The 62952-nt window shown below is 44.1% G+C and overlaps 4 protein-coding genes, 1 long non-coding RNA gene and 2 other non-coding genes across 12 annotated transcripts; 4 read left to right on the top strand and 3 right to left on the bottom strand.

The window, feature by feature from the left end:
• Positions 1-6024: 6024 nt before the first annotated feature.
• LOC125712593 (arachidonate 5-lipoxygenase-activating protein) lies at positions 6025-20157 on the bottom strand. Of its 3 annotated transcripts, none has more exons than XM_048982815.1 (5): positions 15958-16377; positions 15351-15432; positions 14361-14431; positions 13001-13082; positions 6025-6278 (listed from the first exon to the last, which is right to left on the bottom strand). In XM_048982815.1, exons 1-5 carry the CDS (start codon positions 16157-16159, stop codon positions 6116-6118), a joined length of 600 nt encoding a protein of 199 aa, XP_048838772.1. In that variant the 5' UTR covers positions 16160-16377; the 3' UTR covers positions 6025-6115. The 3 variants fall into 3 exon arrangements, with proteins under 3 accessions (XP_048838772.1, XP_048838771.1, XP_048838770.1); XM_048982814.1 differs by lacking the exon at positions 6025-6278 and adding an exon at positions 19885-20157 and having other exon boundaries at positions 10637-13082; positions 15958-16147; XM_048982813.1 differs by lacking the exon at positions 6025-6278 and adding an exon at positions 19885-20157 and having other exon boundaries at positions 10637-13082; positions 15958-16144.
• On the top strand, positions 16800-16871 carry trnae-uuc (transfer RNA glutamic acid (anticodon UUC)). The gene has a single exon. It is a non-coding gene; the product is annotated as a tRNA-Glu (tRNA).
• trnav-aac (transfer RNA valine (anticodon AAC)) lies at positions 17181-17253 on the top strand. Its single transcript has one exon. It is a non-coding gene; the product is annotated as a tRNA-Val (tRNA).
• A 551-nt stretch (positions 20158-20708) lies between the features above and the next one.
• uspl1 (ubiquitin specific peptidase like 1) lies at positions 20709-29149 on the bottom strand. 2 transcript variants are annotated; one of them, XM_048982780.1, is made up of 9 exons: positions 28954-29149; positions 28321-28481; positions 27761-27865; positions 26542-27442; positions 26335-26439; positions 23979-24108; positions 23384-23509; positions 22929-23089; positions 20709-22804 (listed from the first exon to the last, which is right to left on the bottom strand). In XM_048982780.1, exons 2-9 carry the CDS (start codon positions 28444-28446, stop codon positions 21468-21470), a joined length of 2991 nt encoding a protein of 996 aa, XP_048838737.1. In that variant the 5' UTR covers positions 28447-28481; positions 28954-29149; the 3' UTR covers positions 20709-21467. The 2 variants fall into 2 exon arrangements, with proteins under 2 accessions (XP_048838737.1, XP_048838738.1); XM_048982781.1 differs by lacking the exon at positions 28954-29149 and having other exon boundaries at positions 28377-28481.
• A 7371-nt stretch (positions 29150-36520) lies between these two features.
• hmgb1a (high mobility group box 1a) lies at positions 36521-40453 on the top strand. Its single transcript, XM_048982812.1, has 5 exons — positions 36521-36679; positions 38825-38985; positions 39138-39283; positions 39378-39552; positions 39754-40453. The coding sequence occupies exons 2-5, from the start codon at positions 38839-38841 to the stop codon at positions 39922-39924; spliced, it is 639 nt and encodes a 212-aa protein (XP_048838769.1). The 5' UTR covers positions 36521-36679; positions 38825-38838; the 3' UTR covers positions 39925-40453.
• A 9353-nt stretch (positions 40454-49806) lies between these two features.
• Positions 49807-60382, top strand: katnal1 (katanin p60 subunit A-like 1). Of its 3 annotated transcripts, none has more exons than XR_007383344.1 (11): positions 49808-50042; positions 50534-50723; positions 50968-51128; positions 52142-52298; positions 52548-52675; positions 53464-53569; positions 55168-55326; positions 56385-56511; positions 57159-57293; positions 57652-57876; positions 59683-59819. XR_007383344.1 is itself a non-coding variant. In XM_048982789.1 (11 exons), the coding sequence occupies exons 2-11, from the start codon at positions 50562-50564 to the stop codon at positions 59879-59881; spliced, it is 1461 nt and encodes a 486-aa protein (XP_048838746.1). In that variant the 5' UTR covers positions 49852-50042; positions 50534-50561; the 3' UTR covers positions 59882-60382. The 3 variants fall into 3 exon arrangements, 2 of the variants coding, with proteins under 2 accessions (XP_048838747.1, XP_048838746.1); XM_048982789.1 differs by having other exon boundaries at positions 49852-50042; positions 57750-57876; positions 59683-60382; XM_048982790.1 differs by lacking the exon at positions 59683-59819 and having other exon boundaries at positions 49807-50042; positions 57652-57920.
• Positions 54269-56444, bottom strand: LOC125712603 (uncharacterized). Its single transcript, XR_007383353.1, has 2 exons — positions 56333-56444; positions 54269-55426 (listed from the first exon to the last, which is right to left on the bottom strand). It is a non-coding gene; the product is annotated as an uncharacterized LOC125712603 (long non-coding RNA).
• Positions 60383-62952: the final 2570 nt, after the last annotated feature.

The raw sequence follows: 62952 nt of genomic DNA, 5'->3' as shown, positions 1-62952 counted from the left end.
GCAGACTCGTGGCATTCTTCCAACCAGCTTCCAGATGTAGCCACCTGGAACGCTTCTCCACCAGTCCTGGAGGAGATTCCACAAGGTCTGGTCACCCATTGGCTACCAATCTCTTACTCTTTGATTCAACTCATCCCAAACCCAATCTAGAGGGTATAGGGTTTAGAAAAAACAAATGATTGTCAGTAGGTGTCTCAAGACTTTTGACCGATACTGTATGTTTATTCATATTTATACAATTTAAGTTCCTCTTGCAGTCCAAGAAACATATGTTTATCGGGAATTGGTGTTTTGAATTGCCCAGTGTGGGTGTATGTGTGCTCTCCGAGGGACTGGTATTCCTTCCAGGGCATCCCTGCCTTCTGCCATGTGCATCTAGGGTCAGACTGCACACCTACCACAACCATGCACTGTAAACTCGATTATGAAAGATTATGAAAGTGTAGCGCTACGGTAAACACCTGAAGCCAAATTAAAGAACTAGACAACATCAGTAAAATGATGCTTTTAATGTATATTATGAAAACAATCAAAATAAGGTGAGCATAATTATTTTTATCGAAACACAAAAAAATGAAACCGAACAGAGACAAAACTGAAAGTAAGCTGAGACGATCACAAATCAAACTCCTCAAACAAACAGCAACACTCAGGGCCCCCTGATGCTAAACAAGAACTTAAAGGATGAGCAAAGTCAAATGGCACTGGCTGGCTCCACGAGGAACAGGCAATTTCCTGGATTCAGCCCTCCATGGTCAGAACACAATGACGTCACTTCCTAGGAATTCCCCAGGACCATCAGCTTATATTCACATTTTATATATTTACCAGATGCTTTTGTCCAAAACAACATACAAGTAAAGCAAATGGCACTTTGTAAGGATACATGCTGTCAGTTGGAGTCAACTAGGTATCTAAGTGAATCTAGGCTGAGCTTCCGATGAATGTCCAGGTACAAGTGTAAGAATTACTGGAGTAGGGGCTACATAACAATTTCTGACAAAGCGAGATCTAATAGGACTATTTAAAGACTAAAAGTGCAACATAAGAACATTCAGTGAGTGTAAATAGGTATCAGGCTAGGAGAGAAAGAGATGGGTTTAGAAGGTGGAGCGGGAGTAGTGAAGTAACAAGGGCCTGAACTAGAAGCTGAGCCTCAAAGTAAAAGAGAAAAGGCTCGATCTTCCTGATGTTATACAGGGTAAACATGCAGGATCGAGAGACTGCTGTTATGCGCTCAACAAAGGACAGCTGGTCATGTGTCATTACCCCTAGGTTCTTGGCAGACCTTGATGGAGAGAGCGTGGATGATCCAAGCTGAACTGTGATGTCATGTTGGAAGGTACGGCTGACAGGGAAGACAAGGAGGTCAGTCTTGGAGAGGTTAAGCTGGAGGTGATGGTCCAAGCAGAGACTGTGGTGTCCCTGGGAGAGAAGCTCAAGTAGATCGGGATGTCATTTGCGTAGTAGCAGTCGGATAAGCCATGCAACTGGCTGGTCTGACCTAGAGAGGTAATGCAAAGAGAGAAGAGGAGAGGGCCACGGACAGAGCCGGGGGGAACATTGGTTGTTAGCTGATGTGATTCAGACACCTCTGCACCCCAAGCCACTTGGAACCCGACAGGTATGCTTCAATCCAGCACAGAGCAGTCGCTGTCATGCCAAGTTGAGAAGCGCTGACCAGGAGGATTTGGTGGTTAACTGTGTTGAAGATGGCAGAGAGATCTAGCACTATCAGTATGACTATCAACAGATCTTTTAACTGTCTATTTTTGCTGAGAAACACCGCATGCTTGAGAAATTGGTGCCACTTCTCTCTCTGGACGAAGCACTGCTGCTGTGAGGCGTGTGTCTCATCTGAGATACGCCTGAGATACGCCTGAGATAGGCCTGAGATACGCCTCAGATACGCCTGAGATAGGCCTGAGATAGACCTGAGATACGCCTCAGATATGCCTCAGATAGGCCTGAGATATGCCTGAGATACGCCTGAGATAGGCCTGAGATACGCCTGAGATACGCCTGAGATAGACCTGAGATACGCCTCAGATACGCCTGAGATACGCCTCAGATACGCCTGAGATAGGCCTGAGATACGCCTCAGATACGCCTGAGATAGACCTGAGATACGCCTGAGATAGGCCTCAGATACGCCTGAGATACTCCTCAGATACGCCTCAGATACGCCTGAGATACGCCTGAGATAGGCCTCAGATATGCCTCAGATAGGCAGTGTGGCTGCTCTAATCTGTTAATATACCGAAAATTAAAATCAATACTTTCCGCACCCATGATGCCATTCATCTTGTGTGTCCCGGGCCTTATGCATACAGCCTGCCATTTTTGCGGATATCCTCCGCTTCCTTATTAACCATACCTGCAGAACTGTTGAAGTCTGAATGTGAATGTCCATTGAGCTTGAAAGTGGGCTGGCATACGTTAAGTTTGGGGGCGTGGTTAAGACTGTTAAGTAACAGTCTAGGAATTTCGAAACTGCCTGTTTCATTTCCTTCTTCTACATATTAAGGAATTATATTTTATATTTTAAATGTACCGAATTCAATTTTTTCAGCTATGCTGATGAAAAGTCAGGTTTTCATTCTACGGCATCATTAAATGTGCCAGTTGTAAGGGAGAGTTAATCAGGTGGGTAAATGTGGGGATTCCTGTAAGAGGGGAGAAGGTCCAGGGGGAAAATCAGCAGTCAGGTAGGTGGACGGAGGGAGAGACATCTCTAGAAGCTTCTCGCGTGTGGTTTCCTGATGAATTAGCAAACCACATCCAGTCATTAGATTCTCTCCACCTTCAAGAAAGACCTCAAGACCCATCTCTTCCAGGAATGCCTCTACTAATCTATACCACTCAATGTTCCCTGAATGCACTTCGTATTGCACTTTGTCTGCTAAATTTATGAAATGTTAATATAAGCAGGAGCTCCTGGGGAATCCTTCCAGAAACCCTAGGAAGTGACATCATTGCATTCTGACCATGGAGAGCTGGATTGAGGAACTGCCTGTTTGTCATGGAGGTGGCTGCTTCTTAGGTGTCTTACTTCGTTGGAAAGATATTGTGTAGTTCTTGCTCCTACACTGAATACACCGATTACACTGGGAATTAACCGGAAGCTTGGTCTAGCTGCATTTATGCCTAATTGACTCCTTGACAGCTGTATGTTTGTAATGTGCCATTTGCTTGCTTTGAACAAAAGCTTCTGTTAAGTAAAATGAATGCAACTAAATAGGCAATTCTGTTAAATGCAAAAATGAATGAGTGAATGAACGATCAAATGAATACGCTTTTGAATGATCGACATGTGAAACTACTGGAATCAAGTAAAGCCATTAAGAGCTGTCTCAACAAGCATCCTATGAAAGCCCATGTGTGAGGTCACATGACCACAACCTCTCTCTGTCCCAAAGTGAAGGCAAGGAAATCATCTTGTGTCCAGTAGAAAAGGAGCCCCAAATATACCTCCAGTGCCTCTTCCTGGTCATGTGGTTTTGGCCCGAGGTCAAGCCAGCTGAAGAAAGCCAAGGTCAAAGTGGGACACAGCTTGTGATTCAGCAACAAAATGTAGCCGCCTGTTTTTTCACAGTTGCACTTGGAGCAGTCTGAGTTGTCATTTTGTTATTATGATTAGTTGTAGTAGTCGTATTCTACAGTGACACTTGTTTCCCATTTCAGTGATTGCGTAAACACATCACTTGACTGCTTGCCCAGTACTGGCGTCCCCAGCCTCATAGCCTCCTGCTTACTGGGACTCCATGGATGGTGGCCTGGTGGTGCAGTGTGATAAGGAAAAAGTGTGATGTGTACATTTGGGTAGCCATACCTGTGGGAATGTGACAAAACAGACAAAACTGAGGAAAATATTTGATGAAGGTATATAACCTTAAATTCAAGCTGGGATTTTTGACAACAAATTTTGACAAATATATGGCACTGTGCAAAAGTCTTAGGTAGTCAAAGAAAATGTTTAAGGTTAATTATCTGGGAAGTAAGTGTATACTTTCTACAGAATAAAACAAAAATGAAAGAAAAGCAATTTAACATTATAACATACAGAACTTAACAGCAACACAATAAAAAAACATTTTTTTCTGTTCTCCAGATATGTCACTGATATGTAAATGGTAGCTAGATGATTAATTGTTTAAATAATTCAAGGAGGGTCTTGATTAGCTGCACAAGGTGAGGTGGTGGTCAGACCAGACACTGGGGTGTTGGACCGTTGCTGAAAATACCGCGGTGATTTCAGGTGCGGTTCTGAAATGTGGACGCTGACACACCGATATATCGTAGTTTCACACCAACATGAAGGTTGTCAGGCTCAGTAGCGGTGTGTGAGACCGCAGGGGAAGGAGGGGTAGGTCTCGGGAATATGGGATTTAATGGAAAACGGGAGTAGAGCCATGAAACAGGCAAAGCGCAGCAACACTGTACAGTGACAGACCTGGGGAAACAGACTTGAACATGGACTAAACACAGGACATGACAATCGTACAGCAGGACTGGACACGCAGGTCATGACAAAGGTCATTCAAACGTAATTTTCTTTGACTGCCTAAGACTTTTGCACAGTGCTGTACATTTTATCTGCACTCTTCCAACAATCTCTTTAAACTTTTTAATAAGTTGTAAAATGCACATGAAATACTACTAGATTCTTTGGATTTTGGCCCAAGCTCCACTGGCTTCCTGCCACTGAAAACAATTTTCTTAAAATGCATGTGAGCAATTTAATTCACCATTTGTGCAAAACCACGAGAGACGTACAGTACAATTACTGATTCCAAAACTGGTGCATCACTACCTGACCGTGCTTGCCAGTCATGCGTGGGAACACAAAAGACCCATCTCTTGTCATTGAGACACAAAACCTTACTAATGAGTAATTTTATACGGTATCGCCACTTGCCACGAGGAAAGACTGGTAACGAGAACCTGTCCGATGAAAGTTACATGTTGAATGAAAGTTACATGAGCTCCTGATGAGACTTCCAGCTGGTTGAGAGGTGGAGATCCGTGGGATGTGTCACAAACTCGTTAGATCCGACGCAGGAGAAAACTCCAAATTCACTGATTAGTGCCAAAGGAACGGGAATGATCCATATCAAAAAAGATGGGTGTCAACTTTTATTTACTTTGTCTTTCGTGCTCAGTGTAAATGTTTGGTTAATGTTAAATGAAAATGGTCAATTAAAGATCAATGCAATGACTTATAGTCTATGCATGGTTTATAGGCAAGCAAACTGTTGTCATTTCAGTCTCAGGTGAGCATTAGTTCCACACACAAACTGACGGCAGGGTCACCTCGTCAGGACTCTTAAGGGGGTCTTCTGCCATCCATCTTCCTGTCTCAGCAACCCTGAAAAATGATTTTCTATATTTCTTCAGATTTAACATGGTTACTGGAGCTGAGCCACCAGACCTGTGGTCATATTCTAAAAATACGAAAACAGGAGGTAAGACAGCTGGCATAAGGCCTTTAAGTCATTTCCAGCCATGACTCTGAAACCCAGGCACTCTATAGCTGTCGACATTTTCAGGACGTTTCCTGTGTTAGCTAACGTGCAAAAGCAGGTTTATGACAATTAAAATGCCGATTCCATGGTAACTAGCTAGTTTCCTTGGTATTTGCACCTACTTTCTCCCTATAAATCTTCTTCTGTGTTTTTTTACATTATATAACCAATCAATACCGAACACACCTTGTGAGAGCTTTGAAGTTTATCTTTATCATTTTCAGTTTTTGTATTTGTACCAATTCAATGTGACAAGACCTGTACAAATATTGTTAGAAAATGATGTGGAGTCAGATTAAACGATATGATGAGTACAGACTTTCTACAGCATAGTAGAGTTAAAGTTAATATGCACCTATATGTTATGGGTAAATCACTAACTTTGTATGCCCACCCCATACAATCCGCAAATATACGACCCCTACCACCCCTCCTTGAAAAATAATTTAAAAAAAACATTGATGATGATTATTTAGTTAAATGCACATTTTAAAAACCATTTCAATGATTTTTTTTCTTTATTTCAAATAAAAAGATCCATTTTGGAACAAGCAAAGTCTTGCTGTGCTATTCTGAGCAGGCTGGACTTCTCAGGGAATCAGGAGCAGAGCAGAGGCTGCATTAGTCAGGGTGCGGATGTACTCCTTGTAGTCGACAGCAAAGTACTCTGCAAGCAGAAAGCTGATGATGCCCACCACGGACATGGCGAAGAGGAATGCGATGATGCGCTTGCCGAAGAGGTACCCAGGGGTGCTGTGGGGGGGGAGGGGGGGGGTAGCAGAAGCTGGTGTCACTGTCAGTGTCAAAGCATCACACATTATAACATGACTGACTGCTTGGCAACGTCGTGAGAGCAGCTGGGATGGAACAAACCTTATGCTCACAATCTTTGTAGTGATTTATCAAACATGAGATTAGACAGGACACATTACCTCACAATCGCTAATGGATTAAAGGGGTCTTCGGAAAACATCTTTACTATTAACTGAGAGTCAGAGGCGTGACGTAACGAGAATTACTGAAAAATCAGAGGTGTAACATTACTTTAATTGAGCAGTTTTTTTTCCAGAATTGTACTTCACTTGAGTGTTTTAAGTTGTTGCAACTTTTACTATCACTTTACATTTCTGAGTCAACTAATTACTTTTTACTCCAATACATTCTGCATGAGACCATTATTACTCACAAAATTAAAAAGCAAAATAAAATATGCAAAAATAAATAAGTCATAAAAAGCTATACAGTAACTGCAACTCGCTCTTTAAACACTTTCTCCTGTTTTCTTATAACATCTTTTATATACTTTTAATATATTTCTACATTTTTAGGACTCATTTTGTTACCTTATGTCATTTCATTTTGTTACCTTATGTCATTTCATTTTGTTACCTTATATCATTTCATTTTGTTATCCTTCAGCCTTATTGGTTGTACCATCTAGAGCCGCGGCCATTTCATTTCACTGCTGGTGCACCACTACACTCATGCCTGGGACAAATAAAAATCTTGAATTTTGAAGAACTTTTCGCTAAAAGTATGCAGTACATTTGAGGGTAGGGCTGAATTATCCCGAGTAAAATATGAAGCATGATTTTTTTTCACTCAGAATTTCACTAGGTCTACTGCCCTGTCATGTGGCCATCGCTTCTGGGACAGGCAACAGACAACTGTGACTGCACAGGACAAGTGAGTATAGAAAATGCATGGATGGAGGGATTCTTGAGCAATATATTTCTCTCTTTTTATTATTATTATTATTATTATTATTACTATTATTGTCCAATCATTATCATCATCGTTATATATTGTCTTTATGAATACAGAATAAAATACTAATATTCCTGGCTGACTGTCAGGCCCCGATCGTGCCGATCCTCGTGTGCCACGCCCCCTCATCGACCTCGCGTGGAATCCCTGTGTTACCAGCTGTTTCTAGTCGTGTTAATCATTGTTACGTATATAAGTGAGTTTCTGTGAATGATTCCCCAGTCCGGTCATTGACGTCAGTTAGTTATCCATGCCTGTTGTTCCATGTTCCCAAGTGTGTTTCCCCTAAATAAACCCTACGTTACCCCGACTCCCTGGACCTCGGGTCCTGTGTTTCCCCTACATAAACCCTACGTTACCCCGACTCCCTGGACCTCGGGTCCTGTGTTTCCCCTAAATAAACCCTACGTTACCCCGACTCCCTGGACCTCGGGTCCTGTGTTTCCCCTAAATAAACCCTACGTTACCCCGACTCCCTGGACCTCGGGTCCTGTGTTTCCCCTAAATAAACCCTACGTTACCCCGACTCCCTGGACCTCGGGTCCTGTGTTTCCCCTAAATAAACCCTACGTTACCCCGACTCCCTGGACCTCGGGTCCTGCGTTTCCCCTAAATAAACCCTACGTTACCCCGACTCCCTGGACCTCGGGTCCTGCGTTTCCCCTAAATAAACCCTACGTTACCCCGACTCCCTGGACCTCGGGTCCTGCGTTTCCCCTAAATAAACCCTACGTTACCCCGACTCCCTGGACCTCGGGTCCTGTGTTTCCCCTACATAAACCCTACGTTACCCCGACTCCCTGGACCTCGGGTCCTGTGTTTCCCCTACATAAACCCTACGTTACCCCGACTCCCTGGACCTCGGGTCCTGTGTTTCCCCTAAATAAACCCTACGTTACCCCGACTCCCTGGACCTCGGGTCCTGTGTTTCCCCTAAATAAACCCTACGTTACCCCGACTCCCTGGACCTCGGGTCCTGTGTTTCCCCTAAATAAACCCTACGTTACCCCGACTCCCTGGACCTCGGGTCCTGTGTTTCCCCTAAATAAACCCTACGTTACCCCGACTCCCTGGACCTCGGGTCCTGTGTTTCCCCTAAATAAACCCTACGTTACCCCGACTCCCTGGACCTCGGGTCCTGTGTTTCCCCTAAATAAACCCTACGTTACCCCGACTCCCTGGACCTCGGGTCCTGTGTTTCCCCTACATAAACCCTACGTTACCCCGACTCCCTGGACCTCGGGTCCTGTGTTTCCCCTACATAAACCCTACTTTACCCCGACTCCCTGGACCTCGGGTCCTGTGTTTCCCCTAAATAAACCCTACGTTACCCCGACTCCCTGGACCTCGGGTCCTGTGTTTCCCCTAAATAAACCCTACGTTACCCCGACTCCCTGGACCTCGGGTCCTGTGTTTCCCCTAAATAAACCCTACGTTACCCCGACTCCCTGGACCTCGGGTCCTGTGTTTCCCCTAAATAAACCCTACGTTACCCCGACTCCCTGGACCTCGGGTCCTGTGTTTCCCCTAAATAAACCCTACGTTACCCCGACTCCCTGGACCTCGGGTCCTGTGTTTCCCCTAAATAAACCCTACGTTACCCCGACTCCCTGGACCTCGGGTCCTGTGTTTCCCCTAAATAAACCCTACGTTACCCCGACTCCCTGGACCTCGGGTCCTGCGTTTCCCCTAAATAAACCCTACGTTACCCCGACTCCCTGGACCTCGGGTCCTGCGTTTCCCCTAAATAAACCCTACGTTACCCCGACTCCCTGGACCTCGGGTCCTGCGTTTCCCCTAAATAAACCCTACGTTACCCCGACTCCCTGGACCTCGGGTCCTGCGTTTCCCCTAAATAAACCCTACGTTACCCCGACTCCCTGGACCTCGGGTCCTGTGTTTCCCCTACATAAACCCTACGTTACCCCGACTCCCTGGACCTCGGGTCCTGTGTTTCCCCTAAATAAACCCTACGTTACCCCGACTCCCTGGACCTCGGGTCCTGTGTTTCCCCTAAATAAACCCTACGTTACCCCGACTCCCTGGACCTCGGGTCCTGTGTTTCCCCTACATAAACCCTACGTTACCCCGACTCCCTGGACCTCGGGTCCTGTGTTTCCCCTACATAAACCCTACGTTACCCCGACTCCCTGGACCTCGGGTCCTGTGTTTCCCCTAAATAAACCCTACGTTACCCCGACTCCCTGGACCTCGGGTCCTGTGTTTCCCCTAAATAAACCCTACGTTACCCCGACTCCCTGGACCTCGGGTCCTGTGTTTCCCCTAAATAAACCCTACGTTACCCCGACTCCCTGGACCTCGGGTCCTGTGTTTCCCCTAAATAAACCCTACGTTACCCCGACTCCCTGGACCTCGGGTCCTGTGTTTCCCCTAAATAAACCCTACGTTACCCCGACTCCCTGGACCTCGGGTCCTGCGTTTCCCCTAAATAAACCCTACGTTACCCCGACTCCCTGGACCTCGGGTCCTGCGTTTCCCCTAAATAAACCCTACGTTACCCCGACTCCCTGGACCTCGGGTCCTGCGTTTCCCCTAAATAAACCCTACGTTACCCCGACTCCCTGGACCTCGGGTCCTGTGTTTCCCCTACATAAACCCTACGTTACCCCGACTCCCTGGACCTCGGGTCCTGTGTTTCCCCTAAATAAACCCTACGTTACCCCGACTCCCTGGACCTCGGGTCCTGTGTTTCCCCTAAATAAACCCTACGTTACCCCGACTCCCTGGACCTCGGGTCCTGTGTTTCCCCTACATAAACCCTACATTACCCCGACTCCCTGGACCTCGGGTCCTGTGTTTCCCCTACATAAACCCTACGTTACCCCGACTCCCTGGACCTCGGGTCCTGTGTTTCCCCTAAATAAACCCTACGTTACCCCGACTCCCTGGACCTCGGGTCCTGTGTTTCCCCTAAATAAACCCTACGTTACCCCGACTCCCTGGACCTCGGGTCCTGTGTTTCCCCTAAATAAACCCTACGTTACCCCGACTCCCTGGACCTCGGGTCCTGTGTTTCCCCTAAATAAACCCTACGTTACCCCGACTCCCTGGACCTCGGGTCCTGTGTTTCCCCTAAATAAACCCTACGTTACCCCGACTCCCTGGACCTCGGGTCCTGTGTTTCCCCTAAATAAACCCTACGTTACCCCGACTCCCTGGACCTCGGGTCCTGTGTTTCCCCTACATAAACCCTACGTTACCCCGACTCCCTGGACCTCGGGTCCTGTGTTTCCCCTAAATAAACCCTACGTTACCCCGACTCCCTGGACCTCGGGTCCTGTGTTTCCCCTACATAAACCCTACGTTACCCCGACTCCCTGGACCTCGGGTCCTGTGTTTCCCCTAAATACATGCATGCCGTGACACTGATAGTTATACTTTCTGTTCTCAATGTTCAAAGTTTACTGGCACCAGAGCTAAATACATCCATCCATTTTCTGCACCGCTTGTCCTGTTCAGGGTGTCAGAGGTCCAGAGCCTGTGGGCGCAGAGCAGTGAACAGCCCAGGATGTGCTGCCAACCCACTGCGGGGCTCACAGTCACACCTACTGACATGTCCCTAACTCCAGTTCACCTGAACACATTTTTGGTTTGTGGGTGGAAGTGGAAGACCCCGGGGAACAAAGCCTGCAAACTGCATGCACATGGAGTCAGGGCAGAGACTCAGACCCTGGGCCCAGAAGTGTGAGGCAACAGCGGTGTGAAGCAACAGCAGTTTGTTTCACCATGCTGCAAACCAGTGACATTACTAAAATAAAGAAGAGTATTGCTTTGGACGATAAGCCGTTTTCCGCAGTGAAGGATGGGGGATTTCGCCAGCTCACTCACCACATTCACCACCAGGTCTCAAAGCATCGACTGCCAGCATATTTATAACTTACTATTACATCTGGCCCGCAGATCAGTCTTTCATTTTTCACAGAGTAAAAAACAGGGTAGCATTATTCCGCTAAACTGCATAGGGGAGCTCTGCAAATTTCACCCCCGGCAACTGCAGTGGCCTCCAACTGTTACCAAGTTTCCTACAAATGGAATAATATCTGAATAAAAAAAAATTCACTTATCCTCCTGCGACTCAGTTTCCTTACTGAGATCCCTGTAACTTACAGTGATATATTCAAACCCGTCTTTAGTGAGTTTAGGGTAGGTTGCTCTTTATAAGATAAATAGATATGAATGAGCAGTACTTTTTACTTTTCATACTTAAGCACTTTTAAGGTATTTCTTGCTTTTACTAGAGTAGTACTTCACTGGATGACTCTCACTTTTACTTGAGTACCACTTTTATGTGAAATCTGAACTTTTACTTTAAAAAAATTGCGTACTTTTCCCAGCCCTGCAGAGTATCTATGGCAATAAGAGGAAACTTTGGTAACATTAAAAAAATTATGATGATGCAGGAATAATTACCATTTGCTTCACTCTCCAAACTCATTTGCAACCCAGGCCTTGCGTTTCAAAATTAAAAAGATAACGGCGCAACAAAAGACAGGTGCTACAACTGCATGCCAGGCACGTTTGCATGCGCCTCCTGCATTTGCATACATGCGTGCAAATTTGCCTGTGTGTCTAGGCACGTCAGCAGCTTTGTTTGCATCTCTACATTCAGGTCTGCCACTGCAGAGGTGCATGAAGACAGGATCTAGCTGAGGGAATCCCCCTATTGTATACTTATGCAAAATTTCCTCATGTATAAATGAGGAGAAAAAATTAAGGGTTATGAGCACCCAAAATGAATCACAGAAGGGGGGCTGCAATGCGGCTCAAATGAATCTCGTGGCAGCCAGAAAACACCATAATCCCAAAGCAGAAGAACAAATTATTCTCTAACAAAGGGAAACTACAATGATGCTTTTTATTAACTCGAATGAGACTTTTGAAATTTGCTTCTCTTAGAACAAATACTATTTTGCAACCTTTAAAAGCTTCTGTGTCAATGGTGAATTAGGAGACCTTTCTTACAATATTTCAAATTTGAATTTGAACAAGAGCAGAGGATCAAGACATAGTAATGATAGAATTATGACTCGGCCTAGACTGGCCGTCTGGCTTAGACGGTATTTCCCTGTGGGACAATGGCCCCGCCCTGTTCATTTGCATACCGTCTGCAAGACATGAGTCTCACTGATGCTAAAGATATTAATACTAATACTAAGATACTAAATCTCAATCACATTTGAATTAAGTCTGAAAACAGCACAGAATTATATAAACAAAGCGTAACGTTTTACATTAACTGCACCTTCATAATGCTTTTATATCGCATTTATAAAACGTTCAGTACACCTTCATAATGTATTTATTAAGCATTCAGTAATCATTCATAAACATCATGCATGTATACCTTTACATCCTAACATCCCTTAATAACTGTAATATACATTAATAACAAACATTATATGATTATACAATTGTTCAGTCAAAGAATGTAGGCTATTGCGGTCCGATGAGTGTGATATCACCCGTGACGTCATGACCATGTTTGTTATCATTATAGAATGTTTATTATTAATGTATATTACAGCTGATAAGGGATGTTAGGATGTTAAGGTGCACTTGCATGCTGCTTATGAATGTTCTATGAATGCATTATGAAGGTGCACATAGTGTGAAGCGTTACCAAACAAAGTTTTCTTGCTAATTTGACCTCCCAAGATAAACCAAGCCCAATGGAGAGTGAAAGATACCTTTGTGGTGTTTGGCCCATATATCCTACAAAGTACTTCTGTCTAACAAACAGGTACATAATTCCTGCAAAGGCAGCTGGTGCTGGAGTGAAGAAAAGAGAAAAATGAGTAAACTCACACACGCAGTCATACACACTCACATACTTCAGTTTCATACATGTGTAACATTTACAGTATTGCATATTCCCACATTTGAAATGATTTTGTTAATGTTTGAGGACAGTGTAACAGACAAAGGTACAATTGGGACAGGATGATACTGCAACAAAAAATTAAAACACAAACACATAACAAGAATGAATATATCAGAATTTATATATTTAGTGTTGTTCCATGTGCCTTTGGCTTAATGTAGCCCTGGATAAGTAGCCCTGTAGCCATGTGTATATTTAACTTTGCCTGTGGTTTTCAAATTACCCTCTGCATGCTTGAATATCTCTCTATTTCCTGTTTCGCAACCACATCACCAATTGTTATTGCTGGTGAAGAAAGTTAACATAAAGTTTGTTTAGATGGTCTTACAAAACACTTTTGACCATTTAGATCTTCCTCTTGGCATTTTTTGTGGGCCCTGCTGCAGTTCCAGCAAGGCAGAGTAGCTACAGAATTCAGCATCGTCGTTTGAGTCGGATGAGCTGGAGGAGTTTTGGTGCCTAAATATCTGGATTGGTGGAAAGAAAGGGAACTAGAAGCTGCTGCCAACTGAAGGATTTCCTCACTCGTGCTCAAATGGAACCAACACCCCTAAACCAAGGTGATATGAGAGCTACAGCGTACATAATGTGAGCTTTTATACGCTAGTGGCCAAAATTGTGGAAACACGTAGCATTTTTGGCATTGCACTTTAAAATCTACTACAGAAATATTGACGGCAATGTCTAGAAGAAATGTTACAAATATGAAGAATGTTACAAAGAATGTTACAAATATGAAGATGTTACAAAGAATGTTACAAATATCATACATTGGATGATTAAATAAGTAAGTGGAGCAACATTTGTATATAGTTCTGCAATCTCTAAAAACTGCAAGTGTTTCCACAATTCTGGCCAATGGTATTTTAGTAATGGGGTCAAAAGGTCACCAGGCATACACTTTTCCAGTAGCCGGGTATAATCTCAAGACCAAGATGACCCCAGTCTGCAATGAACCCTGTTGGTTAATTCCTGGGGCTTGAATGGCCATAGTGTTGTGGTAGAGAATACATATCATGTAAAAATCGATATATTTATAATATACGTCATGCTCATGCTGTACGTCTGACTCACGGAGCGAAGCAACAGCTCTGTGTCGACTGAGGGCTTGAATTCTTTCCGCCCTTAATAGCTGAATAAATCATTGCAATCATTAGCTGCCTTACCTTGGCTCAGACATATGCCGGCACACCACATGACAGCGATAAAGGTGGGATATGTGTCCATGCAGTTCCGACTGTAAAGGAACAGAAAAGACAATGAGAAATGAAGGGATGTCTGGCAACTCCTCTGCTGAGTTTGTGTTCTGAAGGGGGGAAGAGTCATCTTTTCTGTTAAAACAGATCTGTCAGGCAGCTCTATGGACTATATACCAGCAACATCTCTGTACGCACCACGTGCAGAAATGCAGTTGCAGGCAGCAGTGTCTTACACTGAGGTGTGAACTTAGCAGTTAAGTAAGGAGTTGCTTTGTTATAACAAATTAAAACATGATCTGAAAAAGGAGGTAAGCCAGGTTAAGAAATTTAAAACGCTTAAATTAAAATTTCAAATATGTTGTAAACGGCATTTCTGATGCTCTTCTAAGTTCTTAAATAACTTCCTTTTGGTGGTCACCAAAATAGACTGTATCAGTCCGAGAGAGAAGGATCATTATGAGTCTTTCCGGAATGGGTGCTCCTTTGGCAGAACACCCTATTTTTGTACACATTACGACACCGTATTTTTTAAATAATAGTTTCCATTTTTTGGGCGAAAACATCTAGTGAATGATCTAAATTCAAACAAAAGCATGACTTATAGGCTATCAGGCTACTACTTGCAACTTAATGCAAATCTGAAGGTATTTAAATATCCATTTGAAGCTAGTAGGAAATTCTGCTGGGATGTTACTGTAATTTCCAGGAGGATTTCCTGTACTTTTTTCTTTTAAACAAATTATCTTTGCAGGGTTAGTCAAAACATGAAATTCGACTGTTGTAAAATTTAGCCCAACATGCAAAAACAAATTAGGCAAATAAGGTATAGCCCAAGGTAAATGTAATTTTTGACTTTGTAACAAAATAATTCTCCACCCAAGGGATCATAAAGTCCGTCTAGGAGTGTATTTCTTTGCTCGGATCCGTACGTGGATCTGGGTCGCCCGGGGAACTTACTTCGCGCAGTAAACTCGTTCGTAAGCCGCCGTTTTGGCATTGGCCGTCTTGCATTCTTTTTCAACCTTATTTGCAAAGGAGGCTGAAAAAAAGTAGCGAAACTACTGTTAGGACACCGGACGTTTGTGTATAGCATCCACTCACACTATCATCACATTAAGCTTACCTCATATGCACCTCTGCGCCGCTGTCGCGTAAACTCTCAGCAGGGATGCCAACTCTCACGCATCTGGCGTGACAGTCTTACGCAAGAAATCTTACGGTAAATCTGTATTATTCCATTATATTAATTACATCAAAAGCGTTTGGGGGTAGTTTGCAAACCCTATAGACTATTTACAAGGTAATAAAAGTATTACATACATGTAAATACGTGTGCATGTGTGTGCAGACTCGAACTGAAAATCTCACTCCAGCCAGCTGATCAAAGTTGGCAACTTTGATACAGTACCCAAGATGTTTTACTCACGGCCTATTCTACATATTTTCACTCATAAAACAGTCTGGTAATATCTGTCTCCACAGAAGAAACTGTATGGCTCAGGTCTATTTGCATGGAGAGAGAAAGGCCTGTTTTTCATATTTGACGGAGTGTAATTCCTCGTACCGTTTTGCAGGACGCTCAGCAGGGTGACGATGACCAGCATGAAGACGTCCTCCATCACCTCCATTATGGTGCACTGAGCAATCGCAGCTCTGCAAGCCGAGCAACGGACTGCTGGTCTCCGCCGTGCCCCGTCGCATTCATTGCATGAGGAAATGATTTTATCTTTCAACATGCACTGATGCGCTTCCTGCTGAAAAAACATTTACATTGAGCCTTATAATCACCGCTTTTAACCTGTAGTATAAACCATTTTGGACAGGGGCGTAGGAACCAAGGGAACCTAATATTTAATATTGCTTCATTCCTCCACTCCAAATAATAAACGTTTACATTTAAATGATTAACTTCAGAAGTTTTGCTCCCCGCACAACATCAAACTCTCTCCTACGCCATTGACTGAATGAGTTACATTAGCGCACCCTACTGACTCGCTGTTAAATTACAGAGACACTGTTAGAATTTATGTTTCGCGACAATACGCCGCAGCTCTTTGGTAAGCAGTAACATGAAATGTTCATACCAGAGACAAACCAAGCCAATAAAGCTGGTTATAATTCTGAATAAAATAAAATAAAATAAGTAAAAATAGGCACCAAGAACTTTTATGTAAATAGAGTATCCCACGGATCACTATGGTCTCTACTTTTCGTTGACAATCCTTTTAATAACATGTTTTCTATTGTTTGTCGTACTGTTTTTTCCTGTCATTTTGCACTCTTAAACAATGCAGTTTTCTATGTCTAACGCTACTCTAACAACACATACATACATTCAATACACATAATACATTCTAATAAGCAATACTTTTAATAAGCAAGGAAGCAAAAGCTTAGCACGAGTTGTCCCATATGGTCTAGCGGTTAGGATTCCTGGTTTTCACCCAGGCGGCCCGGGTTCGACTCCCGGTATGGGAAACTTACATTTTCTTGTTTTTTTTTCTTTCTTTTTTTATATGAACAAAAACTGAACAACCATCCAGAAATTACGACTTGTAATAGCGTGACTTTTACTGTAATAATAATTTCATAAATCATGCGCCCAACGATTTACTTCATCATTCATGAACCACGCAAATTCCACATAATGCCATTGTGTGTTAGCTCATAACTTAAATACACCGTAAACAAAAACATATAAAAATAAATTCAAAGCTGAACCAGCGTCATTCAGTGTATGTAACCTACTTGTAGTGTAACAAAACAACAGAACATTACCACGTCGGCGTTTCCGTAGTGTAGTGGTTATCACGTTCGCCTAACACGCGAAAGGTCCCCGGTTCGAAACCGGGCGGAAACAAATTTTAAATCATTTAAATCATCTTTTGCCAAAGTAATCTTTCATTTGAAAAAAGAAAAATAAAAATAAAAAAACTGGAAGTACTTATATCGGGTGCCATTACGATTTAATAAAAACAGAAAAGATCGTAGCAACTTCCTTCCTCCTGCTGATGGCGTGTATGACAGCATACTGCATGAGATGAACTATGATGTCTGTTGTTTTCAACTGTTGTCACCTATTCAATCTGTCATACGTGCACACAATGAAATTCTTTTGTTTGCTCCTGATGCCATAAAAAATTTAAGGCAAAAATAAAAACAGTAGCACAGTACATAGCATAGAAACTACAGAAATACAAAAATAGATACCAATGTAGAATATATGTAAATATATAAATTTATAATAAATGTGGTATACAATGGAATGTGCAGCTTTTCAAATGCCAGTCCAATTTTTGCAAAATCATCAGACAAAACCTCATACCTACATTGTCCAAGACTTCTACAGGGTTAGATAATCAATACAGTGACAATGGCCATGCACTTTCAAACTGTAGCAAAGAATGCAATGGTAAACCATACCTGTACCTTGCTGTGAAAACTACATAAAAGCTAATGAATTATGCTGGAAGACAGCCTCTGGGGTTAGAAGGCACTTAGTACTCTACTGAGGAAAAGCTAAGGGTGCCTTGGAGTTTGCTGGTGTCCATAATGTGGTTATCCTTTTAGAAATCCTTTTAGATGATCCATTGACGATATTTCAATGCCCGAAAGGAAAATCTGAAGCTGCAAACAAAGGATCACTAATGGAACACGAGCCAAGTGGTAAAAATTGAAATTACATACAGCGTAGCCTCTTAGGCGTGAGTAAAAAAAAAAAATAGACTGAACTATAAGAGTTTCGGATAAATGAAATTATAATGCTCCATTTGCATGAGAACAGGTACAGCAGGATGCTTCTTTTCGCAATTTCTTTTTTTGCTTTTCGCCCTCCTATGAGACACACAATCACATGTACAGGGTAGCTTGCTGTCCGAGTTTAGTGTTTGTCTGGGGTAATGGATGACTCACCAATTACTGGGTAACAAGAAATAAAGGGTTTGGCTTTTTTAATCTGGAAGGAAGGACACGGGAAAGACTGTGATAGCACACGATACTGCTAATGATCAAATTACGATATTTCAATTACAGTATGGCAGAGATTCCGACCCCAACAAAAGATGAAAAAGAAAAGTTTCATGGCCAGGCCGAAGGCACAACAGACAGCACATACAAATAAAATACATTTCAGGGGCCTGCATCACCTTACTGAAGGTCTAACTTAGCAGGGTAATTTATTAGATGTAAGATAGATGAGTATGAATGTAAGCAATGTGTTGAAAACAACACTGAAGTCCATTTAAACTGGGGTACTTTAAATCCAGCAAGTTACCTAACTAAACAAAAGATAAGGCCCTTGGAGACTGGAATTCCAAAGTCAGTAATAAAATGGCAGGTGATACAGGTAGCTAGTATGGAAACATGAACCTATAGTTGGAGACTGAACCTAATGCTGGAGACTGACTTGTCAGCTTCTGTTAATCTATCGAGCGTTGCCAATATATTCTTCAAGTGACCAAAAAAAAACACACTGCCGGACATCAGGTGACGTCCTAGAAATGACCTAGACAATGTACCACATTGTCTTCAAGGACAGCACCAGAAAGAAGAGGTACACGATATATTGGTTAACAACTTATAAATAATTCTGAATAAAAGTGAAACCGAATTCGGACGTCAGTCTTTCCAGGACGCCGGTGCTGTACAGAGACAGACAGACACCGTCCACTAGATGGCAGGCGGATGACGCGCGCTGCTCCGCCGAAGTAGTACGACACTGTGATTTGGGGACGTTCGTCATTATTTTCACATTTTATTCACATCATTAACACATGAGGAGAAAACAATAATCATAGAACAATACGAACACTTCCCGCTAGCTTTTAACATAATGACTTTTTATGTCGAAGTTTAAATATGATAATCATTAACATGGTGGTCAAAGACGTACTTAAATACCGGAATAATTATTTTAAGACGTTCAACTTTTTAAATTTATCTACAAAGCCGTATCCACGATAATAACTTACACAGTCGATGTGTTCAATTTGTTTCAAAACACGAAGAGGCAAAAATAGGGTTGTTAGAGTACTCCAAGCGTTTTTTTGCAATATCCTGAAATCTACGATTTTCTGTATGAAGCTGACACGTACACATTCGTTAGGGGGCTACAAATAGCATTTCTTACGTGCCACGTTATATTGCCTGTTAATGTGTCTCAGCTATGTTCGGTAGCCTATTGACTGTTTATTTGTTTTTCCTCGATATTGTACAGTTAAAATAAATATAAGAGCTCTTGGAAGTTATTAAAGTAGACTGTTCGTGCCTCTAAGTATCTGCAAGAAAGGCAAAGTAATTCGCATTATGTTTTCCGCATGGTAAGATATTTTTTATAGTCGCTATTATATTGCACCTTTGTTAACTGAAAGCAGGATACATCTGTTGTTGGGAAAAAAACTTGAGGATTTCACAGAGAATCAGAAAAGAGTCATTGATATGCGCAAGTGCAACCATAAGGCATAAGAAAAGGTTTAAGTTAAAATCAACCTACCGTTTTAAGCTCAAAGAAGCGGGAATCGTTGCTGTCTTTTCCACATCTGCAGTCTGGCAGTCACATATCCAAAGCTGCGTTTTTGAGATCCCTACAGCAGCCTGGTGTCGTCCGGCAGATTCACTAACAAGGTGCTCAAGGCAGAGCTGTAAGCATGTAGCCCGGAGGCGGCGGCAACACGAGCGAGGCTTGCGGCTGAAAATTGCGGGTCTGCTCACCAGCGCTATGTCTGATGTGGGTAAAAAAGGAGGCGCAACCAGAGTCTCACGCATACTGTAACATCAGGAGACGGCTCTCTGATCATGAGTTTAATTATCCTCAGGCTTCACGAAAACGACATTTGCAAATGAACTCTTTCCAACTTCTTGAAAATGTCTACTTATGTTTGTAGTTTTCTCACTAAGAACAACCTCGTCGAGCATCTTCAGTCTTGGTTTGAGACCTGGACACTCAACTTTGACTGCCCTCCTCGCTGCTGTGGACACTGAGAGCCACAAGAACTGCATCCCAGCCATCTGCCCTGATCCCTCTAGACCCCTCTGTAGCTTTTGTGCAGTTAATCATGGAATCCTGGCCACGCCCTCGACTTGGCATGGCAGGGACTGCCCTGCTGGTTTGACGCATACCTGTCAGTCAGATCGTTCCAAGTGGCTTGGGGTGCAGGGGTGTCCGAATCACATCAGATAATAACTGGTTAGAGAGTAATGCATTGTAACAGCATTATGAAGGGACACTGTATGTTCTATGAATGCATCATAAAGGCATATGAAGGTGTAAAGCATTACTGAATATAGATAGCAACCTAGCAAAGACCAGACAAACGATTCTCTAAGAACTCAAAAGTTTTATTAAACTGCACAACCAATATTATGAATCAACTGCTTTTGCAACAAGAGTTGTCACACAGGAACTAAGTGGTGCTGACTATAAGGAAACGGAACCGAACGTAGGACTACTTATAGACAGATCTAACAGCGCTTCATGGCACAGACGCACAAAAGCTTTTGACCCAGATTATAGAGAGGATCACATACTCCAGGTTCAAGCCACCACCAGATTCCAGGGACCAGCTCTGAGACCCAGATCCCTTTTCCAGAAACCGCATGACCTCCACAATCGCAAAGCACAGCACAAGTGTTGGAACCCCTGCATCTATTAACATCAAAATCCAGCTTTAATAATCTTTATAAATGACAGGTGGTCAATTTTACTATAGAAAACAGACGAATCACCCAATTTAGGTTGAGGTTACAAAGCTACAGGAAAAATAAATTAAAAAATTTACATGGGGGGGGGGGGGGGTTTGCGGGGGGTCAATTACCAGTGGATTTCTTTCAGAACCTTCCACACAGCAAGATTTATCGTGACCATTCGTGACATTGGATATATAACTATACAAATAGTTACATTCAGTATTAACACATAGCATTACAAATGGACATAACAGTTTAAATGCTAATCAATAAACTCTAAAAAAAAAAAAAAAAAGTCTGTTGTATGTCAACTTTCAAGTAGTGAAACGACAGTCTACGCAAAGCCTTTCTGAAAAGGGGAAAACACCTCACAGCGTTATGCATAAACAATTAAAAAAACAAGTCGAATGCATTCAAGTCCGGACTTTCAGTCACACATGCACCAGACATAAATTCTTCTAGAAAATCATCCCCCGAAGGAGGGATGTCACTTCCTATAGCTTCAGGTCCAACGATCAGGGTCTTGGGGGTCAGGCCTTGCCCATTTTGGCCACCCACATCCTGGCCGGTCGTCAGCATCTCCAGCAGGCCCGTGCTGTCGGGCGATAGGCTGCTCGCGGTCGTCGCTGGCGACAGGAGGTCCGCCAGGAACTCGTCGTAGGCGGGGCTGTGGGCCGCGGTGCTGGAGCTGACCGTGGAGGGGGAGCTGAAGCCCGTGCTGTCGGGCGTGGGGACGGGCGACTCCATCCTCGTCTTCAGCAGATGATTGAGGGCTGCCAGCTTCTTCTTCTTCGCTTTGAGTTTCTTTAGGAGTTTGTGGCGAAGAGCGTCTGTGCCTTCATCCAGCTTGGGGGGTGCTTTGGGAAGCACTGTGGCCCCCACCACACCCCCAGATTTCTGCGGAGGGATAGTGGAAGGCGGAGGTCCTGGCAGCTTGAAAACATTGTTCTGCTTCTGCGGCTCGGCGCTGAGGCAAGGTGGGCTCCCACCTAAGGTCTCCTTGTTAAGCTTAAAGCCCACAAACATGTCTGCCGCCTTCACCGGAAAGCTGTCTGTGACCTTCTGTGGAGCTTTCGGCGGTGACGAGGCCGTGATCTGCCTCTGGGGCAGAGGAGTGGACTGGAGAAATGGATGCTTGCTCAGGAGCGTGGACCAGCGAGCGTTGGGGGCTGAGGAAAGGACTGCGGGAGCCCCTGGGGGAGGAGAGCCGATGACTGGGGGTGCCGTCCCCGAGGCTTGTGACAGCTCCTTCTGCTTTCTTTTTGGTACCCTCTTCCGCGGTGAGTCCGACACCCGGGGGCACAAAACAGCAGCTGCAGGACTGTACGCTGAGGGAGAATCCAGCTCAGCACTGGGGGCGCTAAGGGCCTCCTGTCCTGGGTGATCTTCCAGGGGCCTCCCCAGGGCGTCCACTTTCACCTCTACCAGGGTTAGGGTGACAATGTCATTGTGTGACAGGCCCTGGAAGGCATCCTGCAAGGTTCCTTCTCCAACGGAGATGTCTGGAAGTGTGGTGCCCACATTCGTGTCATCTAATGTGAGGGCACTGACGATATCGTCATCGTTATGCAAGGCAGGAAAGGCCAGGCTGCGCCGCGGACTCTGAAGGACATCGGCCCGCCCCTGCAACTCCCAGAACACCACGTGGATCTGATTGGCGAGGACCGGTAGCTCCGCGTGTGCAGTGCACTGTGGGTGCTTCAGATCGTCGAACTCAAGCCACACACCTGGAGATTGAGGGAACACGATCGGGAATATTGAGCGCTTGAGGAAGAACACAGTTAACAGAAAAGTCGGCTTTCCTGAGCGTAAAAACGGGGAGATATTTCAAAACGAACACAGAAAACTAACCGCTTGAGGTCCGAAGCCAGGTGACGAAGTGTTTCATGTGCTCAGAGTACTGGATGATGACGGTGACGCTGTAATGCATTCCTTGGAAGTCAAATGCATATTTGGAGATGTCATTCTGAGGTAGACCTTCAACGAAGTGCAGGACAAATAGAGGACCCAACCTAATGAATGGAGAGGGGGGGGTCGTCATAAACATCACAACGTAGGCAGCTAGTTTTAGAACAGAGAAAACAAGGCACAGCAACATCACCTCCGAATATTTCTGTAATAGATTATTGTCACTATCTTATCTATCTTATAACGAGAACACAAATGAGGAAAAGGTCTCGACTCCGCAGCCTCGAGAAGCATATAAGGCTGACTTCAGACTAGCAGCACATCAGAGTTACCCCAGAACGCTTCTGAGGCCAAACATTCAGCTGCTAAAATCTGACATCTGGAGCAGAACCTCTTACCGCTCCAGAACCATTTTCCTCCGCTGCTGCTTGTGGTGGCAGCGGCTGCAGGGGGCCCGGTGGAGGGCACCAAGCGGGTGCCAGTCGGGCAGGACCTGCGTGAACGTGGTGATGGTCTTCTCGCACCTGAAACGGCATTCCTGGTTAGCGAACGTCGCGGACTTTGGGAGAGGCTGGAAAATCAGATGTCGCTTATTGGTCTGAGAATCGTGAGGGAAACAGGAGGGGGTAAAAACAAAAACAAATCGAGCAAAATGGCAGGCGATTTTAATGCCATTCCTCCGATTCAGCTTTGTGTTCAAATACACGTTTACGCAAAAGGGCCGAAAGGAATGAGAAGCAAGCTCATCCTGTACACAAATCCTGCTCTTAGGCACAATAGCCCATTAAAATCAGCAAATGATGCTTCATGAACCACTTGCTGTATTTTCTGACTCCACTAGATGGTGCTGTCTGTTCAAATAAGGGCTCGAAGAACGCCTAAAAGCAATCCAAGAGCACCATTGAGTGGGGTCAAAAAATACTGCAAATGTTTCGCGAGGCTTCATTTGGCAATCTCCAGCCCACAGCCAATCAGCAAAGCCACCACACCCACCTGCTGCTGAAGGTGTGGCCACAGGCAGCGCACTCGAAGACCCACTCAAAGGCGTGCTGGAAGAGGTCCCCGGCCCCCGCGTCCAGCTTCAGGAGGAGGGGCAGGGCAAACACTGGGGTCTCCCACTCACCTGTGCAGGAGCGGGAAAGTCAATGCAACATCAGCACAGAATTATCATCTAATATCATGCTAGGCAGAGAAGTCTAATAAAATACAATAAATATTAATATACATATATAAATAATAAAATATTCTTTACCGTCGAAGGGATCACAAAGTATTGACATGACAGTAGCTGCTCAGCCCGTAATAAAAACGTATGTTTAAGTCCTGTATGACCTATGCAACATCTGTTTGTCTCTCCTTTTGAAGGCACACCTGTCTGGGTTGATTTCATGAAGCTCATTATTTCTTCATCCGTCCCACATTTTTGGGGGGGGATTGGCAATGCATGCAGTAAATATTCCAAAATATGTATATCCACAAGTGAAAATTCTAAAATCCATCATCCAACTGCTTATGCAGTATAAGATCACAGGGAAGAGTCACCTGTTACAGCAATTACAGATTTATGACAATAATTAAATACAACCACAATAAGCACGATAAAAACAGACCGATGTGAAACAGCGCCGTCCGCCTGCGCGGCGTCTCATCGCTGTCTGCCTGTCACTTCTTTGTCGATTGTCTGTCTCGATGGATCCTAACTCGGTGACTAGATCTTGAACTAAAAGTTAAACCGATGTTTTCTAACTGGTTTGCAAACTTGACAAACAAACAAATCGAGCTCTGTTACGCGAGTATTAAATAGCATCGATTAAAAATGTCCCCCTTCATTACTCCGCGATATGGGGGGGCAGCGGGTGAGGGTCCAAACCAAGAATGAAAGCCTCAGTCGTGTGGAAGCACAAACTGCAGCCGTTAGTTTTGCAAAGCAGAACTTAAATATCACCACAGCATGACTGCAATGAAAATACATATTAAAAGATTATCAGGTTTGATGGACTCACTCAATGCTAAGTTAACTACTGATATGCACCATTTAACCTCTCAGAGTCAGAGACTGTCTCTGTAATCCCTTTAACATAAATTACTTTGCTTTTATTTTCCATGATTCCTGTATGTAAAAATAATTGCTCATAAAAAGCTAAAGGTTCGCCCCATCACTCAGCTGCATTACCTTACATAATAACCAGATAATACTTATTTTTTGTGAAAATTGTTTGGGCTGAACAACACTGGGGGAAAAAATTCACACAATCTGAAGTTTTAGAAGTATAAAATGCAGCCAAATAGAATTTATTATCTACCAGAGTCATTCAAATAAGTAACTTGTGCTGCGAGTTGTGCCAGTGGTTTGAACCCAGCAGATTATCACGGTCCTTGTGAAATGACAATTTCATGCACATAAAACACCACATCAACATTAACATCATATCGTGCAAGACTAGTACAGAATGGCACAGTGGGTAGTACTGTCACTGCACACTGCCACTTTGTGTGTATGCAGTTTGCACGATCAACCTGTGCGTGCATCACTTTGTGGCAGAACCTCCGTTTTCCTTCCACTGTCCAAAAACATGCAGCTTAAGTGAACTGGACTGACTGCGAGTGTCTTTGCAGCCGGCTGGTTCCTGCCTCACGCCAGTTGCAACATACACAATATATATACTTCATGAATCGTCAGATTAAAATTGGTAAATTACTCGGTTACTAATATAATTAACAGTGACAGTCCTACAAACAAATTTTATATACCGCTGGACTGCTAAAAATATTGCGCTCGTATCTTGTGGTAAACACAGGGTCCATAGACACGGTGGCTACGCTGTTAAATAAACAGTGTGTGCGGCATGCCTAGTGAGAAAGAGCTGCTTACAAAAAAAAGTTCTACTTTGATTATGTACCAATGTTTGGGATTTGCAAAATACGACAAGGGCCACAATCGACAATTTGCAAAAATGCAGAGACACGACGACTTCTACGCGTTCCGAATCAACTAAAGAGAAGAGAACATTTCTACCGCATGTGAGAGACGTACGCCTATGATCGCTCAAGCAAAGACTGGAAAGAGCTGACTGATGCAGTCACTTTTTACATAACCGTATACGTACAGTATTTAATATACGTTAATACAGCATATTATTATAGCGCTAAAATCAGTGTTTCTTGCAAAAGAACTGCTGGTTAAGTGGTTAAATGATTAATTAACATTACTACATACATTCCAATTTGGGTGGTTTGTAAACAAATTTAAAAAATCTTGGATATTGATTCTAACCAAATATATTGTGGTATGATATTCTGGCCCTAGAGTCTGTCCCTAACTGGAGGAAGGGATACATCGCCGTCTCACCTAGTTTGCACTGCAGCTTCGGTTGCAGGAGTTTAAAAATGGACATGCGGAGGTCGTCAAGGTTTGCTTGTGCTTCCTGAAGGACTGCAGCAGGCACTCTGACAACTTCACAGAAATAGAGAAAAGCTTGCAGTCAGATTCAGAATAAATGGACTACAGATTTTTCTATTGGCTAATACTGGAAGAATGGCGAGTTTCGCAACGAACCCTGTTGGTGCGTCTCTTCTCTGGCCTTCACCAGCAAGCCGGCTTGGTCGTAGCTGGCCAGAAGGCGGCCGACAACAGATGTGCCATCCACGAGGCTCGCTCTGTGCTCCCTCAGGGCCTGACAGTGGACGAGGGCCACCAGGAGACAGTCAAGCCAGCACAGGTTCTGCTCATTCTTCCAGAAGAGGTGGGGTGGGGCAACTGTAAGCTCCTCCCCCAAACATGCTCCAGGGTTCGACTCGTCCTCCCGAGCTGGCCCAGAGTCCTCCGCAAGTCTAACTCCTAATTCAGTATCCTGTGAAAGCCCTGATTTCTGCTCAACATCATTCATCAATTCTGCTCCTGGCTCCGCCTTACATTCATCCAACAGCCCCACATCTGGTTCTGATCGGTCCACCATCTCTGCTGCTGACTCCACCCCAGTCTCCTCCCACACCCCAGCTTCTGGTTCTGATGCGTCAACCATTACTACAGGCGTCTCTACCTGTGCCTTTGGCTCCTCCCTCGGCTCCATCTCCCACTCTGGTTCACCCTCTATCTGTGCTGCTGACTCAGAGCCGGCCTCAGTGGCTCTCCTTAGTCCCTGATGTGGTTTTGGTTCGCCCACAAGCTTATCTGCTGGCTCCGCCTCTGACTCCTCCCACAGCCCTAGATTTGGTTTGTCTACCAGCTCTGCCTCATACTCCTCTTCCAGTCTCACGTCAGGTTCCAGTTCACCTACCACCCCAGCTCCCATTTCTAACACCCCCCCATCCGGGCCAATGGTACATGATGGTCTTGGGTGCTTTGGAGGAGATGTGAAGTGCCCTCCTATGGGACTGGCTGGCATCTTCCTCTTCTGCCCTGTAGTACAACTAACCAGAACATCTTCCAGGGGTTTGCTTACCAGGGGAAAAAGGCACTGCAGGAAGGAGACAAAAATCATTTTCATAAATGCTAAGGAATATGGAAGAATAAGCAGAGAATAAATCTGTCCAGGAAATGCACCCAATGGAAGAGTGATGCAACGATTACAAATACCCATTCCCAAAAACTTATGAAGGTTTCCCTCAAACCTCCTATGACCTACTACACTGATTTGGTATTTAAAAATCATAACACTGTTAAAGTATAGGTACAGAGAGGTATAGAGGGCATATCGTGGTGGCAATAAATGAAACAATAAAGGTCAATTAATTATTTTTTCTCATATACTTCTGAGGAAAGTCCTGCAACTGACCTGTGGGTTGGGGCAGAGCGTGACTGAGTCCTGGAGGCTGGTGCGGTAAGTGCGGAGCGTGTGGATTAGTCCTCTGGCAGCACACCAGGGGCAGGTATCTGGGAGCTGGGGGAGCAGGCGGCAAAAAAGCCTCATGTCATGTGACAGCAGAGAAGCAGCTGGGAAAAGGCAGCACTGCTGCAGCCCACCCATGTTTACACTTTGTATGAGCATCACTTGTATGTTATAAAAACAACAAAATAAATATAACGAAAGTACATAATAAAACAGTGTTGAGAGAAGCAACTGAACATACGACACATTTCTTTATGTTTACATTACAAGACATTGCAAAATGGGGCTGGTCTTAAGATGCTAATGTTTTGAAAATGAGCACACATAATAGATCTTTCGCCTTTTAAAAACCATAGATTTCCGTTTTCAATTCAAGCTTGACGTTTTCCATTTTAAAGCAATCCAGGTCCAATTAAAATGTATATAGGCATAATAATCTGTATTTTTAGTGTTTCCAAAACAGCTTTGCACAAGTGACAGGTGGAGAGAACTTGAGTTCAACTGACTTTTCCCAAATACCCCGCCAGTGCTGGGGCAGGTACCCCTAAACCAGTGCCTTCACCACTCATTGGGAAATCACTGCCGATCTTCGGGTCTGACGCTGTCCTCGGCCACATGCTAAACATTACCATTTCACCGGAGTACTGCGGGGGACCAGGCAAACGTGCTGCAAGATAAAACACACAATTCAGCTTTAAATCACGCGCGTTAATCACACCCACTAGGACAATGCTGTACTGCTTTACTACACATCCAGAAATATCATCGAAACAAGGCAACACACGAGACCAAACCCTGGATTCATTCGTAAAATCAGACATAGAGCAGTCGGGTCTTTAAAAAGGCCCTCACTTGTATAACATACACACCCCTTAGGATTCCCTAAACCGGTCTTTTACGACGGATTACGGCCGCGTTGGGAACAGCTGGATCGCCACACAGATAAAAACGTACAAATGCTAAATAAGTAGCGAACAGACGGATTTTACTTAAGACCATAACAACTTAACTCGACATATATAGTTGTCAAAGCCAACGGCTGTCTCGCTAGGAAAAGTTTTATAATCTTCAGTGCTTATCCGCGAAGCAGTTTGCGGACTCGCCTGGATTATTACCATTTTCAAGACTAATTTACTTACCTCCCTCTAGAATTTTTATCAGTTACCAAGTACCAGGACATTTAATGACAAATCCTTCGCCAATTCAGTTCGAAACAAACCGCCCGGCTTCCATGTGCCGCCTATCGTGCACCGAACGTTGGACTTCCGGCTGTGTTACAACAATTATCCTCCCCCTACAAAATCCACTGCACAAGAAAAGGGTCCGTGGCGTTTCCGTCCGAATTGAAACAATGCCGCATTTCCCGAATTTAACAGTAAGATACACAGTAAGAAAAGGAAAATAAAGGACGCGAAATTTCCGAAGAGTACATATTTCACTGGTCCGTCCCATTATTAGCTAGAGCGGTTTGGTCATTGAAAACAGAATTATATGATTTCTTTGTTTTGCCCAACATATAGTATATGAAACTGTTTTGTAATTACTATATAATATACCGTACATTAAAACTATAGTAAGGATCTGTGTATTTTAGGTTTTGCTGTAATTATGTATAATTTCAAATATTCATTACGACTCATGGATTTTAAGGATGGTGCAAATATCCGTTGCTACATTAGTTTTTGCTTAATATGTTATGCCATTTAAGTTAACACATTGCTCTACTTGTTCGCTGTTCATCACAAGCCGTAGGCAGAATGCAGAAGTGTACGCGCTCTTCGCCGAGGCGTTCCTGTACCGTGCCGCCGTAGAAGACAATAAGGACACCATCCACACACAGCCCCCCCCCCCACTCCTCCCCCTCCTCTGGCCCCTGCTGTATCTGCTGTTGTCCATTTTCTTGCAGAAATATATTAGCATAATTTTCCCAGGGACCTGCTGCTTCTCATTAATAGTCTCTCATTTGCCGAGTCCTCTCACTTGCAAACACAGACACACACACCTACACAGACATAATGAGCCAGACACAGTCCGGTGTTAGTCGCCCATTTACCATCCATTTTCAGTTTATTGTTGTTAGTAGGACTAAACCATTTATGGTGGCATGCGTGCTTGTATTATTAATGAATTTAAGGTGCTCTTGTGGCTAGGCTCTGTCAATCAAGGAAACAAATTACTGTGCATAGGTTAGCATAACGCAGGATCCCGATGCAGAGATGAAAGTGTGTCACAGACTAGACAACATGCAATCCCCTCTATGCCTTATGTGTGGCTATAGCTTTGTGCTCAGACCTCTTCGTTTCCACACTTAAATGAACTGTTTGGGTTCGCACAACTGCTCTTTTGTTCCTGCTGTTGTAATAATACAGTCTCTCTCTCTCTCTCTCTCTCTCTCATTTCTTATGGTCTATATTCTAACCACCAGGACTGACCGAAATTTTACCAGGATAAAGCTTCTTCATGTTGCTTTTAGACAGATCCTACACCTTGATTGCTCCCTGCAGAGGAAGCAATGAACCTTCCAGATTCAGAGAACATGGCCATCAGCCAGAACGACCAGCTTCTCTTAACCATACAGATCCAACGATTTATTCTTATAGACGATTCCTCCCCACAGCCCCTTCTAGTCCAGCCTCCTCACTAGACCCTAATCATCACTCTGCATAGAATTTGTAAACCCTTGGCGCTCCTGCTTGTGCTACAGCACTACTCCAAATAATCTAGAATGGTTCCTTTCCTCCTGTCAGCCATAGTTTGGATCAGTTTATTGTGGCCTACTATAGAGTAACGGGTTCCAAGTTGTAGGCCCTCCAGAGGGTAATCAGCCTCTCCTCTTTGGTTAGTTCACATTACTTAGCATCCTTGGAGTTTTTCAGAGATAACACATCCTTGTTACCTACAAATTCAAATTTTATGTATGAGTTTATATATTCAAGGGCCTGTGTGAAGTGCTGGGCCCCCTGAATCTGCCAGGGTATCCACGCCCCTACTGTGGCCCCTGTGAAGTGCTGGGCCCCCTGAATCTGCCAGGGTATCCACGCCCCTACTGTGGCCCCTGTGAAGTGCTGGGCCCCCTGAATCTGCCAGGGTATCCACGCCCCTACTGTGGCCCCTGTGAAGTGCTGGGCCCCCTGAATCTGCCAGGGTATCCACGCCCCTACTGTGGCCCCTGTGAAGTGCTGGGCCCCCTGAATCTGCCAGGGTATCCACACCCCTACTGTGGCCCCTGTGAAGTGCTGGGCCCCCTGAATCTGCCAGGGTATCCACGCCCCTACTGTGGCCCCTGTGCAGTGCTGGGCCCCCTGAATCTGCCAGGGTATCCACGCCCCTACTGTGGCCCCTGTGCAGTGCTGGGCCCCCTGAATCTGCCAGGGTATCCATGCTCCTCAGCACCCTTGGGTCTAGCCGATTTTTTTATTTAGAGGTGTACAGGCAAGATCTATTAAATAAGATCTACATTAACCATGAATTCTGTATAAAGCACAAGAACAACATTTCACCATGAAGAATTTTTGCAGTAATATCATTTTCTGAAGGTCATAATTTAGCACAACTGTGCTGTTAAATCTTTTAAAAATTACATTTCTTGAATTTAATGTTATGCCATACATATTCTATAAATAAATTATGCTGACAGCATTTGCCATAACTGTAATATTATACATGGTGTTAAATCTTAGGTTTTTTTAAGCTTTTTTTTTTTTTTTTAAGAAAAACTGGAAATGAACGTATAGGAAAAACCTTGTTTGAGGGAACAAAGGAAGTGATTTTACCATATTTCACAAACACATATGTCTGGAGCCAGAAGACAAAGATGTATGTTTTATCTGTATGGTTTGTTGCTCTTGTTGTGCTTCTATACTTATCTCTAATTCACCTTATTTCTCATAGTGAAGGTCATGGTGGTAGCATGCAGAGCAGGTCAGACCTGATTTCAGTTTCCATGGCAAAAGATCAGGGGCGTAGGAACCTTAGGGTACATGAACCCCCACCAGCCCCCCAATTTTTAATTTGGACTCATTCACCTCCATCCCCCCAATAAATTGACCATTAAATTTGAATTATGTTGTGTCCCCTCCAATAACAAGCGCACTCCTACGCTGCTGAGTCAGAGATCCTAGCTCATTTTGGGTGATTGGTAGATGTTACCAAGCCACCTGGAAGGTCTAATACCTGCTGGGAAGATTAATTTCCAGTACAACCCTGTTCTATTGGTCTTTACCCACAGCTTGTGACCATAGGTGAGGAAAGGGATGCAGTTTGACCAGTAAACTCCCAGCCTTGTCTTATAGGACTTAACTCTTGCTTCCTCACCACATACCTCCTCGGTATCAGCAAAACCATCATCACCAAACCAATCTGCCTGTCACCCTCACATTCCTCTTTACTGTCAATCGTGAAGAAGATACCAAGGCACTATAACTCTTTAAATTAGGGGCAGACTCTCCCTACATGCCTAAATTAAGCAATCCACTCTTTTCAAAGTGAGTACTATGGCCTCGGATTTGGTGATGCTGACTCTCATCCAGTGCTGGTTGAAGATCCTAGGAAAGCTTCACAGCTTGGCACCCAATACACACAGAAACACACCTGGCGAACTTCACTGCCGAATTCCACTTTGTCTTGGATGCATGCATGTAGCTTCAGAGGCAGAGAATGAGGGGAAAAAAAGCCTGTCCTGGGTTGGGGGGAGGGGTGGCGGCAGTAAAATTTGTCACCCGGCGGTCAGTGCCCCCTCAGAAGATGCCATCCTGGACGACTGCCCATCTTGCCCTTCACAGGATCCAGCCCTGCTCTCATCCCTGCCATTTCACATGGCATCAAAATGCATACAAAGTCCTGGTCGGAAGAGGCCGAAAGCACATCATATTCAAACGGCAGGGATTTTACTGCTATCCCCCACACTGAACGCCCTTGCAGCAACAGCTGTGCCTTGATATCCTGTCCATAACAGCAAATAGGACTGGAAACAAGATCCACCCTTGTTGGAGGCCAACATTCACTCTAAACAGATTCGATTTTATGTGTAGGACGAGGACATAACTTACTACATTCATGCATTCTGATCAAATTGTTGTTTCCAACACTGCCTCCTGGTGAGAGGATATATCTTTCTCAATGTGTTCTATCCACAGAGTTGCTCAGCACTTCTCCACTCTGGCTGAACACAGCCTAAGCAGGGTCCAGCTTCTCCATTGGGGACACCATAAGCTTTTGCTGACTGCCTTCACTGAGGCTTTTCCAGCCAGTTGGTACATTTCAGCTGTCTCAGGAGGCCCCCATGAAAGCAATGCCCCAAGGCCTTTCTTCAGATTGAGCCCTGGGGCACCAACTGCCTTTCAGTCACACCGCTTAACAGCTGCTGTAAAGACTGACGCCTTGAACATGGTCCATTTAGAGCTAATACGTTCGACCTTACTTGACAAGCAGGAGAAGTTTTCCTCTAGGTGAGTTGAATTCATCTTACACAGAAGCTCTAGCTTGACAATCCCAGCAAACTCTAACTGCTTGCCTGGGTAAACACGGTAAGACTTATGTCCACGTTTGAGATACTCCTCTCTGTGCACCGAATCCATCTCATGGCTATATGATGACTGGTTGATAGCTCTGCCCCTCTCTTCACCCAAGTGTCCAAAACACACAACCTCAAGTCGAATGATCCAACAATCACTGTCCTTTGGCCTAAGATGCTCTGGTACCATGCATATTTATGAAAATCCTTTTGTTGAAACAATTGCCTGCACAGAATAAGCACTGAAGCCTTCCGGCAGGAGTACGGAGTCCTTAAGGGGTACTTTTCCCATTTTCTCTAAGAAGGCTGGGTACACAACAGCTGTGCAGTGCAAAAATGCAAACAACAATCAGTTTTCATCTCTGCACCTTGCAGTGATATAGAGGCAACCCTCTTGTCTGCCAGGAAAATGTCCAAATGCTAGAACCAATTGGTATCCCCACATCGACTTGAAATCTTTCACCATCGGGATCTCCAGGGTAGGACACTCCATCAATAATCAAGAGGTCTGGTTCCAGACCCCACAATTGTGCATTATGCAAGACCTACTATGTCTAGCCCATACCTTCCTACACTATTTCAGTCTCCTTCCAGATAACGTTCTATGGTCCCAAAGCCAGTGTCTAACGGCAGGGTATAATCGGTCTGGGTCCTTCCCACTCATACCAAAATGGCACTGCGACCTGACCCCCACCTTTCATCTAGCAGGTGATGAGCCAACAAGATGGCTACATGTAGCCTTTTCTGGGTGAGCCTGGATGGGTTAAGCAGGTGGACCGGCCACCATGCGTTCACTGCTAAACACAACCTCCTGGTCTGGCCTCCCCCATGTACCTGCTTGCCAAGGGAGGCCTGCCCAGCAGCACAAGCTTGAGTGGACATAACTCTGTGGACCGTTACAGCATACAAAAGCCTCCCCCAAGCTCAAGTCCAGGTCCGCAGAGAAGGTCCCTTCATACCGAGATCCAAAGTCAGTAACACAAAATGCCAGTTGAGGAAATAAACTTTATTACAGCAGTCTCTACAAAAGAATATATTTTTTGAAATGCATTTTTTAAACTATACAAATTGTTGTTGATGTTTCATTCATTTTACAAAGAATTTATGAGTCAAAATTTTCCCTTGACACCTTTTATTATTTTCCTAGATCATGATAAATTCAGCATGTTCATCCACTTCAACTGGAAGGGGGGATATTTGGTCCCCACAATGTACCATATACATGACCATACACTGCAGGTGGAATATCCAAGATCCACATCCCTCCCACAATAGTAATCTGGCCTATATGCTTTTATTAAGCCTATACGATTTGTTCTTAGAATATCCAAACATTTTCTCAGATACAGTGTCTATAATTACACTGAAATATCCAAAAGAATGTTTTCTATAGTTATTTCTGCTTTATATAGGCCTAAGCCATAATTTAGTGACGTGGATCTTGATAAGATATATAATTATAAAGCCTCATCATGAATGCTTATAAAGGAGTAATATTTTTCATTTACTCTACGTAACGATTTCTATCATAATTATTTTAACAGAATTACACTTAATTATACATCAAATATAGTAAATAGTTATTCCTTTTTATGACATGCAGATCTCTTTCTTATAAGGTAATAGTTTTCATGTTATGATAATATAAAAGTGTAAAAATAAGCCTTTGTTAGCACCGACGCTTTGAACTAATTTTGGTGGTCTCAAAATTATAAATTGTCAACAGCTTTTTTATCTACTACCATTCAGAGTGATCATTTAGGCCACCCACTAAGATTAAGATAGCTCGGTCAGCATTTATGAGAAACTTCTTAAAACTACCTGAATTAGTCCCTCATTGTGCATAGGTTTCTTGGCTTGAATACACCACTTGCATTACCGATATTTTGCAGAGGCAGGCGGCTGCTTTCTATGCAGTGTTTCGTACGCAAAAAAGAGCGGAGCGCGCGCAGTGCGTCTGCCAGCCTCCTTCAGTAAAACCCGCGCCGATTTCCCGGGAAAACCTGCCCTCCTCGTGAGCCGGCGCGCGTTGGGCAAGATAGCGGTTCTTAAAGCCGCTGTATCCACTTCACACACGCAAACTTTTTTGTTCTACGTCCTCGAAGATTAAAAACAAAAGATATGCCGCTTGCCGGCTTAAATCGAAGAGGGTACTTTCATTACTGTCCGTAGCGCGCTTATCATCGCGCTTTTAAACACAGCTCATCTCAGAAGTCAATACCATTTTCAGGATGCTGTGGCGATTGTGAGTTAATCATTGTTTTTGGGCCCAGAGGGACTTCGGACAACATCGATTTCTTAACATGATTTTGCGACATTAATTACGGTCGGTTGGGTGGCAATAGGCATAGCATAATATGGATAAACGATTGATAAATGGAAATAGGAGTACACTAATTAAAAAATAAACATATAGTCATTTTAATTCTCTCAAAAACACGAGATCATCATTGGTAGTAGTGATGGTCTGAATTACCAGGTAATCAATTGTCGTAGTGCATTATCAAAATCAGGCAAAGTCAGATGCTTATTACATATACAAATATTTCTACGTGATGTCTAGTGAACTGTATATTTCTGCCCGTTAGCTTAACCGGTACGGCGCAGAGAATGTCAATAGTTCAGTGCCACCGAAAGCGAGCTTACACTTACCCACCTGCCAGACAAGCAGCCCCTGCAACTTTGATAAGCAAGTCATTCAGAAATAACCAAAAGTGTGGGTGACTTGCTTTGATCTACATTCAACGTTTTCATCGTCCCAGTTCTTCTTCGGAACGTGGGATAACCAACGGACAAGCACGCGCACAAATGTCGATCAAAGAATCGAACGCGACATATTAATTTTCACTGAAACGAAAATGCAATTATTTGCAAATAAATATAACACTGACCATGGAGAATATGCCACTGAGCAGTTTGAGGGTGTAAGCTATCCCACACGGCTGCGGAAAGAGCATCCACATACTATTTCCCTGTGCTCTATAGCGCTCCATACAATCTCATTCATTCAATACCCTACGTGGAAGACACAGAACTTAGTACTATAGCAAATACAGTACAGTATCTAGCAGCAGCCTGCCTGAAGCTCAAGTCTGGAACATTATTTGTATAAACGCGCCATTTAAAACTTTGCTGACGTTTATTCTGGGAGAGCCAATCACGTCATAGCCCTGATTAGGACAATGGAAAGCCAGGGACGAATCAGCTGAGGCGGTGAGTTGGCGGTAGCCAATGGTAGTCGAGCCCCTGCGAGAGTAATGTTACAGAGCTGAGGACTGAGTGAGGAGGCTGCGTATCGCTATCGCTGCCACATACAGCCATTGCAGTACATTGAGATACAGCGACAGCCTTCGGTAAGTATCATGCACAGACATTTGAAAGTGTAGGTAAGTAAAATCAAAAAGGCGAATGCTTTTCTTTAGAAAAGGGATATAGAAAACGCGTTTCTGTTGTCGTATTTTTGGGAGTTATATTTTTTCGTTTATTTCGAAACGTCAGAAATAGGCAATAGTATTTAATCGCTACCGAGCATTAGCCACTCATTGTCAAAATATAAAAAAGAAAAATTCCGCTATTACATTTTACACGGCGACCGATGTTTTTCCATAATGCAAATAATTTGTTTAATTGTTAGTTGGCATTCAAAATGACTTCCTGAAAAACACACGTCCAGTTATGCGATTTAAAAATCCAAACGTTAAGCGGACACCTGAATTGCGTACAAACAAGGTCCGTGGCATAACATAGCCATTGCAGTGCATTGCTAGACCGACAAGCCTGTCATGTGAAAGACTTGGGACCTCCAGAAATGTCTATCTAAAAAAATAAATGAAGGGAAAAAAATATGATCAGAGCCGATCTGCAAAAAAATGATTTGCCTGTATAATTATTTTAATCGGGGGGAAAATAGATCGCGGTTAAAAAATTAGCAAAGGATCCTATGCTTTACTGTAATGGCTGACTGTACTCGCATAGGAAACAAGGCTGAGCCAGTCAGGCTGCCTGCTACGCGAGCGCAGTTAGGTGCAACTTTTTAAAACCGCGTTTTCTCCTAAAATCGACTTAAGAGTGTAATATTCGGCGCTGGAAAATAGTAGTTCCATCTTTCCTCTTTCAAATGCTGCGTTTTCGGTATTTTTCCGACGGCGTTTAAGGCTCCAAATCCCAGTCGAAAGAGAGGTGGGGGTCCCCGGTCGGTCTGCCCTCTATTGCACGTAGTGAAATGGCTGTGCGTTGCTGACACAAAGAGAAGGAGCCATATTCTCCGTGTTAGTAGATGAAGACAAGCGGCCATTCCGAGCTCATAGGCAACTAACTCAATGCAACCCTCACATAGACATAGTACAGACCCAGTGTATTGCTATACACCGGGGCGAGTGCATAGGAATCACCGAAGGGAAAAATCAGCCAGGAAGACGGACCGCACAAACATATTTGTCGAGTTAAAAAATCGAACAGGAAGGCGGGTGGAGACATTTGAAGGGGACTTTCTTTCATGAAGAAGGCTTTCTCACAAAATGGAAGAAGAAATATTGCCGTCGTTGTTGACCTCCTTTTCCTCAACAAGAGTCTATGCGCCATTGCTAGTTCTGAATATACGGCGAAAGACCTGGTATTTAGTGGGGAATACGTTGGAAATGGAAAAATTAACCTTATGACATACGTGTTTTCAGGAATGCCCGTATTATCAATAGAATTACATTTTGCGTGTTTTTTAGCCTTTTTCTCGCTTTTAAATTTTATTATAATTTTAAATGTTTTTCGCCGCATTATTTTAAAAGCAATTATTTAAATAAAGTTGACCGATTACACAATTTATAATATTAAAGACATTTTAATTTTTTTTTTTTTACGTTTTTCCAGTTTTTCATTTCTAGGTTAAAATAAAGTCGACGATGATACTAAAAGATATGAACTTGACTAACTTTGAACAAGAGCGAAGTACTTTCAGATTTTAAGTGTTGTGATTTTTCGTAGGATTTTCGCAAGTATTAAGAGCGTCGCTTTATAAGCAACATCTTGTAACATATAACACTAAAACTGGATGTTGGTGTTATCATTTTGGTGTCAAAAATTAACATTAAAGGAGTCAAAACGTTATATTTATTTTTTGCGTTAAATATTGTCGGACTTGTCCTCCATGACGGACCAGTTTCGGACAACACCCCCCGCCCCACATGAAGACGGGGACATTTACTCATTGTTTACCAGCAACTTAAGAACCGGACATGTTTAGTCAGGGAGCTGCGCTTTAAAGCGGTTTTTTTCCCGTCCTGTCCCGGAGGCAGGAGGGCTACAAGGAAGCGGGCGCGATAAAGGCTGGGCTGCAGCGGAGCCTTTATTTCATTGCACTCCCTGGTGACTCGGGCGCCCGCGTGGTGCTGCTGTCCTGGCTCGTGCGCTCGCGGGGTCGCGCGCTCCTGGATGCGCCCTGCAGGAAATGCGAGTTTTTTTCCGCCCAGAGTAATCTTGTTATATTTTCCGCCTTCGCTTTGTAGTTACTCCGAGCAAGATGGGTAAAGATCCAACGAAGCCAAGAGGCAAGATGTCCTCTTATGCCTACTTTGTGCAAACTTGCCGGGAGGAACATAAGAAGAAGCACCCTGAAGCTTCTGTCAACTTTTCTGAGTTCTCCAAGAAGTGTTCTGAGAGGTGGAAGGTAGGGGAATCAAACTATTATCTAAATTAGTTTTACAGGTGTTCTTCAGTAAAGAATATTAATAAGGGAATACTTGACATAAGGTCATAACAACAAGTTAGAGCTATACTATAGCCATTGCAATTCGCTTCATTTAACCTGTTATTCTCCAGACCATGTCTGCCAAAGAAAAGGGCAAGTTTGAAGACCTGGCCAAACTTGATAAGGCACGTTATGAGAGGGAGATGAAGAACTATATTCCACCCAAGGGTGAGAAGAAGAAGAGGTTTAAGGACCCCAACGCCCCAAAACGACCCCCGTAAGCACTTGTTTGGCTCCTTTTGGCTAAACTTCCATACGTTTTAGAGTTTGTTGTTTGAGTTGATTGACTGAGTTTTATCAATGTTTTCCAGGTCCGCTTTCTTCATTTTCTGCTCCGAATTCCGCCCAAAAGTGAAAGCAGAGGCCCCTGGCATGTCCATTGGTGATGTGGCCAAGAAGCTGGGAGAGATGTGGAACAGCACCTCTGCAGAGGACAAGCAGCCATATGAGAAGAAGGCTGCCAAGCTGAAGGAGAAATATGAGAAAGTGAGTTTATGCCGGGAGTGTAAGACTTCTTGATTGGTTTAAATGCAACCCTTTGAAACTTATCTTAAAGAACAAGCTGTTCTATATGAAACCAGATTTTATTAATGTGGTTGTACCTTCCTGGGTGGTGCCATCTCTTGTGGGGCATTAACTGGTGACCGTCAGAAGTTCTATGTGTGCTCTTCCCTTTTCCCCCCAAAGGACATCGCGGCTTACCGTGCCAAGGGAAAACCCGACAGCGGACCCAAGAAGGCCCCTGCCAAACTGGAGAAGGCCAAGAAGAAGAAGGACGATGACGATGATGACGACGACGATGATGACGACGACGAAGAGGAGGAAGAGGACGATGATGAGGACGACGATGACGAATAAATTTGTTACGTCCGGAGCTTAGATTTCCTGTTTATAAAGCATTTAACCCCCTGTACACACTTCACTTTAAAAACAAAAATGGAAAAAATAAGGCTGTGTATATGATGTTTTTAAGCTGTACAGTTGGTTTTTTTCCCTCTTTCTCTCTACTCTTCTTTTGTATAGTTAACACTACAAAGTGTCATCCATCCTTTTCCTTCCCTTTTTTATTTTCCAGTGGTAGTTGAGCCCCAATCCCTGCTGAGTACAGCTTAAGGGCCTGTAGAATGGTGTGGAGACAGTGGGCTGTCATAGTGGTGCCCAGCACATTTTTTCCTTCCCCGTGAGGTAGTCATTCTTTTTCCTGATGTATTTGTGTGTTTTATTTTTTTATGTATTATCTTAAAATTTGCCGTATCATAAGGTTCTTTTACTGTACTTTGAATACCACTCTGTAATTGCAAGAATAATTAAAAAAAAAAAAAATGCGGCTGTTTTTGTTGACATTCTGAAATGCTTCTGAAGTAAATAAACCCTTTTTATATAAAAAGGTTTTTGTTCTGGCCTCCAGTTCCATATACTGAACATCGTAAACCAGCCATATGTGGCTACATCTGGTATTTTTATTATGCTCTATATGACTAGTCGTACATTTAATACAATATTGCTGGGGTGATGCAATGCAAAGTGACTGCTGTCATGTGACCAGATGCACTGTCAGTCTGCACTGCTCCTGGGTGGTTTGCATGGCCTGTGAACTGCAGATGCTGTAATTCAGATCACGCTAAGCTGTCAGTGATGGCTGCACAGGGCTGGCATTTAGTGTTGGCCTGCAAATGAATAGGGACATGCAGATACACGGCAGTGTGAGCACACCCCACCCCCCCCCCCCCCTTTCTCTCTTCCACTGTAGCCAGGCCTTTCAGTCTGCTGGACAAGCAGCACTCTGTAAGAGAGGGTTGTGAGTCACGGGCACATTTGTTACCTTATTAGTTGGCTTTTTCTCTGCCAGTGCAGAAGTGTAAACCCTAACCCATTTGCGTCTCGGGCACACCCAAGGCCAGCTTGGTCTTTTCTGGCTGCTCATGTTGTCTGCCAAGTTGGGGTCAATCGGCGGCTCCTCTGTCATTGCCAGTTTCCACATCAAAAATGATGACCCATGTCTGTAATTTAAGTGGTATTGTGTTCTAGAAGAAAACAGTGGTGTGAAATACCCCCTCCCCCCAAATTACACATGCTATTGTAATTTACTTATACTTATGTCATGAATGTAATTTTGCAAACATCCAACTGACTGGAAGTCAAACACCCCACAGTTACTTGGGAGAAAATAGCAACTTTCCTAACGGGTCCGGGAAGAGGCACTGGGGGTAGCCCTCCTGCTTCATCCTCCTAGGGTTGTGGGGTTTAGTCCTAATTCAATTCTCTGTGTGTGTGTGTGTGTGTGTGTGTAGTTTGCATATCCTCCCTGTATTGTGTGGGTTTTACCTGAAGTCCAAATACATGTAGTTAAGCTAATTGGTATCTCTTAAAGTCATATTGTGTGTGTGCGTGTGTGTGGGACTCTGTCGAAGCAGTACCAATGCTTTTTGCCCTACACTGCCTGGCATGGACTGCAGACCCCCGTACAATGCAGTCCAGAATAAGCAGTTAGAAGATGGATGGATAACTGGTCCACCGATGAGCCTTCACAGCACCGCATGTGCCACAGGAGCTGGGAAATCATGTTTAGTTTTATATACATATATATATATATATATATATTGCTGGTGAATTACAAGCGTCTGAACTGTCAGAGTGGTTTTGCTTTGTGCCTGTATTGAACACGTGCATCGTGTCAGTGGTATATTAAAACGCACATTGTGCTGGGTTTAAATACAGTTACAACGCCACATTGAGCTGCAATAACACAGTATCTAGCATAATTATATATAACAGCATAATTCGTTTTTTGTTCTGCAATTATAAAAAGTTAAAAGTCAGCTGAGGTGCGCTGAATGTATGAGTTACTGACTAAGAGTAACAGAAATGGCAAATATACGCACGAGAATTGTTTACATTTCCAGAACGTAAGCGATGGTACAGTACACATGCGTAAGCTTACTAATTAATGACCAAGTGAGAAACAATATCATTTTCAAATTGAAACGCGGTGTATTAAGACAACATGGAAACCAACACGTGGCGGTCCGGGTCCATGACTTTCCCCTGTCAGTTCTTGTTCACGCAGGCTGCAAGAGCATTAAGAAATTCGTAGAAAAAAGGCCCCGAACCACCAACCCCCCGAGTCCTTACATACCTTCGAATCGTTCCTAATCGGAGCCACCTGCTGTTCATTTTCACAAATTACACAATAATCGGCACACAAAACGCCACCCAGTGGTCATTCCTCCCACATTTGTTGGCGTGAAACTGCATATCTCCGATTAAATTGAAGGGGAAAAAAATAAACAGTGTACGCTATTCCCCACGAACTTTTTTGTATTATAACTATAAATGTACAAATAAAAACAGAATGTATTGCTTTTACCATGACGTCTAATGTTGCTCATATAAAGCTTCACAATATTTTGGTACATTAGTGGTACCCGATGCAACATTGTGCAGCTCTATTCAGTTTAACATATATCTATTTTAACAAAGTGTAGGCTAAGACCCTTTGCTGTTCCTAATTTCCCAAAATGAGTTTTTCATCCAAAAGATATTTTTAGTGTATGTACTATGCACGACGCTTGCTGCAAAGTGAAAATAGTTTTTTGTGTGTGTTTCCGTGTTAAAAGGCACGCGCTATAAAGTCAGCGCTACGAATAAAGTGTGAAGGTACCACACGTCCGAAGCAAAGCGAAGCGCCACGATCCTCCACTTGCCGTCTTCGGGCTGCTGTATCGGTCCTCATGAAAACCACGTCTATTTGCAATGTTATACAGACATTGTTACTAGGACTTTGATAACGTGTGATTTTAAAAGCCATTTAAAAGTTATATTGCTGTCTCTTTATGAAAGTGAAAGTGACAGATTTCAGTGCAGTCGGAGCTGTAGACTGGACCGTGGGAGACGGGGCTGCGTAGATCACGTTTGAGGAGCGGAGATCCAGATGGTGCGCAGCAGCTGCGAGATAAACGGGGCTGGACGGCTGGTGCCCCCACCCCCGCGACATGGGGCTAAACAGCCGGTAGGGGACCCTGCACGCCGCATTCAGAAGGAGGAGCTGGCGGCTTGTGGTCAAGCATTAAATGGTTCAGGAAGGGACACAGACGGGCAGATTTTCGCCGCAGCAGATACATTAACTACTACACATAACGGTGAGGTGAAACAAATGTTGTCTCAAGGTCATACATTTACAAAATATAATCGCAAAACATCATTTCATGTTAATTTGATGTTTTTGTCTGATTGGCGGCTTGTTAAAGTTAGGCAATCGACAGTAATACACTTGTGAATAAATGTGGGACATTGTTAATCATCGTCTTTTGATCTGTGGATTTTTAATCCAATATTCGGTGGTGATTTAAACCTTCGACAGGACATTATGTCTGTGGTAAATGGTGAGACTTGTATGCATCTGCTTAGTATCCGCTAAAATGCTAAGTTCTGTTTCTGCTGACTTATACTTTTTAAACTGAGAGATTTCAGGATTAGTATGCAGGGTCAGGGCTGCTGTGAAAGATGTTGGACCCCATGACAGCATATTATATTGGGCCCCCAGCGCAGATCATTCAAATTATGTTCCAGATTTTTTCGGGCTGCAGTCTCTCGGGGCCCCATGGAATCGTCCTAACAACCCCCACTTTACGGTGTCCCCACGCAGAGTGACTCATTCCATGGGCGTCGTTAGGGCTGGTCACTCGGGACTATAGCCCTGAGTATTTTAAGCCTTGCCCCAAGTATTTTACCACGATGCTCAAAGAAAAGTCAAGCCCCCGGTAAACCTGACTTAGCCCATGATTTTTGTAAATAGCTAGAAACGCCCCTGACTCATTCTGTTAGTTTGCTAACTTATTTATTCATTTTGCCAGTAGCTCAGTCGATAGAACTTTCGCCCAACATTTCTCAGACAGCTTCATCTCTTTTTGTGGAGTTGTAATGCCCAGATACATGAGTCTGCACAGTGACTCTAGGATGAAGGCTCTGTGGTACCACAGACTGGTTTGGCTTTCTCTTCATTAAGTCCTGTGGTATTAAAATACATAAAATCTATTATATGCACCAGCATTTTGTATAATTTGCTCATAATCACGGAAATCTCACACAAAAAAAAATCTTACAGCAAATATATATTATTCCATTGTAAACCTACAGACTTGTATTAACATGCAGACTATTTACAAGGTAACGAAACTGTTACATGCATGTAAATGCGTGTGCATGCGTGTGCGGACTCAAACTGAAAATCTCACTCCAGCCAGCTGACCAAACTTGGCAGACCTGCTATAATAAAGATCGCATCTGTAATTCATTTGGGTCTAATTAAATTGAATGTGAAATTTCCCAGTTAAAGGTGTCACTGAACATTTGAAAATATGTTTAGATGCCAATTTAGATCCAAATTTCTCTCAGTAGACAAGTTTTCAGGTCCCCAGAGTCAATCGTTGCCTCTTCCTAAACTCAACTAACCAGTTCAGTACACTTAGTTATTATTTACCACACAGAAATATTAAGCTGGATTTTGTATCAAGTGGAACACTGAGTATATTAGTCATTACTGAATGTATTAATACACGTTTTCCCTCCTCACTATAAAAAGATCATTAACAATAGATGACACTGGCAAGAATTCCTGTGCTAATGAAAAGAGGTTCTTAAGTCGTCTGCATTAAAATACTTTGAGAGATAATGTTTCAGTGCGCCTGCAATAATCAAATTTAACGTTTTCTTTTACAAATAGAGTGTCCCTCTCCTGTTTGCCTGACGTGACATGAGAGTAGAATGTTTGGTCTTTGCCAAGAGCATATAGTAGCATCCAGTGAATTAATGAGAAAAAAAAGATAAACCATGAAACACACATATAAGCTGCTATGAAAAGAATTTCTAAATGTAGCTGTTGACAAAAATATTATATATTATAAAAAGATATGGGCTTCAATGGAGAATCTGTTGACCACATTATTAGGTCCACCTTGCTAGTACCGGGTTGGACCCCATTTTTCCTCTAAGAACTGCCTTAATTCTTAATGGCAGAGATTCAAAATTCCTCAGAGATTTTGATCCATGTTGAGTTGACAGCATCACGCAGTTGCTGCAGATTTGTTGGCTGCACCTTGATGATGTAAATTCCACAATATTCCATAAGTTCTCTGTTGGATTTAGATCTAGTGACTGAGGAGGCCATTTGAGTTCAGTAAACTCATTGTCATGTTCAGGAAACCAGTCTGAGACAATATGAGCTTTGTGACGTGGAAGGTTATCCTGCTGGAAGTAGCCATTAGAAGCTGGGTACACTGTGGTCATAAAGCGACAGACACGGTCAGCAACAATACTCAGGTAGGATGTGACATTTAAAAAATGCTCAGTTGGTACTAAGTGTGGTAAGTGTGCCAAGAAAATATGTCCCACACCACACCACACCACCGGCAGCAGCCTGAATTGCTGATAAAAGGTAGGATGGATCCATGCTTTCATGTTGTTTACGCCAAATTCCGACCCTGCCATCTGATTGCCACAGCAGGAATTGAGACTCATCAGACCAGGCAACATTTTTCCAATCTTCCATTGGCAGATTTCGGTGAGCTCATGCCCACTGTAGCCTGTTTCCAGTTCATAGCTGACAGGAGCGACACCTGGTACGGTTTTCCTCTGCTGCAGCCCATCTGCTTCGAGGCTCGATGGGCTGCGCTTCCAGAGATGCTCTTCTGCATTCCCTGATTGTAACGAGTGCTTATTTCTTCTCTGACCTCTGCCAACAGCGAGGCCTTTTCGCCCAGAGAACTGCTGCTCATTTCAGCCTGTTCTCCGTGAACCATAGAGATGGTCGTGTGTGAACATCTCAGTATATCAGCAGTTTCTGAAATGCTCAGGCCAGTCCCTCCGGCACCAACAACCACGCCACCTTCAAAGTCATTTAAACCGCCTTTCTTCCCCATTCTGGTGTCTGATGTGAATGTTAACTGAGCTGTATCTGCATGACGTCATGCTTACTGCTGCCGACGTCTAATTGGCTGATTAGGTATTTGCTTCTACAAGCAGTTGAATAGCTGTACCTAATAAAGTGGCCAGTGAGTTTGCATTCTTTTGTTTCACTGCCAGTGAAATTGTTCATTTATAGCTATTATCTGTAGCCACCTAACATGAATGGACTGGCAATAACATTGACAGTTGTAATGAAATGACAGTAACATGAGTATTTATTAAAACAAATGGAACATTAGTAACCTGCATGTATTGTGTTTCTACATTTTAACCGCAGGTCACAATGCAAGTCTTAATATGACATTTTGAATAAAAAACCTGAAGTTTTCCAGAAGCATATCAAGTACAGCATCATGGGGGCTTGGAACATGACCTAGCCTAGGTTCAGTATTTTTTTATTGTCTTATGTACATAAAATTCAAATACAGCAGCTGACAATCCATTGCAAATAACAGAAGAATCCAAAACTATCTGCCAGAAGGGAGGTGTGGCAGAGGCTGGCTGTGTCGGGTGTCTGGAGCCCCCCTATGAGGGGGTCTGCCTTTCTACGGCTGTGCCTTATGTGTGTGTCTTGGGCAGCTGTGAGGTGCCTGCTGGTAATGAGCAGTGTCACTGTGCTATGGGCTCCTGTGCCAAGCAGCTGCCATGCTTTCAAGCATCTGGTGGGTATAGAATCAGAATCTACAGTGCAGAATCTACTCAGAATCTACAGTGCAGAATCTACTCAGAATCTACAGTGCATCTGTAAGAACTGGTTACCACTCCGGCTGCTATTTCGACTCTCCTCAGATGTCAGAGGAAGTAGAAGTACTTGTGGGTCTTCCAGACGACTGCCGAAGTAAGATGTGACCAACTGATGCTGTCAGCAGCTTAAGGCACAAGGCATGGGATCATTGAAACCGAGGTTTGGCATTGGCACAAGTGAATTAAGATTTGACTATAGCTGCCCGACCTCGAATGTTGACCCTGCGGATCTCCCGACTAACAGTTCTGGTGGAAACAAGAGTCCAGGTGCGCATTTAATTCTGCAGTGAGTTGGGCAGCTGTGGTTTTATGCTTCTTGGATACAATCCGGGTTAGTGCATGGACATCCTTTCCAGACAGCTTCCTCTTACCTCCAAAGTTACTCCAGGATGTGGTCTGTCCTAACTGCTGGTACGCCGACATTACTCTGGGTGACATGGCTCTCAATACAGCACGAAGACTTGCTATCTTGGTCACCAGCGAGATGCACATTAAAATGTTGTTCTCTTTTAAACTCTGATACGTCTTCCAAGTTATTATGTGCATTGCAATATTTTATGTACAGCTGTGCTAATGGTCTGCTAATTCAACATTCACACTCTGCTCTTACTGATAGAAAATGTGATCAGTGGGGGCTGGCCGCCAGGCTGCACATATATAGGCATGAAACCTCAAACACTATATCAACCAGGGTTTTAGTTTCATAATCTAACCCCTGTAGCCACTTCTTACAATCCTGGTCTCAGGAGTCTAGAGCCACAAGCATTTAATTCAGAAACATTTAATTGCCCCAAATGCCATGTTAGTCAGTGTATTTCAATAATTACAAATGAACTGTATTGACAAAAAAAGGAAGCAAGCTAATTACTTTGGGAGTAAGGCACAAAAAAAAGCTGAAAAAAACTAAAATCAAGCAAAAACAAATGAAACTCTTACCTCCTTAATTACCACAAAACTACAGAAAATGCAAACTAAAAATATGCACTCACCCCCAACCATCCATCAGACTGCCAGACTCTCCACAGAACACGTCTCCACTGCTCCAGGGTCCGGGGGCTGCATGCTGCACACTACTCCATCCGACGCTTGGCGTTGCGCTTAGTGCATGCAGCTGCTCGGCCATGGAAGCCCATTCCGTGAAGCTCCCAGCATACAGTCTTTGTACTGCAGTTAAAGCCAGAGGGAGTTTGAAACTCTGCAGTTATTGAGTCAGCAGAGTGCTGGCAACTTTTACACACCATGCATCTCTACACTCGGCAAACATGCTCTGCTGCTTTGCATGGTCTGCCTCTTTGTGGCTGAAATTCTGTTGTTCCTAATCGCTTCCATGTTGCGGCAACACCACTTAGCAGTGAATGTGGAATATCTAGCAAGGAAAAAATATAATTAATTTGGTGGCATCCTGAGACTGTACCACGCTTGAATCCACTGAGCTCTTCAGAACAACCCATGCTTGTTTTTATAAACCTGTGCCAATGGGTCTGAATAAAACACCCGAATTCGATGATTAAGAGGCGTGTCCCAATACTGTTGTCCATATAGTATACATTTGTGGACACGGCACTAAAATATAAACTTAAACTAGATTTTCAGAGCCGACATACTGGGGTCCAAGCATCCTAACTTGGTCGGGACCCCAAACCACACCAGCTTAAGCCCCCAAGCAGCTGAAACTCCTTTCTGGAGCAGGTCACCCATCACCTGTACGTCTGAATGCTGGAGGGAAGTCAGGCAGTGTATTGCTGACCTGTCTGTATGACCTACATCGTATATGTTATGTTTCATTTATTTTGTGAGATGTTGATTGGTTTTTCCCATTTTAAATCCAGATATTTTATTCCATCACACTCACACAACATTCTTATAGAGGCAGGTTATGGCTCACATCAAGAGCATTGTTCCTTCCACCTTGGATGAAGATCAGTTTGCCTTCTGGGAAACCAATGCTGCATATTCTTCGAGTGCAGTTCTGTGATCAATGCAGTCATTCCCAACAAGCTGACCATCCCAAACTCCTTGGCCTGGGGTTAGGATGATGGACTTCCTAACCAAGTGTCGTATTACTGTCCAGACAGAGAACCACTTCTCCTCTACCCTCAGCCTGGCACAGAAGTAGTTCAGTTGAACTTACGCTGAAAAGTCCAGAGCTATTTCATGCGTCTGATTTGAATCCTGCACTTTATATCATTTTGAAGTAGTTTCTCCATTTATACTTTTTTCTTTGAATGTCTTACTATCTCAATATATGTTTACTTTCTCAACTCACTCTTTTGTACCGTTTACATCTTTAACATTTTTAAAATATATAATTTACTTTGAATTTTGAATTTTTGAGCGTGCTATGTTAAACCACTAGGTGGAAGCAGAGACCACCAAATGAAAGTGTGACTAGTGAAAAATCATACTGAACATAATCGGATTTTAAGAAAACTTAAATGAAAAAGTCGTTGTATGATATTCCATACGAGATTATAAAGTTTCGTGCCATTTGGAAAATCTCTTGCTGATTTTGAGCATTTCATGTCAAATTACACTGTACAACCAGAATATAACAGCAGGAAATCAAGAATGGATTAGATATACAGTCATCAAAAGCAACCAAAAAAATCATTCGACTGAAATTTTGTCTCCCTCAGTCGGAACACCAATCACTAGGTCGAATAAGCAAGTCTTGCATATCTTGCAAAATTAAAGAACTGCAGGTGATCTTTTAGCGCGTGCTCTACCACGGAATGGCGCATAAATAAATGTCATGTGCATTTTACTGTTACATTTTCAATCACTTTATTACTGAACTTCCAAATAGGGAGTCATTTGAAAATAAAGCCAAAGGAGAGGTCGAAGTCAATATTGTTATGTGGGCCGGGGTTGGTTCCTGCGTCGCGCCAATTTATTATATTATATTATATTATATTATATTATATTATATTATATTATATTATATTATATTATATTATATTATATTATATATAAACGATTTCTTCATAAATCTTGAAACTATTCCATAGATTATTCGATTATTAATATAATCAGTAGTGACGCCTTATATGTGGACTGTTGGATGAATTGCCCGACTAACGAATGAAATGTTTTCACGCTCGTCTCAGTTTTCATACTGTGATCTTGACAAACGCCAGTCGAAGGGGAAATCTCCACCCCGCCCCTTTCGTGTCGTAATTCTACACCGCAGCGTCTTTCTGCGGCCATGGTAACATTGCTGTGTAACGGACCACTGCACCGAAGACACGAAATAACTGCTTCTGATTAAGGTAGAAGCACAAAATGTGCATGTTTCTTTGTCTGAGTAGATAAGTCGCGTAATATGCTCTCATAAATGTGTCTATACTTTTTAGTTGCATGAAACGGAGCCTTATACTGTGTTGTTAAGCAATCCCTTTTTGCTGTCTATGGCCTAAATCTGGGGCGTAAACGGTGAAGGGGTTGATGGGTAGTGTAGTTTTATATATTCAGCCTTTAATTGTAACGAACATGAAAATGTGAGTGTTAAACTACAACTCCCAGTGTCCCAATAGATGACTAGGGTGGAACGATATTATTTATGGATAGAAAATGTAAATTATTTTTATTGTGCGGACACACGATTAAGAGTCGTTGTGAGTAAGCGTTATACTATGAAAATAATATGCAGGATATATTCGACATAGCTTGAGAATCATTTTCTTACTGTTAGTGTATAAACTGAGCTTTATTGTACCCTATAGGTTCATTCTTACATCATTTTCCTCTTTCCTCGCTTCAGCCCTAGTCCGACTCAGCATCATAACATCATGAATTTAACAGAGATCTGCGATAATGCCAAGAAGGGGCGGGAGTATGCCCTACTTGGAAACTATGACTCTTCTATGGTGTACTACCAGGGTGTGATGCAGCAGATTTACAAGCACTGCCACACTCTCAGGGACCCTGCCCTTAAGATGAAATGGCAACAGGTCTGTTTGCTCATTCTGAATAAGTGAGCTCTACGTGGCTGTTTAATGGTTCATTACTCTTTCTAGATTAATATTGCCCTAATAAAAATAATGAAACTGGCATGGTTGAATAATGGATACGTTTAATGTAAGATCACTAGTGAATTTGTGCTCAACAACCATAAAAAATACATATTTGCCAAAGGGACAAAAGAAGAAACTTTGAAGCCGTGGACTCAGTGTAGTTTCTTGGTGATGATACCAGGTGAGGCAGGAGCTGCTGGAAGAGTATGAGCAGGTGAAGAGCATCGTAAACACCTTAGAAAGCTTCAAGGTGGACAAGCCTATTGACTTCCCCACGCCGCAGCCAGAGGAGGCCCCACGGGATCCTGCAGTCTGGCCTCCTCCTGTCCCCGCTGAGCACAGGTCAGCCAATGACAAACACAGATGCAAACAGTTACTGGCTATAATCTATAATTAATGACATTAAAATAGACTAAAATGACATGAACAGCAATGTAACCCATATGTTAAACAGATACCATGGCACATGACACGAGGATAGTGCCTGCTTATGTATTTTTAGACCTCTTAAGCACTGGGTTTTCAATATTAAATTGTAACCTAGTAGCCACCTGACGTTCCATGACCATGTTTCTCAGTCCGGTCCTTGGGGGCTGACAGACAGTCCAGGTTTGTGCTCCTTCCCAGCTATCTTTCAGACAGTTCACATTTTTGGTCCCTCCCAGCTCCAAGCAAAAACGTGGACTTGGTTTGTGAGTCCCCCAGGACCGGATTGGGAAACGCTACCAGGAGCTGGGAGGGAGCGAAAACGTGGACTGTCTGCGTGTCCCCAAGGACCGAGACACATACATTTGCAGAGCCTCACCACCATACATCACCGGAGTTCTAGGCAAGCGGTTATAGATTAGCACTTTCACGCCAAAAGTTCAGAGGCTGGACCAAACCAGAGTAATCGCATCACCAGTCGCAACAAGCTTCAAAACAAATGTAATGTAGGTCGGTAAATTTGAAAAAAACTTTAAATTTAAACCAGACCATGTTTATAAATGTGGTTCAAGAGTAATAAGCATTTTATTTTGGTAATGTCCTATTTTTTGGATATTGTTTAAGTAAGTGGTGCTATGGGATTAAAATAACTTCATTAGCATCATATTAAGACAAACACTGTGTATTCCGGTATCATTGACCCTGGTTTGTTCCTGCCTCTGCACTTCCATCCTGAAACTGCTCATCTACAACTGCTGGCCTAGAACTATGGTGACGTACAGGGGGACGTATAGGGGACTGTCTGTCCGGGAGCTGGGAGGGGTCTGTGAGTCCCCGAGGACCGGATTGGGAAACACTGTATTATCGCCCCCCCGCCATCGTCTGTGGTTCATGAGATGGTGTGATTCTTTCTGTAACGCCCCCTACAGGGCGGCTGGCCAGGTGAAACGGCCCAACACCACGGTGAAGCCTCAGCGGAAGGAATCCCCTGGGCTTCAACACCGCGGTGCTGTGGGCCGGGCGCAGCCAAACCCTAAACCCGACAAGCCTGGGCCCAGGGATGGCAAGGGTGCCAAAGCCAGAGAGGTCAGTGGTTTCAGTCCATCTTAGGTCCATCTTGAAAGAGGAGCCATTGTTATAGCCAGGTCCACATGCGTGAGTGTCTGAGTGTCACCAGGCTGTTTCCTTGCAGCACAGTCGGACACTATGGGGTTTAGCGTGTTTATTTCACACAGCAAAGGCTGGTATTCAAAAGGACACAAAACTGTTTCTGGTTGATTTCACCATAATTGCCTTGTGTTGGCCATGGCCTCTCTGCCGCTGGGGGATGTCTAGGGTAAAAAGAATTGCCAGGAGGGGGCCGCCGAAGGTGAGATGAAGAAGTTTGATGGCACGGGCTACGATAGCGACCTGGTTGAGGCCCTCGAGCGGGACATCGTGTCCAGGAATCCCAACATCCATTGGTGAGCTTAGACCTGTGGGACTCATATGGGTCTCTTAGGGTTACCTGTGGGTCGTTTCCTCTGCACGGAGTCGGTCAGTAGTGACACCCTGTTGTATGGCCACTACTGACCAAACAGGCTGCAAGGAAGCCATGACTGCAACTAAATCGTGAACACAAAAGGTGTGTTCATCGGTCCTGTAGCTTTTAGCTGCTTCTTAAACCGACCTCAGTAATGAGATGAAAGCCAAAGTGGTTCATTCAGTGTCATTAGAATTCGGAATTAAAAAAAAATAATTTGCTGATCAGTGATCATTGTTGACACACCACAGCGCACAGTGCATCATAACAAAATGTGTCCTCTGAATTTAACCCATACGTGACATCGTGAGATAGCAGGGAGCAGCTAATTCCGCACCTGGGCAGCAGTGCTTGGGGGCGATACCTTGCTGGTTAGGGATTCGAACCAGCAATCTTTCAATTACAAGTGTGCTTCCTTAACCACCAGGCCACCATTGCCTCTACTTCAGCCAGTCTGGTAATGAGCTCTACACACTTCAACCGGCCAGAACAATTCATGGGGCGAATTCAGGGGCTGTAATATGATAAAGAACCAAACTTAGAACAGGGAAGCACCTGGTGGGTTATTTTATAGGAAGGTGTACGGCTTCAGCATAGTTCTGTTTAGGAGTCAGGCGGAAATGGGAACATGGATGCTGGTCCCTTTGATGATGACAGTGATGAAGATGATGGTGCCGTCTGGGGAGGCTGAGTTGCTGCATGAATGACATGCCTCTGTGGATTGGGCAGGGATGACATCGCTGATCTAGAAGATGCCAAGAAGCTGCTGAGAGAAGCGGTGGTGCTGCCCATGTGGATGCCAGACTTCTTCAAGGGCATTCGGCGTCCTTGGAAGGTACCACAGGCTGCATGTGTGTGTGTGTTTATATTACATTGTTGGGACCAGATGTTCCCCAGAATGTATTAAAACCTGTTATTTTGACATTGTGGGGACCATTTTTCAGGTTCCCACAAAAATCTATGAATGCAATCAAATAACTAAAAATGTCAAAAGTCTCATATTTTGTTTGATTACTTATGGTTAAGCTTAGGGCGGGGTGGGGGGGGGGTTAAGGTCGTCATGTTGGGATTACAGTTTTCCTGTTATATATGAATAGAGTCCCCACAAAGATATATTTACAAACCTGTGTGTGTGTGTGTGTGTGTGTGTGTGTAGGTTTCAAGGGCCCTTGGAAGGTACTACAAAAAATTTGTGTTAGTTGCCAGGTATCACAGAATCTGTATGTTCTGTTTAGGCGTTAGGTGGCTTTGCTAAGGATCTTGGACTCTGCCTGGATTGAATTCTCTTTTATTCGTTTCCGGTCTTAAATATCACAGCTAAGCCCGGGATAATCCTCCCACGTGAAAACCTACAGTTACTGATCTGCTAATAGTTAGTAACTAATTGTGTCTCAAGCCTGTTCAAAACAGCGTTAGATCTCGTCAATCGATAAATAAATAAAAAGCACACGTATTGATGTTACAGTACCATTACAAACCAGTAGATGGTGCCAGTGCAGCAAACAAGAAAATCATCCTGCAAGAAGCTGAAGGATCTGTTGTTTGGCCTGTTTATTTATTTAGTTATTTATTTAGCTAGTCATTTATTTATTAGCTTGCTTAACTTGCTTCAGTGCTTCGCTTTGACAATTCCCCACGGACATTTCCGTCTGAAGAGCCTCTCCGTCTTGTCTGTTACAGATATAAATAAACATACTTTAAATCCTCCGCCATGCTCTGATTGCCTTTTCAGTGGCCTTTGCGCCTAGAAATCTCCCGGGCTCCTCTTCCCAGAGCCCCTTAGCAAAACAGCCTGGGCTCCTGGCTCGAGTTTGGAGTGACGTGACTTTGCAGATTCAGCGTTCGGGGTTTCAGATGTGGCACAGGGGTGGTTCGAGCCTCTGCCCGAGTTCTCCGCATTTGCATGGTCTCCCAGTGTCATCGTGAGGTGTCCTTCAGACTCTCCAAACAACATGCTAAATTGCCGGGTGAGAATGGTGTATGTCAGGGGTGGCCATCCTTATCCAGAAAGGGCCACTGTGTGTGTTTGGGTTTTCGCTGATTGGCTGAAGATTCCTCACACCTGGGTTCGATCAGCTGACCTAAAGGTTATCCCCAAAACCTGCACTCATACCAGCCCTTTGCGGATAAGATTGCCCCCCCCTGCTTTAAGTTCTCTGTGATGGGGTGGGGCCATCCTGGGCTGTCCGCTGCCACTGGAATAGGCTCTGGACCTATGCGACCTTGTGTAGTATAGAGGGTGGATGAGACTGCGGGGATGTAGAAACAGGACAGTGGTTAAGGGGCTGGAAGTGTGACCACATGGCTGTTCTTCATTTCCTCATTGTGCATTACAGAATTTTAAGTGGTGCTGATTGAAGGTGTCTAAGTGGAAAAAGAGGAAGGTCAGATGTCCTTCTGAAGCCAGTGTCTCTCCTTCTGATCGCCGGTCAGGGGGTCCTGATGGTGGGGCCTCCAGGCACGGGGAAGACCATGCTGGCCAAGGCCGTGGCCACCGAGTGTGGGACCACCTTCTTCAATGTCTCATCCTCCACGCTCACCTCCAAGTACCGCGGGGAGTCTGAGAAGCTGGTGCGCTTGCTGTTTGAAATGGTGAGGTCTGGGGGGGGGGGAGGGGGGGGGTGGTGGTTCACTGTACTAAAGTGCATGTTTGGTGTTCTGCTGAATGCAGGAATTATATTGCATCATGTGGCTGAAAGAAAACCACAGGTCAGTTGTTCAAATTAACAGAAGTAAAACATCTATGAGCAGAGGCCTTAAAAAAGGTTACAATGACAGAATGAAAAAAATCAATGGCTTTAAATCACTCAGATAACAGCATAAAGGACAACAAGGCCTAAGTGGTGGAGCTCCGTAAGAGAATATGTACTATCTGGGGATCGGAGAGTTATAGTACTGTTCAAAAACTTTAGGTAGTCAATGAAAATGATATGCAGACGATCTTCATGTTGGTGCAAACGTGGCAGCGTGTGTCAGCTTAGCTTCAAACCTCCTCTGAAGTCTCCCCAGCATTTGCAGTAACGGTCCAGCGTCTCCACGTCTTTGTTGACTTGGCCGCCAGCATACCGGATTCGGCTAATCAAAACCCCATCAAGTTATTTAGCTAACTTTATTAATTAATTGAGCTGGTGGTGAAAATAAATAAATACGTGCCCCTGTGGGGAGGCTTGGGAACCGAAGTGCTGTTCTTCTAGCCGTCCAGCAAGATATCAGTCACATTTTGGTTGAAAACAGAAGAAATTCTTGTAATAAAAAATTTTTTTTTTGTATTGCTGTTACGTTGCATATATTTTAGTATTAAATTTTGTTTCTTAGCAAATATACACTTACTACCCAGATAAGATTAAGCATTTTCCTTGACTGTTTGTAATTTGCACATGTATAGAAAGGCCTGAGGATGTTCTATGAAACATGATTTCTCAATTAGCTGGGTTAACTTAAGTTAGAGGTCATGATCATCCAGTAAGGGTTTAGGTAAGGAACAATCCTATTGGACCGTTTTAGCTTCTAGCTTAAATGAATTAGCTAACTGAGAGACCCTGCTTTTTGGAACATTCCCCAGCTATTGATATTTGACTTATTTGACTTGTTTGTTTACCTGTTGTTTTCATTCCGCTTTCAATTACATTTTGAATCCAAAATGTTCCCAGGCCAGGTTCTACGCCCCGACGACCATCTTCATAGATGAGATCGACTCCATCTGCAGCCGCAGGGGCACGTCTGACGAGCACGAGGCCAGCAGGCGTGTGAAGTCAGAGCTGCTCATACAGATGGATGGTGAGGTCAATCCCAGGCTGGTGGTATATGGGGTCACGACCCCCTCCTGAAGGGATTTCCCTTCCTTATAAGCTGGGAGGGCTGGAGTACAGGGGAGATAATGAGAGGACTAAATGGAGGATCAGAGAGCAGGGAAGCAGGGATAAGAGGGAGAAAAGGATGGGGAGAGAGAGAAGTACTTCTTCTTGAAGTTAGATGATAACAGTTGGTCCTCTGAGTCTCCTTGCAGCCTTTCTGTATAACCGGGACAGTTCGCTTAGTATGTCTGTATGTGATTCATATCACCTCCGTCTCCTCACATGCATGCTGGCAGCACACACGCCCCCCCCCCCCCCCCACACATCCCTTCTCCCCCCCCCCCCCATACGCCCACTCGCTGTCCTAACAATCCCGCGGCGATGTACGCCATCTGACCCACGAGGCTCGTTCCGAGTGACCCTCTGCCTTCTGGCCCACCGGCTCGAGTTGGGAGCGCCCGGCATTTGTTTTGGCAGCGCTTTCCCGACGATCTGTGACCCGGTCGCTGTCCGCCTCGGGTGAAAAAGGGAACCTTTGCACCAAACGACAGAAAGTGGTCCTGCTTAGGGTGCTGAGCGGAGCAGCGCGGGCACCTGCTCGATACACGGGCATGTCTCTGCGTGCCGCAGGTGTCGGAGGGGCGCTGGAGAATGAAGACCCCTCCAAGATGGTGATGGTGCTGGCTGCCACCAACTTCCCCTGGGACATCGACGAGGCACTGAGACGCAGGCTGGAGAAGAGGATATACATTCCGCTGCCCACAGGTGAGACCTGTACACACACACACACATTTGTATTCAAACCTTTGTGGGGACCATCCATTCATGTCTATGGGCACAACCCTAATCCCAACTATGACAACCTTAACCTCCCCAGCCCTAACCTTAACCATAAATAACCAAACAAAATACAAGACTTTTGATATTTTTAGTTTTTGATTGCAGTCACAGATGTTTATAAACTTGAGTTGGTCCCCACAATGGAATATATAGATAACACACACACACACACAGAGTGTGATTTAGCATAATTCTTACACATTTTTCTTGGCCGGTTGTTGTGCGGATTTGGGCGGCCTGCCTCTCCTTTTCTGTGGTGTGGACTGGGCTGAATTGTCTGTAGCTTCTGAAGACTCCACCCTACATGGATTCAGCCAACAAGTCATCCTCAAGGTTGGAGACGGCAGAAGGTTGTACATTTGGTTTCTGTTCTCCTTCCAGCCAAAGGTCGGGCTGAACTGCTGAAGATCAACCTGCGTGAGGTGGACCTGGCTCCTGACGTAGATCTGGCCCTCATTGCCGAGAAGATCCAGGGCTACTCCGGAGCAGACATCACCAGCGTGTGCAGGTCTGAGATCAGTCTGCTTTGCAACGTGTGTTCAGCCTATTCAGTCAGTGTTCAGTCTATATTCCGTCCATATAATGATATCCTGCTGCATTTAAGGACATTAAATGTTAGCAGAGCTGGCAATAGAGTGAACTTTTCTGACATTTCTAGTAATATTTAAACAATATTTAGCCACGTTTCACAGCCGTCTCTCTGGGGCAGATGGAAAGGGGATCCCTGACTAGGCCAAGAAGAAATACAACTGAAAGATGACTAGACATGGGGGAGAGAGAGAGCCTGGCTGTTTTACCGTAACAGAAATAGACGGTTTCTCTACATCATTACTGTGAAATCAGTCAAATCAACTATTCACACGTGAATGTCAAATAATATTGTTTAAAAACGACATATTTTAAAATGGGCTTAACACTATTGTTTCATACAAATATGTAGCCGCAAAGTGTCATATAAATGTGTATCCCGAGTTTAAATACGAAGGCTGTAAACTTTTGCAGTGACACATGATTCCGTGTTTGCCAGTGGCCCATCACAACCACGCACTAGACGAGCTGTTATGGAAGATGGACGAGCAGATAAGGATGTTTCCCTGTTTTCGGTAGATGGGAGACATAGAGCTGTCAGTTGGTAGCAAAAGTGTTTTATGTTTATTTTCGCCTTTGTTATTACATATGCATACAGTTCATTCATTTAAAATCTTGTGTGTTTTGGTTGTGTCACTTCTACTTTATTGTCATATTCTATAAATTTTTTTAGAATAACAATATTTTCATGTGAAAATCGGGCGGCGCGTGAGAGTCCCGTAAGAGAATGTCTGTGCGTGTGACGTGACTTTTCAAATGCCTGCAAAGGAAAGTCTTCCTCAGTGAGCATTCAGATGAATTAAAGGCACTTCATGTTCACTGGACAGGGAACAAACTAAAAGAGGGATGGGGGGGGGGGGGGGGGGGCAAAGAGGGGGACGGGGGAGCAAAGTCAATCCATTGAAGATCATCAACCCTCTGCTCCATTAGTCAGATGATAATAATATTTGTGTATATGCAGAGTTATATAAAATGCAGTGATTTTTCACTGGACACGTATCTAATTTGTGTTTCTGCATTGACTCATGTGACGTGACTGATTTTTAGATCCTCTGAAGCGAGATTAGTTAGCGCTAAAGCGATTTCCCCCTGCAGTTAGCATTCACTGACATTTTTTAATCCCCCGTTCTGTAGTTACTAAGATTTAAATATTAATGCGGCATATTAGGTCAGTTCCTGTTGCCTGTGATGCGGCTATTTTCAGAAACATGGGTGCCTGTCTGTACCCCACAAACCCCCTCCTCCAACTCCTCCCAACTCCATTCTCTTATGTAGCCTACAAACAGCTGGGAGAGGAGGAGGTCACAGGAGGCTACAGTGGGAGTGTGTCACAGGCTGGAGGCGGAGTTACCCACAATTCCCATGCGTACGCCAAGTGTCATGTCAGTACTGCCAACTGCTGTGACACACTCCCTTTGTGCTTAATCTCATTAATGATCATCGTAATTCATTTTATGCGCTGTGTGTATTTATATTTGCTATTGATATCAATCTGCGTCAGCGAGGCTAACAGGTTGTTCTGCCAGTAAAGCTGAGTTTGAGCATTTAAGCGCTTTGGCAGTGCAGGCCGCACGTCGTGCCAGACACGCTGGCAGGACGAATCTGGAGCAAACCCACTGACAGGTGGGCAGCACCAGTGTACGTGTTTTTGTTTATTTGCAGTTGATGTGCCGATTGTTATACTGGTAACCAAAATGATTTATCGCCCACCCACTGGACGGCCCAGGGACGCTTCCATGATGGCCATGCGGCGGCGCATCCAAGGCCTGACGCCTGAGGAGATCCGAGCCTTGTCCAAGGACGAGCTGCAGATGCCAGTCACCATGGAGGACTTTGAGCTGACCCTCAGGAAGATCTCAAAGTCTGTCTCTGCCGCTGACCTGGAGAAGTACGAGTCCTGGATGGCTGAGTTTGGGTCGGTGTAGCTGCGGGGGACGGTGGGAGCGCCACGCGTATCATCTCCTCCTGCCTGGGATGGCTGAACCGTGGATTGGGGAGGGTGTCGACGTCAAGTACTAACACTATTAACCTTCCGGAAATCATCGCTGGCCCTGAGGTTTCTCGGGTGGAGACTCGCGGCTGACGTCGTGGCCTCGGCCTTTTGTGATGCATCCGTCAGGCCCCCGTGGCTGGGATTCCTGCAGGGTAGGACGTCCAGACCCATTTGGCTTCATCCATTTTTAATTTAACCTGTGTTTTCATCCATTCTGACGAGTGCTTGAATGGATGAGAATGTGGCGACTGAGAATAGCCGCTGTGCATTTGTCGAATGTCTAGGAAACGTTGACGTGTCTCCGGAGCTGTTTCTGCTGATTGTCTGACTTTATCTGGCTCCCTGAATACACTGTATTTTTGTGTTTAGTTTTAAATGTCATGGACTGTAAGAGACCTGTTTTGTAAAATAATAAAATAACAGAAGAAACATTTTTCCATTTTCGCTGTTCTTTCCTCTGTCGGACTAGGCATCTCCCACAGGCCTGTTTGCAGGACAAAGCCTTGTCGTTTGAGGATACAGGGCTGACCAATCAAATCCGCTGTCAGTGTTTGTTAGGAAGGACCCACCAATTAGAGCACAGCGCTGGCTGCCAGCTCGCTTATCTCCCACATAAAGGCAGGAGTTATTAGACACAGAGAATGGAAACGCTAGATTCGGCTCCTGTACCGACCCTCTTTTTTCTCTGTCCGCTTTGGACCAGCAGGGGGGGCCACAAGCGACACCCCACTGCCGAGAGGGGAGGCCGTCGCCGGACAGAAATTGGAAGGAAGTCTGTGACTTTGAGCAACTGTCTGGCTTGGCTTTTAATCTGCGTTTACATAAAGCCAAGCACACAACGTAAATGTGTGAGCTCCCTGAAACAGTGCCAGTGAGGATCAGGTACTGATGTTAAGAGAGTGTGTGGGATTGGGGGGGTCACCGTGGCAACGCCTACCTGCAGCGTGCCAGCTCTGAGGGAAAGTGTGTGCCTGCCAGTGTGTGTGTGTGATCGCTAAAGAGGTTGACAGGGAAAGTTTTCCCCCCCCCCCCCATTCTTATGGCTGCACAGCATGACCAAGGTTAACCACGCAGTTCCAAGAGAAGAAGAAAACGATGAATACAAATGGGATGCGACTCATTCCGAAGCCATGGCAACAGAGGAACGATGCAGAGCCAACATGTTACCGACCGTCCCCCCCCCCCCCCCCCCTTGTCTGCCTTCCTTTCTTTCTCTCGTGACTCAGTTAAAGCAGAACATTCTCTGGTGGCTTTATGAGTGGGGGAGGAAGCGGGGGGGGGGGGGGGGGGCAGATGGCATGACAAGCAGAAGTACCGCGTGTCGAGAAAGCATCAATGCAGAACTGAATCGAACTTGGGGGTGGGGGCGGGGCTTATTGTCTGCAAGCTGCCGGAAGGCTGCGGAACGTGGTGGGAGATAACATACCGTATGAGGTTACTAACACATCGTCACTTAGCTGACACATTCATCCACAGGGGTTGCATCTGTGCTTTTTATACATATGGATGAAAGGTACAACAGCAACACCCTGAGAATCAGCGAGCAGCATTATTATTATACTGTTACTGTTTGGTGTAAATAGGGTCACAGTTTGTAGCAGATTAGTAATTCATCTGGCACTTTCATCCAAAGTGACTTTGGAAAGAGGGAAGGGTGACAGTTACTTATGATCCTTGGGATTTGACCCTACAACCTTTGCATTAACACAACACTCTACTCTTTGAGGTACACTTTTTCAGCAAGTGTACTAAGATGAACTACAGGCAGTCGCAGCTGTCCATAGATGGTGTTGGATGTTCATGTGACATACATGGCTGCTTACAAATCTACACACACCGCTGTTCAGGTAAGCCCACTGCCCTCAGGGCTGAAGCTCAGCTGGAGGGGGGGGCATATCACAAGACATAATGTGCTTGTTTTTATGCCATCAAAAAATGGACGTCTGTGTTCATGGGAAGGATTAACTGTCCCCAGTGGCAGCTCTGACCCTCTGCTGCCACCTCCATGGATTCGTCAAGCATTATAAATATGGCTATAAATAACTGTCAAAAGGCATAACACATCACAGCCATGTTTATTATGCATTATGACTGCCTTATGAAGCATACCTTCATAATGCATTATAATGTTGGATATTAGCGTTAAGGATGCTTTGTCCTGCATTATATTGTGCATTATAGATGAGAGCTTCATAAGGCAGTCATAAGGCAGTCATTGACAAGTCAAGTTGTCCTCCTCGTGTGTACCAGTTCACGGACGCTTCTGGAGGGAGGCCTGACTGGGTACAGCAGACCCCCCCTTCCAGCCTGCCAGGTGGCTGCTCAACCACTTTGTCATCCACTTGGATGTCGGTTTTCATGATTTGCTGACTGGGCCGTCTTCCACACATGCCCAAGCCAGACAATGTTAACTTTCTCCCCAAATAACTCTGCTTGATACTCAACACCTATGAGTGCCATAGAGTATCAAAAATCCCTCGTTCGTGAGTCAACGGCATGTTCATGGGAGTTTCCCTTGCACAAAAATATTGTAGGCAGAATGAAAAATGATTGGTTCATAGAGATAACCAATCAGATTGCAGAAGCGTTGGTACCAACAAATCCGATGTCTTGATTCTTCTTTTTATTGATTTATTAACTTTTATCTGATTTTTTCCCCCCACCAATTTTGAATTGTTATTTACTCTGAACCGGTAATGGACCTGAACACCATCTCTATAAAACACTCATTAAACAGAATCTGCTTAAATGTGTCACTGAACTCTTGTTGCCTACAGTATTGTCTAGTTTTTGACTCTGGTGGTTATTGCTTTTTGTTCTACTTCCCTTATAAGTTTGTAGAACCAAGAAGTAAGTTTCCTCCAATGTATGTGCATGTGCGAATTATGTTTATATGTTTATATTATGTTGTGGGGACCAAATGTTCCCCACAATGTAATATAAACCTGTTATTCTGACGTTGTACTGACTACTTTTTAGGTCCCCACAAAGATCTATGAATGC

This window comes from Brienomyrus brachyistius, chromosome 18, assembly GCF_023856365.1.
Source record: "Brienomyrus brachyistius isolate T26 chromosome 18, BBRACH_0.4, whole genome shotgun sequence".
Classification (NCBI taxonomy): Eukaryota; Metazoa; Chordata; class Actinopteri; order Osteoglossiformes; family Mormyridae; genus Brienomyrus; species Brienomyrus brachyistius.
Note: the sequence above shows the minus strand (reverse complement) of the source record. Positions and strands in the feature narration are given on the sequence as shown.

Bases quoted from the DNA above. Each gene is read 5' to 3' on its own strand.
- uspl1 (XM_048982780.1), bottom strand. From the start codon at position 28,446: ATGGTAATGTTTAGCATGTGGCCGAGGACAGCGTCAGACCCGAAGATC. The intron at 26,440-26,541 runs GTTCGTTGCGAA...ATTTCTGTGAAG, and splicing joins AGAAGAGACGCACCAACAGG to TTGTCAGAGTGCCTGCTGCA. The intron at 24,109-26,334 runs GTGAGACGGCGA...GCTCCTGCACAG, and splicing joins GAAGCTGCAGTGCAAACTAG to GTGAGTGGGAGACCCCAGTG.
- LOC125712593 (XM_048982815.1), bottom strand. From the start codon at position 16,159: ATGTTTTTTCAGCAGGAAGCGCATCAGTGCATGTTGAAAGATAAAATC. The intron at 15,433-15,957 runs GTACGAGGAATT...ACTTTTTTTCAG, and splicing joins GCTGAGCGTCCTGCAAAACG to CCTCCTTTGCAAATAAGGTT. The intron at 6,279-13,000 runs GTATCTTTCACT...CCCCCCCCACAG, and splicing joins ATGGGCCAAACACCACAAAG to CACCCCTGGGTACCTCTTCG.
- hmgb1a (XM_048982812.1), top strand. From the start codon at position 38,839: ATGGGTAAAGATCCAACGAAGCCAAGAGGCAAGATGTCCTCTTATGCC. The intron at 39,284-39,377 runs GTAAGCACTTGT...AATGTTTTCCAG, and splicing joins AACGCCCCAAAACGACCCCC to GTCCGCTTTCTTCATTTTCT. The intron at 39,553-39,753 runs GTGAGTTTATGC...TTCCCCCCAAAG, and splicing joins TGAAGGAGAAATATGAGAAA to GACATCGCGGCTTACCGTGC.
- katnal1 (XM_048982789.1), top strand. From the start codon at position 50,562: ATGAATTTAACAGAGATCTGCGATAATGCCAAGAAGGGGCGGGAGTAT. The intron at 51,129-52,141 runs GTCAGCCAATGA...CGCCCCCTACAG, and splicing joins CCTGTCCCCGCTGAGCACAG to GGCGGCTGGCCAGGTGAAAC. The intron at 57,294-57,749 runs GTGAGACCTGTA...TTCTCCTTCCAG, and splicing joins ATACATTCCGCTGCCCACAG to CCAAAGGTCGGGCTGAACTG.